Source organism: Chelmon rostratus, chromosome 3 (genome assembly GCF_017976325.1).
Source record: "Chelmon rostratus isolate fCheRos1 chromosome 3, fCheRos1.pri, whole genome shotgun sequence".
Classification (NCBI taxonomy): Eukaryota; Metazoa; Chordata; class Actinopteri; order Chaetodontiformes; family Chaetodontidae; genus Chelmon; species Chelmon rostratus.
The window spans coordinates 26,312,346-26,382,521 of record NC_055660.1 but is presented as its reverse complement, the minus strand read 5'-3'; the positions used below and the strand labels follow the sequence as shown (position 1 = coordinate 26,382,521).

At 42.1% G+C, this 70,176-nt stretch overlaps 5 protein-coding genes across 11 annotated transcripts; 4 read left to right on the top strand and 1 right to left on the bottom strand.

Annotated features, from left to right (window-relative positions):
* Positions 1–14,156: 14,156 nt before the first annotated feature.
* On the top strand, positions 14,157–26,487 carry rasal3 (RAS protein activator like 3). Of its 3 annotated transcripts, none has more exons than XM_041933215.1 (19): positions 14,157–15,097; positions 17,461–17,606; positions 17,801–17,879; positions 19,009–19,076; positions 19,186–19,271; positions 20,240–20,369; positions 20,515–20,613; positions 20,700–21,371; positions 21,531–21,675; positions 21,767–21,911; positions 22,057–22,293; positions 22,453–22,654; positions 23,408–23,499; positions 23,665–23,778; positions 24,405–24,591; positions 24,859–24,969; positions 25,066–25,256; positions 25,603–25,687; positions 26,084–26,487. In XM_041933215.1, the coding sequence occupies exons 1-19, from the start codon at positions 14,470–14,472 to the stop codon at positions 26,192–26,194; spliced, it is 3,528 nt and encodes a 1,175-aa protein (XP_041789149.1). In that variant the 5' UTR covers positions 14,157–14,469; the 3' UTR covers positions 26,195–26,487. The 3 variants fall into 3 exon arrangements, with proteins under 3 accessions (XP_041789149.1, XP_041789150.1, XP_041789151.1); XM_041933216.1 differs by having other exon boundaries at positions 14,158–15,097; positions 17,464–17,606; XM_041933217.1 differs by lacking the exons at positions 14,157–15,097; positions 17,461–17,606; positions 17,801–17,879 and adding an exon at positions 18,195–18,388 and having other exon boundaries at positions 26,084–26,486.
* Positions 26,488–28,801: 2,314 nt separating this feature from the next.
* Positions 28,802–36,214, top strand: LOC121604849 (E3 ubiquitin/ISG15 ligase TRIM25-like). The gene is made up of 11 exons (XM_041934479.1): positions 28,802–28,952; positions 29,231–29,858; positions 29,985–30,080; positions 30,201–30,434; positions 31,270–31,438; positions 31,729–31,779; positions 32,032–32,154; positions 32,341–32,421; positions 32,775–32,918; positions 35,526–35,585; positions 35,675–36,214. Exons 2-11 carry the CDS (start codon positions 29,250–29,252, stop codon positions 36,205–36,207), a joined length of 2,100 nt encoding a protein of 699 aa, XP_041790413.1. The 5' UTR covers positions 28,802–28,952; positions 29,231–29,249; the 3' UTR covers positions 36,208–36,214.
* A 3,627-nt stretch (positions 36,215–39,841) lies between these two features.
* On the top strand, positions 39,842–46,195 carry LOC121604851 (E3 ubiquitin/ISG15 ligase TRIM25-like). Of its 2 annotated transcripts, none has more exons than XM_041934482.1 (9): positions 39,842–39,994; positions 40,268–40,895; positions 41,525–41,620; positions 41,796–42,029; positions 42,676–42,844; positions 43,135–43,185; positions 43,516–43,707; positions 44,455–44,490; positions 45,516–46,195. In XM_041934482.1, the coding sequence occupies exons 2-9, from the start codon at positions 40,287–40,289 to the stop codon at positions 45,659–45,661; spliced, it is 1,533 nt and encodes a 510-aa protein (XP_041790416.1). In that variant the 5' UTR covers positions 39,842–39,994; positions 40,268–40,286; the 3' UTR covers positions 45,662–46,195. The 2 variants fall into 2 exon arrangements, with proteins under 2 accessions (XP_041790416.1, XP_041790415.1); XM_041934481.1 differs by having other exon boundaries at positions 39,844–39,994; positions 42,676–42,856.
* On the bottom strand, positions 45,939–54,418 carry dgke (diacylglycerol kinase, epsilon). Its single transcript, XM_041934480.1, has 11 exons — positions 53,714–54,418; positions 53,082–53,241; positions 52,852–52,971; positions 52,556–52,699; positions 52,288–52,445; positions 52,021–52,069; positions 51,809–51,922; positions 51,579–51,650; positions 50,785–50,912; positions 50,482–50,593; positions 45,939–49,867 (listed from the first exon to the last, which is right to left on the bottom strand). The coding sequence occupies exons 1-11, from the start codon at positions 54,163–54,165 to the stop codon at positions 49,625–49,627; spliced, it is 1,752 nt and encodes a 583-aa protein (XP_041790414.1). The 5' UTR covers positions 54,166–54,418; the 3' UTR covers positions 45,939–49,624.
* A 4,010-nt stretch (positions 54,419–58,428) lies between these two features.
* c3h17orf67 (chromosome 3 C17orf67 homolog) lies at positions 58,429–69,478 on the top strand. 4 transcript variants are annotated; one of them, XM_041933582.1, is made up of 4 exons: positions 58,429–58,499; positions 59,708–59,808; positions 68,268–68,401; positions 69,224–69,478. In XM_041933582.1, exons 1-3 carry the CDS (start codon positions 58,445–58,447, stop codon positions 68,382–68,384), a joined length of 273 nt encoding a protein of 90 aa, XP_041789516.1. In that variant the 5' UTR covers positions 58,429–58,444; the 3' UTR covers positions 68,385–68,401; positions 69,224–69,478. The 4 variants fall into 4 exon arrangements, 2 of the variants coding, with proteins under 2 accessions (XP_041789516.1, XP_041789515.1); XM_041933581.1 differs by having other exon boundaries at positions 68,268–68,433; XR_006006731.1 differs by lacking the exons at positions 58,429–58,499; positions 59,708–59,808; positions 69,224–69,478 and adding an exon at positions 64,140–67,423 and having other exon boundaries at positions 68,268–68,383.
* The last annotated feature ends 698 nt before the right edge of the window (positions 69,479–70,176 follow it).

Genomic DNA, 70,176 nt, shown 5'->3' with positions numbered 1-70,176 from the left:
TACTTCTACAGTCCAGAGTAGAGTTAGTTCTACTTAAACGAAGGATTTCCTAATGGAACTGTGTACCTTTAACTTTACTGCATCTCATAGGCAAATACAGTTTGCCTGCTTCTACTCCACTACATCTGACAGCTTTAGTTACTGGTTACTTTTCAGACTAGTTTTTCATACCCTCCCTGTCCAGCTATTGTTCCTTTATGGCTTGAGAAACTTCTTGTTTTTCTCCAGCCAAATAAACTGTTCAACTGTTCTTCATGGATTTGCTGGAAACGACATTGTCACAAAGCTGGAAACAGGACTGTTTTTCAGAGCTCATGAAAAGAAGACTTTTTAGAGTCAACACTCATTATACAATATGATGCATTGCTGTAGATTAAACTACCAAACAGTGTATAAAGGAGTTGAAACTAGCACAACTTTAAATATCTACAGCCACAAAATGCGACTAAACCAGTAATAATCTTCCAGGAACATGATAAACCACTGACAGGGACCTTTTTTCCTGCAATCAAACAGCAGGTGGCGCTTGAGTCCACTACATTTTATTATTGGGCCTCATGCACCTTGTACTCGCCATAAAGGTTTGGTTTCTTCAATTGTTGCACTATTTGTCAGCGCAGTCTGTCACAGAGTGGTGAACCCCTCCCCATCTTTACTTCAGAAAGACTCAATAAAATTTCTCAGTTTCAACATTTCAAATCTTAACTTCACAAACTGCTCTGAAAAGTGAATCACTGTTAAATGTTTAATCATTGGCTTGTATTGAACAGTTTGGCTGTTTGTTAATACAGGAGGATTGGACCAATGTTCGGGGAGTGCGTTTGCAGAAGACTTCCTGCGTCCCCGAAGAATGATGTTTTCTCGTGTTGCATTTGAGCGTGTGAACAGTGGAGACATACCTCTCCAGACAGAGAACATGGTGTACTGCACATCATTTTTGGTCATGTGAAGTGTTTCCAAGGCCCACATTCATCAAGCACTTGACTCTGCAGGTGAAAGTGGGGGGGGGTCACATTTTTATATTTTTCCAGTGACGTTGTGATGATAAACTTTTGTTTGTCTGTTTGTTTTACAGATACATTATTTATAATAACATTCAATTCAGTCTGTTGTTGTAAGGTATGTGATGTGCCAGATATAATACTGTTTGTTTTGGATACATTAAGAACCAACTTATTTTTTCTTATCCATTCCACCACAGATTGCAATTCCTGCTGTAGGGATGTATTTAACTCTGAGCATTTAGGTGCTGACAACCAACTTGTAGAATCATCTGCATACATTGATATAGTGGCCTTATTTAATATAAGTGGTAAATCATTTGTGAAAATTGTATATAATAATGGCCCCAAGCAGCTCCCTTGAGGCACTCCACAGCTGACCTCCCTCTCATCGGAATAACTACCATTGAAATAAACCTGTTGTTTTCTATTTGTTAAATAACTTTTCAACCATAATATTGCTGTTTGTGAGAACCTATAACATTTCAGCTTTTTAATTAATAATTCATAATCAATAATATCAAAAGCTGCTGTAAAATCCAACAAAACTGCTACTACTAATTTCTTTTGTTCTATATCCATTAACCAATCATCTGCCATCTGAGTTAGTGCAGTCGCTGTGGAGTGCCCTTCCCTATATGCATGTTGGTAATCTGTGGTTAAATTATTTCAGGAAAAATAAGTTCTAATTTGTTCACAGACCACAGTCTCCATTATTTTACTGAGCACAGGCAGTAGACTTATAGGACGACTATTAGGTCCAGAAAAGGACTGTCTTGTATTCTTTGGCAGTGGTGTTATTTTTGCCTTTTTCCATTCTTGAGGACATAACATTTCTATCAAACTTTGATTGATGATATGACAGATCACCGGGGCAATCAAATCAGCTACCATTTAAAGAAGTTTACCGTCTAATCCATCAATACCTGGTGGCTTATCTTTACAATTTCTCAACATGTTTTCTATATAACTGATATTTACTGTTTCAAATTAAATTTGCAATTTTTCCCTGACATTATTTTATCTCTTATTAATAAATACGATGATTCATTGCCTATGTCTTGAAAGTTATTTCTTACATCATCTATTTTTTTAATAAAATAATTATTTAGGTAATTTGCTATCTCAGTTCGTTTGGTGAGAAAATGTCCCTCTGTCTCCAAGAAAGATGGAGTAGATCGATGACTCTTTCCCATCAGACAGAAGTGTACTCCATACTTTCCTACTATCATTCTTTATCTCGTTTATCTTCTTTTCATAATATTCTTTCTTTTTCTTTCTATTTAATTTGGTTACAAAATTTCTCAATTTACAGTACACTTGCCAGTCTGATTCAAAATTCGATCTATTAGCTATTAATTTAGCTTGATTTCGTTCTGTCATATATTCTTTTAATTCATTGTCTAACCTGGTGTACTGATACGTCTGACTGTAAACTTCTTTATTGCCGCATGTTTCTCTACCACTTTCATAAAAATATTATTGAACTTAATCAGTGCTAAGTCTGGATTGGTTTCCATTCAAACTCCTGACCAACAGAGCCCACTTACCTCCTCTCTGAATTTAATCTGATCAAAGTTCTTGTATGATCTATTCATAAATACCTTCGGACCTGGCTTTGGCATTTTAATTCTTCTAGCAAGTGCCACTAAATTATGATCACTACAGCCAGCGGGTACTGATATAACCTTTGAACATAGTTCAGCTGCATTGGTAAAAATGTGGTCAATGCAGGTGGATGTTTGTGTGCCATCACTTCTTATCTTTATTCTTGGTTTATCTACTACCTGTATGAGTCCACATGCACTTGCCATACATTGAAGCTTATTTCTCATTGGGCACGTTCCCTGCCAATCTATGTTCAAGTCCCCCATTAGGTAAGTTTCAAAGCCTAAATTACATGCATTTTCTAGCATTTCACACACCATATCAAGATATGAATTGTTTGCACTCGGTGGTCGATAGCAGCATCCTATTAACAAAGGTTTTAAATGAGATAAATGTATTTGCAGCCATAACACTTCTACTTCCAACAGCATTAAATCATTCCTAATTCTCATTGGCAGGTGATCCTGAATAAAAAGAGCGACTCCTCCTCCATAAGCATTTCTATCTTTTCTAGCTATATAATATCCTTGTATGTTCAGTACTGAATCTTCAAAAGTTGAGTCTAAATGTGTTTCTGACATTGCTAAAATATGTAACTGATCGGTCATTAATATTTCTGTGATCTCTGTTATTTTATTTCTAATGCTGCATGTATTTAAATGAGCTATTTTCAGTCCCTTTTTGGCAATTTAGTGTGTCCCAACATGAAGTAATTGATAAATAACTTTCTTGACCATCTGACCTAACTGTTCTGGAGCTCTCTCTAACAACACTTACATACATACATAACATAAACTGTTAAAAACACAATAAAATACATCTGAACATGAAGCCTTGCATTGACACGTAACTTGTTCGGAAGCTTAAATAAGCTGAGATCCACATAACTTGATAACATAAATTGCTTTACTTTTGATCCTTATTTCTTTACACTTAAACATATTACTTTACTCAGGTTTTATTACAGAAAGGTTACCATTTCATTGATCTTATATTATTTTATTATGAAAGATAAATGAAATCCGGTCATTTTTCAAAATAAAAGATCGTTGAACTCTAAAACTTAACTAAATAAAACGGAAATAATTAATTATTTCTTGTGCAGCCCGGTACCATTTGATCCACGGACTGATACCGGCCAGAACACAGTAGTATACTGTTAAAATAAATAACAGTAGATGTGCTGTAAAATTACCACACTACCCACTAATAAATGACAGTAGGTGCATTGTAAAATAACAGTGAAATACTGGCGCCCCTGCTACCTCCATTATGTAAATGGGGGTAAAGTATATAGTAGCTTAGTTTTTTAGACAAGGTCTTTGAAATGACTTCTGTCTGCGTCTGATCTTGTACTTCTGCTGCTGTGACATGATCCCTGCATTGAATCAATAAAGTTCATCTATTCATGAAATTGTAATTTTATTTATTTATTTATATATTTATTTTTTTTAAGGAGAAGGTAAATGTTGGGGGTAAGGGTAGGGGTGAATTTGGGGGGTAGGGAACAGGTAACAGAGATGGTTTCATAAGGTTTTTGTCTATTTAGACAAATCAAAAGTAAAAGTAAATGTGTGAGACAAGTTCAGGGCGTTGGTTGTGGGGGTTGAGACTTCAGGTCCCCCCATTTGTAGTTTAATTGTGACATCCATGACCTGAATACTGTCTGAGCCGTCACAGGAGTCCAGTGCACAGGGTCCTGACGTTGTACATGGAAATGTACATCTTGTATTTTGCTTAATGTGTTACAATGAGTAAGTAGAGAAGTATTTGTCTGTGTCACCAGTGTACGTGTTACCTGTGGTAATGTGTTTGACACTTGTATGAGAGGCACAAAAATCTGTGCATTTGGAAAAGCCCAACGTGCTGTGGCTAACAGCTGTTGGAACTGTTTCTTTATCGTGTCAATACGATTGTTTCTTAAGCAGTTGTTTAATCCCACAGATAATATGACTTTCTGTACAGACGGATGAATTCCCACTTTCATTAATATTGTTTCTAAATGATGAATTAGAGCCCCTGGGAAGCAATCCACCTGAACATGAGGATATTTATAAGGTGGAATTCGGGAAAGATTGGAATCACCAGCCACCACTATGAGATCTGTCACTTTCATTGACCAGATTTTGTTCTTTTGGGAAGTCACCGCATGTCGAGTGGGTCTTCTTCCCAGTGTGTTTATCATAGGTGGTGTGCTGGGAGATTCCGCCATGTCAGGGATGCTACGTGTTGACCCGGCTCCACTCCTCTCCAAAACCAGTTCTGGATTTGGCTCCGACCCACGGTCACATGACTTCTTGAAGCCCTCCTCTCTGTCTGAGATCTTCTTCCTGCAGCTCTCTTCTGTCTCTGAGATCTCCTTCCTGCAGCTCTCTTCTGTCTCTGAGATCTTCTTCTTGCAGCTCTCTTCTGTCTCTGAGAGCTCCTTCCTGAAGATCTCCTCTCTGTCTGAGAGCTCCTTCCTGCAGCTCTCTTCTGTCTCTGAGAGCTTCTTCCTGCAGCTCTCTTCGACCTCTAACGTCTCCTTCCTGAAGCTCTCCTCCCTCTCTGAGATCTCTCTCTGGTGGCTTTGCTCTCTCTTTTCCAGCTGCTCTTGCAGCTTTCCCTCGACAGCCACACAGGTCGCTTGGCTCTGTTTTAGAGCTGACACTGTTTCGTTCAGCAGGGCCAAGGTGTCGATGTGAGCGTTTGTGCGAGCTCGTCTTTTTTTAATTTCCCTGCTGACCTGCTTGTCTTTCTCATCCAGGAGCTTTTTCAGCTGGCTGACCTCTGCCTGCCACCTTTCTTCCTCGCCGCTCAATCCTCTGGAGGCTTTGAGTTCATCCAAAGAGGCTTTCAGCCTCTCCGATTCCTCTTTCTGAATGCGGAGGCTCTGTTCCAGAGAGGCGATGTGCAGCTCTCTCTTTTTCAAGTCCTCCTCTGCTGTTTTGCGCTCGTGCGTCCAGGAATTGATGGCTGCATCGAATCTGTCCAGCAGAGCAACCAGACTGTCTTGTAGAGAGTCGATCTCTTTGTTGGCTTCCTGGAGGTCGGCCTTCAACTTCCTGTTCTCTCCTTCGGTGATGGAGAGCTTCTCCACCAAGGTCTGTCTCTCTTTATGAGGCGCCCACTGCTGCGGGACCTTCGCCATTGATGTTGTCCTCATGCTCTCCTCCATTACTCGGGGTTCCTCCTCCACCTGTCTCCTTGAGTCCTCCATGGCTCTGTTGATCCTCAACACGATCAAACTATTCATGAAGTCAGTCTAACATCTGATCGTGAGCTCAGTTCTACTTGACTATTATCTGTAAATCTGCCACCATAGAAATCAGCGGTTTCATCACCTTGAAAATGAGACACAACGTAACGCGTCGTAGGTGCCGCAGTGCTGATGGAACAGCTGTACACCTGCGAACAGGTGTGAACAGAAAGCTACTTTAACCATGAAACAGGTCATTTCTGGATTGTGCATGACTTCAAATACTGTTTATCTAATACATGAGTTGTTTGCTGTAAACAACAGTAATCTTGTGTGTGAGTGCAGCAGTGAATAAAATGTGGCAGGTGTCTCTGGTTTGAAGTGCGTACCTTCCTGCCTCTGATCGCTCTTCTTGCCATCCTGGTCGATGTTGTATAACAGGATCAACAGTAAAATCACTAAACACAAGTGCTGAAACAAATCTGCAAACTGATATTCTCAAAACAAAAAGCACCTCAACTGTCTCTCACTCCAACTGGTGAATCCGCGACCAGTGTATTCATGCCGGCTTCATGGATGTGTGCCCATATATGGTGTGTGCCCATATATGGAATTGGACTCTGCTTTTTAAAAAATGCACTTTTGAAAAAACAAACAAACAAAAGACTGAACAATTCAAGATTCAAGATTCTTTATTGTCATTGAGCATGGCATGTCAATGAAATTTGCATCGCAACCCCCATGTTAGAAACAAGATAATAAGAAAGATAAGAAAGATTAGAAAGAATAAAATTAAGATAACTATAACAAGATAAACCAACATGCAATAAAAATATTCATAAATGCAATTAAAAATATACCAGAATGAAAATATACTAAGGCAATAAAAATATACTAAACAATAAAATATACCAGTGAAATGTACCAACAGAATAGTGAAATGTGCCGACAGCAGCTGAAATATACTAAAATGTATATAAACAGTAAACAATAAAATATACCAATGAAATGAAATGTGCCAATATACTAAAATGTATGTAATTTTCTACCGAGCTCCAGGCTGAGAGAGAGGACGGGCGACCTCCCGAAAAAAAGCCAGGCGTGAAGAGAAGCCTGAGAATGAACCGCAAAGGGATCCCTCCCTAATGCACCCGCTTTCAAACCCATGAAAGATGCTCAAGGCGCTGAGGAGAAGCCACCCACCACCAGTACGACATCCACCCTGGAATCCATGAAGCCACTGATGAGAAGCTCCCAGAGACAACACAATCCACAAACCACAGATGTGAAAGAAGAAGGAGACTTCAAATCAGAAAGGACAGGAGAGAAATAATCAATAATAAATCAATAAACAACCAAAAAAACTGAAAAGAAAATTACATCCCTGCAATATTATTTGTTTTATATTATATTATTGAATATATTTGTTTGTATATTTGTTCATTTATTTGTATGTATAAAGTAATTGTGATTTCATTTCTGAAGAACTCGGGTATTTGAGTTTGTGCGGATGCAGCATTACAGTTACATGAGGTAAGGACTCCATAGTAACTGAGAAAGATAAACTAATTGATTAATTAATTAATCAAATTTTCCCTTTCAAAGGGTGCACTCAAATTAAGGAGATGTCATTATGGGTATTTTTTTAGCATTGCTGTGCCTTGGCATAATTTAAAAAAGGCTGCTTCTACCTTAATTAGCAAAGAAACTGAACCAACAGCAGATTTTTGAAGACTTTGTGGTACAAAAGGCTCACAGAATGAATAGCTCAGGCATGCAAACTACGGCCCGGGGGCCATATACGGCCCGTTAAACTTTTTAATCCGGCCCGCCGAACTTGAAGAAATTATATTAATAAACCTTCTTAATGATTTATTTTCCCTGCAATTATGTCTCTAGATACATTGAGCTTTGTTGAGGTGGGGCGTATGACTCCACATTTGCGCTTTACTCTTCGACCCTCAGCCCTTCTGTAAAGATGAGCGAAGCTAAGAAAAGAAGAGTGGACAGAGAATGTGGAGTTTTTAATAAGGATTGGACAACTAAATATTTTTTTACCGAACACCGATCAATTGCTCTATGCCTGATATGCCAAGAGACTGTGGCGGTGTTTAAAGACTATGAGACTATAAGAACAAAACTGACTCCAGACTTTGATGCGCTGGATAAAAAGGGAGACCAACAACACTGTTCCCACTGAAATTAAAAGTACGTCTCTCCATTGTGTTATGTAAAAAATGCATTTGAAACTAATTTGTTCAATAAGCCTTACATGTTACATGTCATGTCTGTTAAGGGATGCACATATGTGGTGAGCAGGTGCGCGCACATTCTCAAAATAAACAGTGCACAAATGCAACGCGATCAAATATAACGCGCTCCGCTTACTGGCCCACTGTCACTGTTCCGTCCTCGCGCTGCTCATTGTTGAGTTTTGGCTTTAGGGATGATTGAATAGAAGGAGAGGACGAGTAGACCTGCATCTCCTACCGTTTCTTAAATAAAGACAGTCAGGAGGAGAGTGATGATGATCATATCCTGAAGGATAACAGAACTTTCAGTGCTAAAATAATAACTGTTAGTAATAAAAAATATTTATTCATTTAATTTTCAGTGTTTTAAGAGTCATTTCATTTCAATAAATAGCTCAATATGTCAGCATGACCTCTGTTTAAATGGAAATTGTCCAAGTCTTAGTGTTTACCGTAGATTCATATTTTGTGAACCTGTGAAACATAGTTTCTAAAGTAGTTTGTTCTAAACAAGTAATTCAAGACTCGTGTTTCACGCCAGCAGTCAAGCACACAGTGTGATTTATTGTTCATGTGAGTTTTCAGTTGAGACACACAGGTGCCTCTAGGAAAACAAATGTCATTGTGGTGCTTAATGTACCTGATGTGCTTTGAAACCACCATGAAGATAAATGCAATGGTGTATTTTATGTCTGCGTCTTACTTGATGAAGACTGCAGCATTAAACAAAACAGTAGTTGTATTTCCATGAATGAAATCAAGAAAAACATTTCAATTTCTCCTTCTGAGTGAACTTTTACCCCCAACCACACGCCATGACATACACACTGTGACTTCACAGGGATGTTTTTAGGCCTAAATGTTCTGTGTCCTCTAGATGGAGAGTGAGTGGATCTACATGAAGGAAATGAATCAGTGGATTTTAGCCTGTCCTGCAGTGCTGTAGGAGGCCGTGTGCTGCCTCAAGGGTTACATTTCCTCTGACATCATCACCTCACCTCTGTCCTTAGTTATTGGTCGTACTTTTGGTTTTTGCAAAATCTTTCATGTCTGTCTGTTGGTTAGTTAAACAACACACACACACAAACAGAGTTATTAGAGGCAACACATCACTTAGTGAGGTGTTACTGCAATGTGATTACTTTTTTCAGGAACAGTGTAAAAAACGACAGTTTGAAGTTCAGTAGGTCGTCATTTGTAGCGACTCACACTGACTCCAAAGCTGTCCTGTTCACGTGTTGTGTGTTCTTAGCCAGCCTGCCAGTGAGTCACCTAGTACTTCAGTGTCGGACAGTGTGTGAACCACGCTGCTGTCACCGAGGCTAAGCTAGCTTTGCTCAGTAAATCCCCTCAAATTGTAGGGCTTTCTATTTTGACATGTGCTAAAATACAAAAAATACACTTCGCGGTTGTGGAGGACTTGAAGGTGTTTAAAGGCACCTTTGATGGAGCTGGGCTGAGTACCAAAAATAAAGCAATGAGTGACGTTACACATTATTTAGCTGCAGAGTAATTTGTGCATTAATGAGTAATGAAAGTGAGTCCTTTTACATGCTTATTGATGCAGTGGGCTCTGCGTGTTGTTGTATAGAATAGTGGACATTTACAGGACTCTGCTTCAGCATTTTATTATGAAGCACCAGCAATGACAATCTGCAATCAGACAGAAATAAAGCATTTACAGGTTATCTCATGGCATAAATACTCTCTGTAATACCATTACTGCTGGTAGTTTAATCTGCAGCAAAGCATCATATTCTTGAAGATTGTCCTCTGTTTGTAGCCGTCATGTGAGAACCACGTATGTCTAAAAAGTCAGCTTTTTACAAAACAGCCTGTTTTCAGCTTTGTGATGATGCAATTTCTAACTAATCCAAAAGAGTTTTTAAATAGTTGAGTTTCTGAATTAGGAAAGTTTTCTTAACCCATAAAGGAACACTCATTTCTTCAGTTGATCAAAAAAGTTGGAGATCTATGGTTTTCACTGGACAGGAATGGTATGAAAAATGTAATCTGAAAGTTACAAGTAACTTAAGCTGTCAGACAAATGTAGTCGGGTAAAAAGTATTCTCAGATGGTGCAGACATTGGAAGCATGCCTTCAGGAGGCCAAAGGTCATCTCGATCCAAGCCCTTGTCCTGGTGCCTGCTGTGCTCCCTGAGGCTCTGTGTAAGGTGTTTGGCAAAAAGGCTCACAGGCATACCCTCTTTCCCCCAGCAGCACACCAGAGAATTCACCTGCAAATGCAAAATGTCATCAATAGAGGGACATTCTTGACACAACCTTGATGTTAAAAGTGGCTGTTAATCAAGGTCATGTGGCTCACTTTGTGACAGGCGCCGATAGACTGCAGAGGACCGAATGATTCAGGAATCATGGACTGAGCCAGGCCACTTTGCCACAACATTACTGATCAGGTAGTCAGCATTGCAGACCATCTGAAATTATAAGATGTAGACTATTAAACCAATCAATGCACATCACAAGCAATGTACAGTGTTCATTAACGTCATAAAGTCATGTTCACCTGAACATTAATGCTGTGAAAGGATTTCCTGTTCACAAAATCTCCCTCATGGGCTCGCTTCCAATGTCTGCACCATCTGAGGGTCGGTCCAGACAGAGCATGCAATATTACTGTGGCCTGTCTGAGGAAGGAGAGGGCCCCCAGAGTGCCCCCAGATGACAACAGTGGTCGGCTGATCAGAGACCAATATGTTTTAAATTATTTCAGTTAAAGTGCATTCTGTACATTTAAGTTGAATATGTCCTGCAATAGCAGATAGCTATTCATTTGGCCTATTGTGCTGTGTACTGTGTGTACAGGCCTGACATTTGTCTGTTCATTTGTTAAGTATGGATTTGTCCTGCATTTATTCCAGTGTGCAGACATGCAGGGTGTTTTAAATACAGACCTTTGAGAATGTGTATTTATTCTTGTGATGAATAATATGCTTTGATTCTGTGCTTTCTATCTTGTAGAGCACTGTGTGACCTTACTTATGAAAGGAACTGATGGATTACTTGCTTTGATTCATTCTATTCAATAAAGGAACAACATGTCATCATGTTACTGTATGATGTGTATAGTGATTCCTTTATTTCGAACATGTAATGAAAAAAACAAAGCAAACAGACAAAAAGTGATAAAAAAATAAAGAAAAAAAAAGGTGTCACCCTCTTCAATTCATGTTGATCTCAGATTACATGAGTGAAAGGGAGTAAGAAGAAGTGTAAATTTATGAAACCCTACCCCTTAAGTATTACATTTTTATCAAAAAACTCATGACTGAAACATCCTGATTCATCCTCAACCCATACATGATCCATATATTCAGCAATTACCGATAAATAACGTGCACAGTATGCAGACATTGACAGTTACATTATGTGTAGAACAAAGTGTTGTGATTCACAAACACACCCAAATACCTATTAGTCATTACTATATCTCACAAGAATCAATTCTTTATACCTTTTTTTAAACTGACTTATGTTAGATATTTGTTTTATCTCTACACACAATTTGTTCCATAGTTTTACTCCACAGATCGTAACACAAAAACTTTCAATGTAGTGTGCACTTTAAGAATCTTAAAATTTAACTCACCCCTTAATTTATAACATCCCTCTCTATCACAAAACAATTTCTGAACATTACCTGGCAGTAAGTTATTCTTAGCTTTATACATTATTTGCATAGTATGCATAGTATAGTATTTGCATATATATATATAATATATGATTGCAATTAATGATCACAAATGTTTAAATAATGACAGTGGGTCTCGTTGAATGTGATAAGAATGTGTAGTGGGAGGTGGAATAAATATTGGTTTCCATTTGTAGTAACTGCTGACTGAGATAAGGGATGAGATTAAATAGATCCTGGAATTTAGCCTGGTCTGGAGCAGGCTAGCTCCACAGAATAAATCTCCATGGTAACTTATGTCAAAACATATCCCATTTCCCCTTATCCCACTTTTGTGCAACCAGATCAAGGATAAGTTGATCCAGGATAACCAACATATCCTGGATTAATCCCTTATCCTAGTTTTGTGCAACAGGCCCCTGGAGTCTTTTATATGGGCTGGTGAATGCTTCAAATGAGGAGACCACTCCCCGCCGCAGCTGGAACCAATCTGGTGATTAGGATGAGCTGCACCTGCCCTCCACCAGAGTGGCAGTCATGCTCACACTGCCAGGGAAAGAAGGGAGGGAGAGGTACTGCCACTAGATGGTGCCAGAGGTGGAGGGCATGACATCAGGAGTGACAGATAGATCTTGTTCCCATTTCATTGATGTATGAGAAGCGTTTTGTCAGACTGTGATGTTATTCTGTATATTTTAGAGAGTTTTTTGCACTAGCTCTGTTCCTCCCACAAGCTCAGATTAATTGAGCTTGTGGGAGGAACGGAGGAAGATCTAGGTTTGCATATTTGAATGGATGATTAAAGTTTGGAGATATGTTGATTTTTAGAGTTCATATGTATTGTTTGTTGGTAGATGTGGAGTCTGGATCTTCTGGGTCAGGTCTGTCTGTCGCTTGAACAAGTCTGAAATCATCTTGAATGAAACCTTTGGAGAATGAATTCTTTAGTGACATGTTGTCTAATACATCTTCCACATGTCAGCAGTCAAAGAGCAACACAGCGTGATGTGTTTCTCCTTCCTCCTCTTTAATTTAGCGTGTCAGCTTTCCTGAGTTGTTACACTTCAAACCAGCAACTTCCAGGCTTTGTTTTGGCCTTGGTCGGGCTGAAGTAGTGAAGATGTCATTTCAGCACTGTTGGCATAAAGTATTTTTGTGTCTTCTTCCCTGTTTTCCATCCTCAGAGAGCTTTTAAAAACGCATTCTTCAGGGACAACTGGATGAATAGCACATAACACCCCACAGGGATTTGTTGACCACTCGTTGCAGCTCCAGAGTCTATGCACGTTTTCAGCATCATGTCATCATGTCAATACAGAAACACAACCAGCAGAGGGACTCGATAAGACGAGCCAAAAAGCAGTCGCCTCATGCATCTGATTCTTAAAAAATCATGTATGCATGTATGAATGTTTGCAGAGTGGTTCATAGATTTAAAGCTAACTTTGAAGTTACTGAAAGATTGAACCAGATAAGGCACAAAAAGCTGTTTTAAAATACATACACAGTGCTGCTGTTTATAAATGTGAATATGTAGATGTTAGATACAATATGTATAGCGCTGAAGGGACATCAGAAATTTGCTGCCTACGTTTTTTTTACCACTGGGCAATGGCTGACATTAGGTGGTGATCGTACCCCAGTGGAGCAAAGAAATATCCTGCAGGTGTGCATGAGCAGAGAGCGGCATGAGAGCAGGAAGTGGTTTTCAGAGTTCGACAAACTGAACGCAGAAGGAAGTGTAGCCTCGCTTTGACAGGAAACCGATCTTAACAGTCAACAGTCCATACACCCACAGGTACCTGATAACAAGTGGATACTGTCCCTCTTTCGCTTACTGACTGCTGTATTGCTCATGGTATTAAATAATAGTCACAGGTAGTGTTTGTGTGCTAGACCTGTACCTTTACAGGTCCTTTGTCAGGCAGGAGAAATGTTGTTCTTGGTTATTTCTGTAATTCAAATTAGTTGACTTCTGAAAACAGGAACGGAAATAGCAGTTACTGCATTTGACCCATTAATTTATCAGAGTCAACAGTCATTTAGTTATTGACACTTTGTCTTTAATGATAGAAGACAGCGGAGTAGAATTCAGCTTGTATCCTTGTCCGTCATTATTCAGATGAACTCAGAATGTAAAACCACATTTCTCACACTGATATTGCGACAGGCTAAATGACTCAAGAACTGACAGATGAACAGGTTTCCTGTGAGGTGAAGTCCTGGCTGATAACTACCTACAGCAGGCCTACATCAGATTACACTTTGAAAAAAGCATATGTGTACATTGCTTTGAGTTTGGGCGTTATACCAGTAAAAGGCTGATTTCAGTGACGAATCAGAGAGGCATTTGGAGTAAAACCTTGGGCATTAAAGCAGAACAGGAAGTGACGAAGAAGGGAAGTATTAAGTGAAAACAAAAACAGCTGAATAAAATTGTGAGATCTTGTAAATATGTGAACTTCTCTGTGCCGTTTCACGAGGAAGCACACAGCCCATGAGTGAGATGCATTGGGAGCTGCAGCAAAGCAACCACACTGAGAGTACCTGGTCGCATGTGTGGCTGGATGACGGATGCAAGACAGGAAACGAGAGAAACAGTGAGACAGAACCAGAAACGGCACAGACTACTTTGTCATCCTGAGCACTTACAACAACAGTAGTAAATGAGAAGGGAAGCAGGCAAGGTCTTCTATGAAGGTATTTGAATTTGAATTTTATTTGATGTGTCCTTAACAGGAGAGACAAAGCTTGAGTCTCACACCCTAAAAATCTGAAATGGGTACTGAGGAGAAAGATTTGGAGCCTGCAGCTCAACAACCACCAGAGGAACAGGGATCACCCGACAAGGAAAAGGAATCTTCTGTGGAGCCTCCTCAAGGACAAACATCTGAGACCACCGACCCCCTCAACACGTACAAATGGCATACCGGCTCCAAGGGAACGCTCAATGAACTGAAAGAAGAAGAAGAAGGTGGAGCAGTTTCTTCCACATCTACAGTTGAAAAGTTTCAGAAGGCCTCCACCAACAAATGGAGCAAGATGCAAAACTGGCGCAAGGCTCTGAGCGAGGACCCCGGGGACAAAAATTCGTCCAGCGGGAAAGGTGGGGAGGGAGCCAAGCTGGATAAAAGCACCGGAGGGACCAGAAAGAACCCCTTCAGGAGGGCCCTGTCCGAGCCTCCCGGGTCACTGTTTGCGGCTCTGTCCACCTCCTCCAGCCCTGCAAGGCCTGCTCAGGCAGCTTCACCATCAGCTGCTGCAGAGGCCTCAGGGGTCTCCTCAGCAGACGCCTCACAGAAAGGAGGTGGAGGGGCACTCTTAAAAAAGTACCTGAGGACTGTGTCCCAGAAGCTCAAAAGGCCCAGGCTGCAGAGTCGGAGCAGCACCCCGAACTTACTGCCAGGTAAAGCCATGCAAATCTGATAGTATACGTGTACTCAAACCTTTTTAACCGCCCTACTCAGTCTTCCAATTTCATGTTTAAGATTAGCACAGTCATTGGATCGATGAATTTTAAACGCATCAAATTATGGTAAACTGTGAATCACCCCACAAACAAGATGCACTCAAGAACATTTTGTTTTCATGTAGCAAAATGTTGTTCAGTCATGATTTCCTTTCATTGCATGTAGGATCAGTCAGTGACACACTGCATTAGGTGGGGTATGTGTGACTTTTTTTCACAATGGCACGTTCTAAATACAGCTGTATTACTGTTAAGGGTTTTTCAGCATCTATTATCATATTAGACAAACTCAGTAATAAAAACACAGCTGGCAAGAGACAAGCTGGCAAACTTGTAAAAAGAAAACCTTAAGGAGGACAATAAAAAGTGAAAGGCATCAAAGTTTATAGAACAAAGATGGAACAATATCTACCAAACTAGTCACAATTAATTGAAGACCTTTGGGCTTAACTTCTGGGAAAACGAGCAGAAGCTGAAAGCCAAACCAATCTTAGAATTAGAGCTCAAAAAGCAACTCTTATAGTGCGATGGCCTCTTTAGCTTGAGCTTTCCCTGTAAGTTGGAGTGAAGGTGTGATCACACCTGACAACAAATCTGAGCATGACGACAAATCTGCGTCAGTAGCAACCTCAAGAAGCTTCTTACCAGCGTTCTCATTGAAAGATGCATAGACTTCAAGCTATCAGTTTGACCCTAACACACTAATATTTTCTGTCAAAATTATAAATTGTAAATCATCAAAAAAAAGAGTAAATAATAGCATGTTTTATTGAGTTATCAATAAAATTAGTGATTTAGTGTGAGTATTATACTCTAAACTAGTAAACATTGTGTTCTGTGCAAATGTGTGAAGCCAGAGTAGAGGCGTTAAGGTGGGCAGTCATTTTTCAAATGTATGCAAATGACAAAAAGCTTGTCAACAACTGCTGGTCTCACTTTTTTCACACAGAAGTCAAGTGTCTGTTATATGCAAATGCTCTGGTTATTTTTCTCTCCCACTGAAAAAGACTTAAACAGAATTGAGACCTTCTTTATCAGCACCGTCAGACCCTGACAGTGAACATGATCCAGATCCATCACTTTACAAAGGGCTGTAAAAAAAAACTGCACAGAAATTATCCAGAAATGAAATGTAGCTGTAAGAGAAGAACAACTAACCAATACCTCTACGCGTCAAGATTTACAAACCACTCCCACAGAAAACTTCCGCGCTGCTGGGAAAGAACTAAAAGCTAAAGCACTGCAGGCTTACCTGTAAGATTCTGAGAACATGGCAAATGTTGTGTGAACCAGCTGTGCTGTATGATACTGAGGTGAACTCATTATTACAAGAGAAGCCAAAATCCAACTAAAACCCCACACGCCGAGTTTGCGAGTCTACAAAGAAAAAAACATTAATTTGTCACTGAATTATGTAAATATTCTTTACTTTTAAGTACCCATAAATGACTGATCCGAATCTAGAGCCATATTTAAGCAAGCAACAATCATCCAACTGTGCAAGAGATAAACAAGGAGAAAATCTCATTCATTAAATAATCACTTTATCTTTCCTTTTAGGATAACAGATGTTTTATTGTTATCTTTTTATCTATCTATCCCATATCTCTCCCATAGCATACTAGAAAAACTCCAACATTAATCACCACTTTTTATTTAATTGTTACTTGTAGTTACTTAACTGTTATTTTCAATCTGTACAATGTTGTTGCTTTGATTTTTGTCTTGTTTTTATCATTGTTTTAGACCTCAGGTAGAATCCAGTAAAAGGGAATTCAAGAGAAGAATAAAGAATCAAGAATAAAAGAGTACTCGACTTAAGCAAGAAACATGCAAAACATTATGCTACATAAGCTTTTAAAAAGGATAAAACTGAAACCATGCAAATACATGTTTGAGGACGTGTACATGAAGAAAAAACTACAGAGAAATGACAGGATGTGCGCAGCTTATTGCTGGTGTGTCATGAAAAGAGAGAGATAGAATCAGTAGCTGCGGCAGCTCCACAAGTAGGAGCGGCCAAGTGCTATGGGAGATAAGTGCCATCAAGCCATAATTACCAAAAATAAATAACAAACAAGGGCCAGCATGTGCCTGCAATTACATACTGTAATTGTAACTGTTCCTGCAATATCCATTCAACTATAGAGTTGTTTCTCCAAGAGTGAGAGAATTTATATTGTTACTTATTTACACTGTGATTGTATGGTGTGGATAACCATGTAAACTCTCTGTAGACCATCCACTGATAAATATCAACGTGTGTACATTCATGTGCGTGCACACGTCTGCTTGTGTAGCAGATGTTGGTGAACTGGCATCAGGTGTACCCACCAGTTGTACCCTCCCAAGACTACAGTGGGCCCCGCCTCAGGAGGTCCCCTTATGGGACATTAGCAACTGTATCCTTGAAGATGGACAGATTCTCATTTCTCCAGAGGAAGAGGTACCAACACAAACCTACACACCAATCACCAGCTCACGTTTTACCAAAGGTCCATTACACCTGCAGACACAGAGCAAATGTGAAAAATTCAAATCAACTGCAAAGTGAAAGCATGACACTGACAAACAAACAGTTTAAAGACCTCAGAGTCATTTTATTTTGTGACAAAGTGGGTGTGTGTGTGTGTTTCTCAGCCTACGATGTGGACCCGAAACCGTGTCAGCAGTTGCCTGTCCAACCTCAGCATGCAGAACCTCGTAGATATCGACGCAGGTTAATACATCACACAAACACACGTATGAATTAAGCAAGAACAAGCAGTGAACAGTAAGAAAACCATCGGGAAAGGCCTGACCAGCATGCCAGTTACTGACATCACAGCAACACGAAGTATGATTGTACAGACAGTCACAGAGGAAATAGCTGAATGTTTATGCGTGCGAGTGACTGTCAAATCGCTTCCTCTGCGTTTTTGGGGGAAGATAACATCTCGGCTGGGTGTTCCAGCAGTCCAACAAATGATCGTAGAGAGAGAGAGAGAGAGAGAGAGAGAGAGAGAGAGAGAGAGAGAGAGAGAGAGAGAGAGAGAATTTGCTTCCATTCAGATCTGGTGTTTTGCTCAGAAGAAGCTCTGAAGCTACACTGTGGAAGGTCACCATCAACATATCTTAATGAAGAGAAGAGGGAAAATCTTAAAGGGACAGATATCAAAACAGACTGTGGCACACATCTGGACTAAATGATGGGATTTAGACGCTGGATTGTTTGTGGTGGGGCTTTGGGTAAGCAAAAAAAAAAGGGAAATCTGTACTTTACTTTGTAGACTTTACATTCATATCTTTGAGTTTAAAGATTAAAACTAAAGGGTTAAAGAAGGTGACGCTGAGGAGACAAATTCGAGGAAATCAAGGCAGAATGTGATTTTCTAATTTCATCCTCTGTAAATCTTTAAGTGGATTTTTTAATAATAGAGATGTCTGCTAGTGAGATACACTGTACACAATGAGTGAACCTTTAGATAGCTGCAGTTCCAGCTGAAAACCACATCCTGTCTGCCTTAATCTGCAAGTATTAGCTAATTTTACATCCTTGACTAATATTTTGAGGGTAGTCTTTCTTCAGTGGAAGTGCAGAAATGAGTGCTGGCAGTGGTTTTGGAACAGTGAAAAAGATTAATTTTGACAAAAGGGTTTGCCTATCAAACATCTGGTTTGGATATTTGATTGCTGGAAACAGAAACAAACAAAGTGTTGACCAAAAACACTAATGAAAAAAAAATCTTTGTCTATAGTTGCTTATACTCACTGCATGTTTTGTTGAAAAAATTGAGATACGTTGACCAAAAATAGCATTTTTTAGTTCTTTATCGACATCAAACTGTTATTTTTTTCCTGATACTTAGAATGTAGCCCTGACCACATGGGCCTACAGGGTGGCCCTCGACCAAAGAGCCAAGATGGCGGTGTAAGGGTGAGTGTTTTACACACCAGCGATGATAATCTTTCTGCTAGCCCTGCATTTCCTGTTGATGTAATACATAATTGCTCTCATACACCATGCTTGCCTTCTTCACCCTTAGGCACTGATCAAGCGACGTCTCGAGAACAGAGCCAAGAGGAATAGCAACACCCAGCTGAACCCAACAGGACTGATCAAAGGAAGCAGGTGGCTAAAGTTTACTGTAATGTTTGTGAAGGCAAAGACAGCAAAGCCCATACGAGCCCAATATGAGGTTTAAGTGCAGCCATGCAGTTTGAATTTAGATCTAATTTCTTCTAGAACAAGAGTTTCCAGCCGCACTAGCATCTCTGTGAGGCTGACCTGTAGGCTGACGTCAGCATGCTAACATGCTCACAATGACAATGTTAACATGCTAATGTTTTGCAGGTTTACCATGTTCACCATTTTAGTTTAGCACGTTAACATGCTAACATTCACTAATTAGCACAGAACACAATGGGCAACCAAGGATGATGGGAATATCATCTTCCATAAACCAAACAAATCCCTTCAGACATAACTGTTTATACCATAGTTCATGGCTGTCAATCCAGTCCAGGTTGATTGATGGATACTGTTGTAGTTGATGCTGACATATTTAACCGTATAAGTGAAAACTTAGAGGGAAAAGTCAGGGTATTAGAAAAGTCCAAGTTTCATCATCTGGCCGCCCTGGATATCTGTACCAACTTTTATGGCAATCCATCCAACAGCTGCAAAGACATGTCATAACCGACACCTTCCGCCCCCAGAAATGTTAACTCCATGGTGGCATTTAAGGAAAACTCAGGGGATTGGCTACAACCTCTGTGGACCTTGAATACCTGTACAAAATTTCACATCAACATCACGTTGACATGTTGTTCTTTTTTAAAACTTGACAGAATTACACTGAAGATGTGGTTGTAATCTATCAATACATATATCATATATAACATATTTACATTCAAGTAACCTTTGATAGTACCAACAGTCTGTGGAAGTTAAATGTAGTACTAGCGTCCCAATGCTGTAGCCACGAGTACTAAAAGGTTAAAGACAATTTTATTACCCTTGACGAATCTGGTATTTGACACTTCACATTTGAATCATTTCCAGTTTGGCTGACTTTTTCTACTCTGTTCATTTTTAAGGCACTATGGATCCCGGGAATCTGTGTCAATTCCAGTCAGTGCAGTGGGGAGTCTAGACCTGAGTGCAGACACCAGCACTGTCATCAGGCCAGTCCACAGCTCCATCTTAGGGGAGAAGTACTGCTTTGAGGTACATTTTGACTTCTGTATTCTGTCTACGATGCTCACTCAGGCCCCTTGAGGAACATCATGCAGTGCCCTCCATTCAATCAAAAAAAGACGCTTCCTATCCCAATAAGGCTGACAGGATTCTGTTGGTTTCAATGTACTTGTAGGTGATAAACTCTGAGAACACCCACTGCTTTGGCTGCTCCTCAGCTGCCGAACGTGACCGTTGGATTGAAGACCTGAGACGGGCTGCGCAGCCCAATAAAGTAAGCCATTAGCCATTTGTTCAAAAAAACGTGTCATGCAAAATTTAAATGCAATTACAAAGAGCTAAATGCATCATTGTTCACAGGATAACATTGAGCGCACAGAGAACTCCCTGAGTCTATGGGTGAATGAAGCCAAGGATCTGCCACCCAAACGGTGTTATTACTGTGAGGTACACCTGGATGGGACCCTGTTCGCCCGCACCAGCAGCCGAGCTGTCGGCAAGCCGTCTAACCGCTCCAGCCTGGCAGGGGACAGCTCTACTGGGCCTTCTGGAGGTGCCGGGAGCGGAGGTGCGGCTGGAGGATGTCAGTTATTCTGGGGTGAATTCTTTGAGCTAGACAACCTGCCCTGTGTCTCCCAAATCACCCTGCACCTCTTCCGTGAGGAAGACCCCAAGAAAAAGCGTCACTCCCGAGATGAGTCCAGCCTGCACCCACTTGGCAGCGTGGCCATACCTCTAAATGAGATCAGGGGGAGGACCTATCAGGAGAAGTGGTATCCCATCACTCCATACAAGGCCTCAAGCACAGCGGGTAACAAAGAACTGCTGGGGACACAGGCTTCACTCCGCATCAAAGCCCGTTTCCAGAATTTGCAAGTGTTGCCCATGGAGAAATACAAAGAATTTGCCGAGTACGTGACGGTGGATTATGTGGAAATGTGCAGAAACCTGGAGCCACTTCTGAATGTAAAGGAGAAGGAAGAGCTGGCAGGAGCCCTGGTCCATGTACTGCAGAGTATTGGCAAAGCCAAGGTGGAGAATGAGCCTCACAGAAAATGCATATAATCTAACTGCATCAAAGTTTGGAAATCCCACAGTGGGAAAACACAACTCAAACATAATTTGATTTAAAAAATACAACAGAGAGAATAACCTGACATATGTTTTCTTAATTGAATGTGTGTGCCTCAGGAGTTCCTCATTGATTTGGGCAGTGCAGAGGTGGAGCGTCTTGGAGAGAGGGAGGCGCTGATCTTCAGAGAGAACACACTGGCCACTAAAGCCATAGATGATTATATGAAGCTGGTTGGCCAAAAGTACCTCATTGACACACTAGGTAGGGTAGTTCAGTGGTAAAGGTGGCTTCTTGTAAAAGATATTGGTTGGTGCTTTGTTTTCAATGAACAATCCTTTCTTTTTAACTGCAGGGGACTTTATCCATCGTCTTTACGCTTCGTTGGAGAACTGTGAAGTTGACCCTCGTAAATGTCCTGCGACTGAACTGTCAAACAATCAGAAGCACTTGATGGAAGCGTGTGAGGAGGTGGTGCAAAAGATTATTAAGATCCACGGGTGAGAGAAGAGTGGCCATGATAATATAAAATATATAATAAATATATAAAATAACACAAATTAAATGTTTGGGTCAGTTGTAGTATTTGAGCAGATGGACAAAGTCACATTCACAGAACTAATGCTTGACATTTCTCCCCTTCAGACCCTTTCCCGAAGAGTTAAACAAGATCTTTTCCAGCTGGGTGGAGCTGTGTGAAGACCAGGGCAGACCTGAGATTGGCCAGCGTCTCATCTCAGCTTCGCTCTTCCTTCGCTTCTTATGTCCTGCAATCCTCAGTCCTTCTCTTTTTGGTCTGACACAGCCTTATCCAGAGCCAAACACCCTGCGTACCCTCACCTTAACTGCTAAAGTCATCCAGAATCTGGCCAACTTCACCCTGTGAGTGGTCTCATATCTGCTTACACACTTATGTGCATTTATACCTGAGTAAAACACAATTAGACACACTGAAAAACAAGTATTCTAGAAATGAGAATAATTTAATTTTCTTAATTTACCTTAAGTGGTAGGTAAATGAAATTTCTTGTTCTTTTTCAGGTTTGGAGAGAAGGAGGAATATATGCTCTTCATGAACGAATTCCTGGAGCAGCACTGGGATGGAATGAGGAACTTCCTACAAATGGTGTCCAATTTAGACACCGAAATCCCAATGACTTCCTTCGATGGCTATGTAGACCTGCCACTACGATTGGCTGTGCTGCATGGCCTGCTGGTAGACATCATCTATCAGAGGACCCAGGTAGGACAGTCAACCAACAAGTCCAGTTTGGTAGTTAGTTCTACAGGTTTGTGCAGCTTTCACAGTTCAGTTTTTTTTATTTTTACTTTAAGCATGTGTACAATTGAACCAGTAGACTGTTAATCATAGCATATACTGTATATTCCAGTGTCCATGGGTCGTTTTGGAGACACTCATACACAGGAAATGCTGCAGCCTCGATCATTTTTGGCGCGGCTGCTGGTACCCCCTAACCCTTATGCCCTGGTTATGCTAGAAAAGAACTAGTTTGTACAATATGCTGTCTCCTGCATCAGAAGGCAAAAGTGTTTACAGCTGTTCTGAACAGCCAAGCTCAAAGGCGGGATGAAAATGTGTCTGTAATAGAAAGAGGCGATAGAACAAAGGAAGAGAGCTACAGAGAGAGGCTCGACCCCTGCTTACTGTCTCTCCTCTGCACACCTTGCTGATCAATTACTGTGTGAAGTGAGACTGAATGTCAGATTGTCAGTTTCGGAAAGTAACAGAACTAGTCCGAAGCAGAAAGATGTGATCAGTATCCAGATGTTATTTGCATATAGAGCTAGTTTTGGACGTTTGCAATTAGACATTTTCATTTCAATCTGGCAGACTAGCTCCAGATGTAGTTAAGCACAGCTGACTACATTCTCACTGACATGTACAGCTTGCCCAAATGGCATTATTTTTATCCATACAAAGTATCACGATCCTGACTGCATGAAAACAGTATGCTAAATAATGTTTCTTCCTCAGGACACAATCGACAAGCTGCATCCTCTGCCTTCGATTCTGAACCAGATAACCGAATCTCTGGGCCCTGAAGCACCTCGGATCATAGTTAACAGGTATGTTAAAGGTCTATATCTTGTCAGCGACTTAAGGTAAGACAAGATAAGATTTTATTGATCGCACACTGGGGAAATTCATATGTTACAACAGCAGAATAAAAAGGAGAACTTTTGATGTGTTATGAACTTGAACATTTTACTGAAGCAAGCGCTTTCTTGCAGCCAAACAGGACAAGCCAAGCCAGTTTATGTTCTTCCTAAAGACTTGGGCAAGTACAGCCCTCACCAATCATCTCTTCAGCAGCTTCCTGTGGACTCCAAAAACCTACGAGATGGGTATGACAGTTGTACATTTGTTACTGAGCTCAGTCAATATTGCTTTGTGGAATAATCATGAAGGCGATTTCCGAATGCCCCTTAAGTTATCGTACCACCGATGCATCTACCCATTTATCTGGTAAGGCTCATTCTGGCTACCATACAGGTAGGTCACAATTCCTTAGATGCTACACCTCCAGCTTTGTCCCCCAGGCAAATTAAGAGGTACTCCCAAGCCAGATGGCACATGTAGTCCCTCCAACAGGTTGTGGGTCTGCCCATTGGTCTCCTTACAGTTGGAGCTGCTCAGAATAGCTCCACAGGTAATGTCAGGGAGAGAGCTCATAATCAAATGTCAAATAATCTTAGCTGAACAACTACTGTACATGTTGTCGAGCATACTACTTAAGAATCTTCATTTTCATATTTTATTGCAATACAGTAAGTCTGTGGTTTGTATAATCAATAGACAACACTGACAGACGTCCTTTACTCAGTTCAGGATATATACATACCACATGGTGTACAATACAGGTGTACTGTAGGATTGTTTAACCTGCTAAAATGATTTGCAGATTTTTCAAACACCATCATTTCGTATATGGCTCTTAAATGATTAATAGGCTCATTCATTCATTTAACAGGGATGTCAGGACTCGGAGGAGTATGAGAGAGAGGAAGCCAGTAACTAGAACTCAGAGTGCTCCACACAGACGTCCTGGTCACCCAAAACATACCTTGAAGAGGCAGACAAGTTCTGAAACCCTGCCAACAGCTGACCACGAACAAGAGATCAAGGCCAACGAGCTACTCATCTCATCACCGAAAACCGTGAGTAGAAAGAGGAACTGTGAACTTAGCTCGGCTTGGCGACCGAGCTGCACAGATAATGCACCCATGCCACTGCAAAAATACTGCAATAAATACCTCACCTTTTTCAGGTAGACTGTCTTGAAATATTGCATTTTACTGCAATGTATAAACTTGTCTTTAATCAGTACTAATACTGTAAACATATTTTTGACATGAATGTGAACACAGAGTATGACTTTGTGTGTTTAGGAGGAATCATGTAGATAATCCTTCATTGTGTTTCAGAGTGCCAGTATCAAACGTACACCTGCACCAGTTCCCTGGATCAAACCCAGCCACAACAGGGAGTCAAGTGAGGTGAAGACTGAGAATGAGGAGTTCAGCTTGCTGGATAAGGTGTGTCAAACCTCCTATTCACTAAAGTGACGTCATTCTATAATCTATGATTTCATTATTATTTCATGAAATGTCAATTTGTAATTTACATACCAGCATGCTCAAGAGCTATCAGAGCTTCGTCTGGGAATAGAGCAGGTGACGGAGCGTGAGCTGGACATGGCAAAGCGCCTGGAGGACTTCATTATCCAAAGCCAGGACCAGAATGCAATGCTGCAGGCTGAGGTGAACAAGCTGCAGAATCTGCTGGCTGTTCGAGACGAGCAGCTCGCCAGTGCCACCTTCAGGTAAGACAGCAGAGTTAAACAGTAATTCCATATTCCATTTGTCAGTAAATGTATTCAGTTTTCAAATGAAATATGTTTAATTTTGCCTGCATTTTGTGTGTGTTTATATGCATGTGTATTCAGCCTGCATACTGTTCTACACATTATAACTTCATTCATCTCATAAAGATTAATGAAGCTGAACTTGATCAGCCTAAACTGATGCTGCTCCATTTGGATTGGGCGTAAAAAGCAGCACGCTAGGCTGTGTTCTGATTGTTACTCCTAATTATCGGTAAATTGTCTGATGTTTACATATAATTTGTTAATGACAAGTGCTGTCCTCTTTTATCTGTGTTTGTCACAGGCTGGGTGTGATTGAGGAGGAGCGGGAGGAAGATGAGAGGAAGCTAAGTGTTGCCATTGCAGCAGCAGAGCGAATGAACGTACTGGTAAGACAAAAAAAGAAAGTCAGTTATCAAGCTTTGTTAAAGGAAAACTTCACCTCAGTATTCACTTTTTAACCACATCAGTTAAAACTTTGCAGAACCATCAAACACTGAGCATGCTTGTGTGCTTCATGACTATACACAGGCTAAGCTGTCACTATTTGTAGCTTTTGTAGCCCCTCAGTGTTTCACCTGAACTGTGGTTGAACAGATAATGAATTAATTCTTATTTTGGACTTTGATTCATGTTGTTGTCATCAGTTCAGTGCATCTTTTCCATAATACTACAGTTTTTACTACATATTGGAAGTACTGTCATTGACAGTATACAGTGGATGAACTGCATACATAAGTGAGTCAATGGAAGAGTATTCACGGTTGTTTTCTATTTGTTACCAGGAGGAGCAGTTTGCAGGCCTGCTGAAGGACCTTCACCAGCTCAGTGAGGCCTACAATAGTGACCAAAACAACATCCAGCATCCCGCAAAGCCACACATCAACAGCAACTGAACCCTAATTTTCAGGCTGCAGTGTCACAGTTTCGTGTAAATACATACATAGAGTTCATGTGGCAACGACTGCCTGAATTCACGATTAAGGTTTCCTGATCAGTTGTATGCTTATTTTATGAACATATTCAAAATGGATGTGAGTGGTCAAACTCTGCCTGAGGTGAACTTGAAATCAAAAGGATTTGCCTGCATTTCAGCTTTTATTGTATCTCAGCTACAGAAGTGTTTTACATGTAAACGTCACTGATAAATAAAAGAACTGCACCTCTCAGCGCATTCTGCAGTGGGTCATTGTAGGTGCAAGTATGCCTACTCAGCTACTCTACTTAAGTATAATTTTGAGGTAATTGTAGCCTACTTTAAATGAGGTTTATAAGCTTTTTATTAGATAAGATTAGATCAGACTTTATTGGTCTCACAATGGAGAAATTCACTCTTACAGAAGCTCTCCAAAAGCAACGGGGGGTGGGGGTGGGAGGGTGGGGGAGGTTGGATGTTGGACGTTTGTAATCAGAGAAGAACAGAGGTTATTGCACATAATAACTATATAATGGAGTTGTACAGTCTGACAGCGGTGGGAATGAATGACCTGCAGTAGCGCTCCTTCCTGCACTGAGGGTGTCTCAGTCGGCCACTGAAGGAGCTGCTCAGCTCCTCTACAGTCCGACACAGTGGGTGAGAGTTGTTGTCCATGATGGCTGTGAGCTTGGCCAACAGCCTCCTCTCACCCACCTCCTCCACTGAGTCCAGTGGGCAGCCCAGGACAGAGCTGGCCCTCCTGACCAGCTTGTTCAGTCTCTTCCTGTCCTGCTCTGTGCTGCCCGGGGCCCAGCAGACGACAGTGTGGAGGTTAGCAGAGGCTGCCACAGAGTCATAAAAAGTCCTGAGCAGGGGTGGAGGTGACTCTGGCCCCTCTTGTACAAGGTGTTGGTGTTGTGGGATAAGTCCAGTTTATTGTTAAGGTGAACACCCAGGTACTTGAAACTATCCCCTGTTACAATGTCCTGCCCCTGGATGTTCACTGGTGAGTGTGGTAGTGTCCTCTTTCTGAAGTCAACCACCATCTGTTTTGTTTTACTGGTGTTCAAGCACCTATACTTCATACTCCACTACATTTTTTGGCATCTACAATTGCTTTGCAAATCTAGATTTTTATTTTGAAATAAAGTTGAAGACTTCTTCAGGAGGGTGAAATGAAAATTGAACGGACGTTGATGTTGCCTCACCTGCAGTCTCCAATGTCTCCATAACCTCAGATCCCACCGTAGACGTCAGCTCAACGTACAGTCTTCAACTTTTAAAAATGTCTGAATTACTATATCCTGACATGTTGAGTAAATAACTGCCTCACAGGCATTTCACCAGTGACCGGCTGACACCAGGGCCAAGCACAGCCACTCAACATGCAAGAAGTCCTGCACAAATCTATTCACATTAACTTTTTAATGTAAATGACCATTTACAATATAGCAATTATACAGTAATATTATACATTAAATATAATACACATGAGATGATATGAATGTACGATATAGACCATCTCATAGAACAGTCTGCATGTGCTGGTATACTTCAGAAGTCTGCATTTTCCTATATTGGCTGTGACTAACGCTGCACACACATGCAGAAAACTCATCTAATGTTCAATATGAATAAATAAGTTACCTGGAAATGAGTGACGAAGTCTTCATCATGCTCTGCTCGTGCTGCTGGAGTACTTCTGTTATCTTCAAAAGATGCAAGAAATGTGCAGTAGAGCAAGGCTGGAAAACAGGATACAGGATACATTTTAGGATACTGATTCTATCTAACTTTCTATTTTGTAAACACAACTTTCAGGCTGCACAAGAAAGCACTCTATAACACTGCTAGTGCATGAATTTCTACTCAATAACATCTCAGTTTTGTTTAAGTCTGGTTGATGTGTGGTTTAGGTGCCACCTGCACGCTGGAAGATGTAAATTGGCCACAAACACTACAACAATGACAAACACTGCAAACTACAACTGTTATAATGACACCCTCTGGTTTTTGAGTGAAGTGTGTATAAATATGTAGATATAGATTTTTCACTGATTTATTTGCAGGGTACTGGGGATTTCTGGAGAAAAGGCTGAATAATAATGAACACTAGAAAGGATCAACAGCATCAATTCGTGTTAAGTTAGCTCTTTAACTAAAATTTTATTTAAAAAAAAAATACTAAGTCAAGACAGGCACACAGTAAAGAAAAAAATATTTCAGTAAATATATAATTGTGATTCATTAAGTAACTATTTTTGACTTTTGTCTCACAATTTTGACAAACAACGACTGTTGTTTTTTTATCTTTAAATCTTAAATAGTCATTACGTTTAATCTCTTCGTTCTTTTCTTGAGAGGAATGGACTTCTAAAGATCGCTTTCCATATATTCACTGTTTCACAGGCAGAGAGAGATACAGAGAGCTACCGACAGAGGGAGCCAGAGAGACAGAAGCTGAGAGAGAGAGGAGAGGGAGAGAGAGGAGAGGGAGAGAGAGGAGAGGGAGAGAGAGAGGGAGAGAGAGACAGACAGACAGACAGAGAGAGAGAGAGAGGGAGAGAGAGAGAGAGAGAGAGGGAGAGAGAGAGGCTCGTCTCTCAGTGTTGATACCGGACCCGCAGTCAACACCGGGACACTTCACTGTAACGTCGAGCGTCACCGAGTTGGGCTGAGTTCTACACTGAGTCCTTTGCTGTGTACTCGAGGATTCAAGGGATTGTGGACGCTATAGTGTAAATATATATATTTTTTCACTTTCTGAATTTTCTGTTGATGTTTTGAAATGTGTGAATGTGTAAACATGAATGTCAACCCTCGTCTTCAGATACGTTTGCTTCAATTTAGGCAACAATTTTATTTAACGCTGCTATTTTGCTGACAACAAACGCCACACGAGACGAACCCCGTCGGCACTGACGTTGCATGTTTGCTGTGGACCTGAATCGACATGAGAAACGCTTTACTTTCGTTTCAGTGCGCTGACAAGTTAGGTTTCGTTTCTCCCTCGCAGCCTCATCTGAAGCGTCATCATGGCCGACACGGAGCAGAGTCACTTCTCTCTGATGAGCCTGGAGGATGAGCTGACCTGCAGCATTTGTCTCAGTACCTTTGACTGTCCGGTCACCATCCCCTGCGGACACAACTTCTGCCAGGACTGCCTCCTCACCACCTGGAAGGACTCCTACAGCTGTCCCCAGTGTCGGACCCTCTTCCCCACCAAGCCCGAGCTGAAGAAAAACACGGTCCTCAGCACCGTCGTGGAGACCTTCAACTTGAGGTCGAGCCAGAGTGAAGTGAGCCTGGTCGTAGAGGAGAGCAAAGCCGAGACAGAGGATGTCAAAGAGGATGTCATACGTTGTGATACGTGCATGGAGGCAGAGGCGTCCCGGACCTGCCTCACCTGCATGGCCTCTTTCTGCGAGGAGCACCTGCGGCCTCACCGGGAAAATCCAACTTTCCGTCTCCACCAGCTGAGCGAGCCTGTGGGCGACCTGTCGGAGCGCATCTGCCCGGAGCACCACAAGCTGATGGAGTTCTTCTGCAGCCAGCATGGCAGAGCAATCTGCAGCGTGTGCCTGCAGCAAGTCCACAAAGGCTGCTCCTTCATGTCTCCTGAGGAGCAGAGGAACGCCAAAGAGGTGTGTGTGTGGCCAGTAACCCATGTTTGTAAGACAAGGCTCTGTGCAAAACGGACCATGATTCACTTTGAACTGTGTGCGTCTCTGTCTGACGTAACTGAATGTGTCATACTTTCGTGTTTGTAGTCCGACCTGAGAGGCAAGTTGCGTGTGCTGGACGAGAAGATCATGAAGAATCAGAGCGTCATCTTTCAAATGAACGACATGCAGAACAAGCTGAAGGTGACTCCCTGCATTGCCTTGCCTTGAAAGAAGAAGAAGCCTGAGTAACAATCCATAACACTGAGTTTTTGTATTGTAATGTATTCGGTATTTATGTCTGCTGTCGTGATCCTCCCCTAGGACTCAGCGACCAATAGGATGAAAGCTTTGACGGCCGATTACCAGCAGATGCGGGATATGTTGGCCCGAGAGGAGCGTGATGCTCTGAATGCAGTGGGCCACGAGCTGGAGACTGGTCACACCAAACTCAAGGGTCTCGTGCAGAAGTTCACTGAGAACATCGATAATTTGAGCAAAGCTAAAGAAGATATCCACCGGCTGCTGAGTCAGTCCCAAACTGTGGCCTTCCTGCAGGTGAGACAGCTGTGGCAGACAGTTTTTCAGAAAGCCCACACACAGTACAGCTCACTTGCAAGCTGATAGCATTTCTGAATAGTCCGTCTTATTCTGTTACGATACGTGGCATGCCTAGCAGTGACGCAGTGGCTCTGCCAGATGCCTGTAAATAAAGGTGTGAACCTACCTTTTCACACAGCCTGCAGTCATGCAAACACACAGAGCATCAGCATGTCAATGTCATGTACTATTATAATGATAAGAATTTAATCAGCCAAAAATGTGTTGAATTCAATTCATTTCCTCATCTTCACATTCTTACAATCTTCCAACAACCTTCCAACAGTACCAGGACCAGGTCCCATCAGGCTCTGCCTTTTAATAACCTGAGCTGTGTGAGTTTAAAATAAACAAAACCAACTGTGCATATGCAGAGTACAGAGTACACTGTGTCCCCTCAGCAGCGGCTTAGCTGGCTTTTATATTGCATGCAAAAGCTTTCTTGCTCTGTTTTAATTCAAATCAAGCTGCATTTTTCATTAATTCCTCACACCTTTATTCTACAGCTTATGCCAGAGACGTTTTCACTGTTGGTGAAAGAGCATCCACCTTGTCTTACCTTAATCGTGTTATAAATAAGGCATCAGGAGGAGGCAGATGTTGTTTCTGCAAGTTCATGTGGATGCATACTGTATTTCAACCATGGCACTGCAAAACAACTGTATTCTTACATCATTCCACTGATATATAAATTACACTTTTACCTCATATTAAACCCACAATTGCTCTATATTGACTGTTTTGAACAAAACTTTGTTCCATCAAAGAAAACACTGTCTTGCTCTCCTCACAGGCTTCATTTGACCTGCCCCCAGCCACAAACTTTGATCCTTATGCCCTTCGAATCAACCTGGACTCCAAGAAGGTGATGGCAACACAGGCCTTTGCTGCAGCCCTGAAGGAGCATCTGACAGAGGTCCTTAAACAGCCAGTTGAGGCCAGACCACTCATAATTAAAGCAGGTGAATGTGGAAAATACTGGAAATCAAATGTTGACTTTATTGATGCTGTGCTTTGTGGTGGTGGGCTAAGTGAAATTCTGAGTAGGTAACAGTCTTTCTCTTGTGTCGCTGGGATCTTCATTGTAGCTTTCTGCCATGGGTGTTTGTGTGTGTGTGTGAATAGCTGAATGAGAGGCAAACTGTAAAGCTCTATATAATAATCCTAGTCATGAACTTTATATCAAAAGCAGCTTTCCTACGAGTGGCCTAACTCCAAATGCTTACAAATGTGGTCTGTTTACCATTCGCAGATGAAAAAGCAGTTCCTGTCTCAGGAGGTAGTGGATCTCAGCCAGAATCTGGTAAGTTCATCTCTGGCTGGTAGATTTCAGTCACAAAATAATGATTTACAACTGAGTGGCAGGTGAATTTGAATGTATCTGTCAGTGGCTGGTAGATATTCACAATTTAAGAAATTAATCCCCCACCCTGGTGTGGTGTGAATCGCTTAAGTTTTCATAAAATACCTTCATACATCTCAAGTACATACGTGACTGACTCTTATCAATGTGATTAAAGCAAAATGTCTTCTCCTTTCACCGTCTCTGTTTCAGCACTGCCACAGCCTCAAAAGCAGAGAAGAAAGCCCAGGTCACACAGTCCAGGTTGTCCACCCATCCAGCCATACTTCCAGCCATGGAATCCGTTGTCATGGAATCAACCCCCGTATGTACGGGGTAGGTCACCAGGCTTTGATAGAAGTTGCTGCTGCTTTCATGGTGCTGCATATTTACACCTTTGAGCCCTGGAACTTACCAGGAATCTGGTGCGATCATCTGTCCAACTTATATGTTTTAAAAAAACCTGACAAGCATTTTACAGTTCACAGTTGAGCTTTTTTCTTTTGCCTCTTCCTGTTTCAGAGCCACAATGGGCTCCCAGTCCCTTCAGCACCCACGCTCCAGAACCTCAACCCAAAGCAGAGCCAAAGAAGAAACCTAAAAGTAAGAAACTAAAAGATAACATAACCATCAGTTGCCAGTTTGTTAGGTACATCTAGCTGAACCTTATTTGTTCCAATGTAATAAATCCTTGATGGAGGTTATAATGTTCAGTTTTTGAGAGAGGTGTTTAATAACTTAAGGGCCATTTTGGATGTTCTAGTTTTGGTGCTGTTGAATTGTATTGTGTCATCCTGAGATGTTATGTGATGTGTTGCTGCCTCTACACGGTCATTGTTTGGTGCAAGAACTCTCCTTTATTTAATGCATGTTGATTGCAGTTACCTGTCACATAACACTTAACAGCTCTCCACTTTCACTGCAGTTACAAAACATAGTATGTTTTTTTTCTTTAGAAAATACCAAAAAAGCCCCCCAATCCACCGAAGACAATATGACAAAGAAGAATCTAGCCAGTTCAGTGGAAAACCTGTTGGAGTGTGGTGCGAAAGACAAACCCAGAGGCCGAAGTCCTGCAGCTGAGTCCAAAGGGAAGCCAGGTAGATATCCACCATACATTAACATTTAGCATTGCTACGTTGTCAGACTCATGACGCAGAGTTAAAAATGTATATATCAAATGGCTGCAGCACAGCCAGTGATGTCTTTTATATTCCACACATTCTTGCTCCTTGTCAAAACCTTAATCATTCATTAACCACAATACAACTGGAGCGCGGACAGTGCACATGCACATTCAGGTGTATCGGCTGATGTGGTCTGGAGCCTTTAGCCTCAAGCAGAGCTCAGGAGCCCGCTAGGCATAGGTCAAACTTGTAGTCGTCAGCCCCAGCTGACACTGACTCAGGTGATGTCTCTTGGGGCATGTAGCAACCAAAAACGTAATAACGGCCAATAATGTAATAACTACCAATAACGTAATAATTTTGGCCATTTTAAATGTAATAAAACCAATAATGTAATAACTTGCCAATAATGTAATAAAACCTTTGAGCCAATAACGTAATAACTTTTTGCCAATAATGTAATACGTTATTACATTATTGGCTGATTATTACGTTATTGGCCTAGTATTTAAAAACCCTTTGAAAATGTAATAACTGGTGCTGATAATGTAATAAAATTATATATGACTGTTATTTTTTTATTTTCACTGTCAAATATGTCTAGTTTATGCTCAGGTTGATGCCACTGAATGACCACACAGTGTCTTCAACACAATTGTGAAACATTTTAAGTTCTGCACTGCGTGCCTGTTTCTAATCTACATTGAGATGCAAACTTCTACCATGCTAATCATATGTTTGCAAATGGATGATGCTTAGTGTTATCTCCAGAACACTCATAGTCACTGAAGTTGCTAATTAAGAGGCAGCACATTTTTACCCATTCCAAATTCCAAATTTATTGAGTTTGCTTTAATCCAAGATGTCCATGCTTGGGACATTCAATCAAGTCTCGCGCTCATTCCAGGCACTGTCGGCAGCATTTTATCCCAACCTCTATATAAGAGAAACACTTGAGGAGAGCCTAGAGCTGGACAAAGAAAATGACTTCACCATCAGTATTATGAAGCTATACAAGGCTGCTGGACGCAGCAGTGGATAAGCTGTTTAGTGCATGGATAAGGGAGTTGTTAGGCAAACATAGCCAATGGATGAAAAAGCCTGAGTTTTGGGCAGTACAAAGTTAAGGATATCTACTGGAAAAAGTAATGCCAGTTTTATTAGTGACACGAGGCAACGCAAGAGGCACTCGCCTCTAAAGCTCAAAGAGCTATAGAAGGCGAGAACTATTGTTATCCCGCACGTTTTTCTTCCCATTTTTCATCTTCCGCCAGAATTTTGGCGCGTAACTAGTCCCGCAGCTTTGAGAAAACCCTCTCAAACTATATATCAGACACACACATACGCAGTCACACACAACAACAGATACATACACACAGACACAGTCACACACAAATACAGTTAAATACACACAGACAGCCTCATATACATAGACAGGCACAATGCCGTAAGCTCTATTAGCACCGTTAGCATTAGCACCGTTAGCTCTGCTAGCCCTATTAGAAATGTTAGCACCATTAGCTCTATTAGCGCCGTTAGCTGTTAGCTCTGTTAGTGTTAGCTCTGTTAGCTCCATTAGCATTAGCTCTGTTAGTGCCATTAGCGTTAGCGCCGTTAGCTCTGTTAGTAAAAGGAAACTTTGGATGATAATAGAGATGGTTCATTTCCAAAAAATTCATTCATGTTTATTGAAGACCAGCAGCCCCCTCGTGCCACTGTCAAAATTTCAGCGGCGCCGGAATTGTCTAGTTTCATTTTTATTGTTCATGTTTTTCTATATATATATATATATATATATATATATATCTTACATTAGATTGATATTAATTGATGAGATATGTATCAACAATATAAACATATATTTTATAAAACAGCTCCAGTTCCTCACAGAGTCCGGATGTGATCTATAGGCTGTTATATCATAGAGTTGTGCTAAACCCTCTGTTAAACACCTGGATGACATCACAGGATCTTACAGGATCAAATATCATTTTTATCTGATCAATATTATATTAATAATGAGAGAGATCAGGCAAGAGAGAGAGAGATAGAGAGAGAATCTAAATCTTAAATTTGTCCACTGTACTTATTTTAATTCAGTGAACTGCACAAAAAAGTGTATTATTCCCAAGAACTGCAGTCATATATAATATTATTACATTATCCGCACCAGTTATTACATTTTCAAAAGGTTTTTAAATACTAGGCCAATAACGTAATAACCAGCCAATAATGTAATAACGTATTACATTATTGGCTAAAAGTTATTACGTTATTGGCTCAAAGGTTTTATTACATTATTGGCAAGTTATTACATTATTGGTTTTATTACATTTAAAATGGCCATAATTATTACGTTATTGGTAGTTATTACATTATTGGCTGTTATTACGTTTTTGGTTGCTACAGGGCACTTTATCAGACTTTGCACAAACGCCACTAAAGGCTTTATAAGACAGACATGCATGAACTCCCCAATCCCCGTAGACAGGTTATGTGTATAATTGGTGGTTTACTTTTTTCTAAAACTTTCATTTGTTATCGCTGAACCTGATGACAAATTACTTTTTTGTCCTACAGAAACTCCAAACATTCCACTAGACATTACATCTGCTGAGAAAAGAAGCGAACTTCTGAAATGTAAGTGTATGAATGTAGCTTTAGTCTTTCCCACATGTAGTAATAGTGGTAATTATGTGAAAGGTCATTTTTTATTCTGTCCCTACCAGATGCCACGGTACTCACATTGGATCCAAAGACGGCCCACAGCCGTGTCGCCCTGGACGAGGGCTACACTAAGGCCTCTGTGTCAGATGAGCCAACAAATTACCCAGACTGCCCTGAACGCTTCGCTGTCTGCTCCCAGGTGCTCGCCTCCAAGGGCTTCTCCAGAGGGCGCCACTACTGGGAAGTCCGACTGAGCAGCAACAACTTCATTGGCATAGGCTTGGCTTACGGCAGCATTGACCGCAAAGGTCCTACCAGTCGACTGGGCCGCAACGCCCAGTCCTGGTGTGTCGAGTGGTTTAACGTAAAGCTGTCAGCTTGGCATAACAGCAGTGAAACCGTGCTGGTCAATCCCAATTCAAAGCGCGTAGGTGTGCTGTTGGATTGTGAGGAGGGCACTGCTACGTTCTACAACGTGGCAGACAGGGCATATCCCCTCCACTCCTTTGTGTTCCCCTTTGCTGAGGCGGTGTATCCAGCTTTCTGGATTTTCTCAAGTGGCTCATCCATTTCTTTGTGCAAGATGCAGGCTTGAGGAGCGCACGCACATAAATGACAAATGCGGGTGCACACATACACATGGTTGTCCATTGTTCTAATTACTGTCATTAATAATGGAAAAGAAAACTAGTAGCATTTAGAAGGCCAGTCTTGAATGTTATCAGCAGCAAACATTTGAAAATGTAAAAAATATGTTAAGTGGTAATCTCGATTTCAGTCCTGGTTGATTCGGCAACACCTGTAATTACTGGTGGCGAGGGCAAATTCGGTTTAATACCATGGGTCCCAGAATTCTGGGGCAGCAAAACAAACTGTTGTCATATTAACAAAGAAGTCAGGCAATAATTGGACTTGGTCTGTTAGTAACTGTGATCTGATTTTATGCTGCGTACAGCAGGAGTCTGCAGAGAGCAGGGCACAGTGAAAGGAGTTGGTTAACTTACCTTGCTGAGAGTGCAGCCTGTCGCCTGCAGCTCTTCATCCATCATCTCACTGTGGCTGCTCCTTCTTTTTCCATCACTCCCGTCAATATTGCAAACTGATCTGCTGTCGAAAAACGCAGAAAAGGATCAGTGTCTTGTTTTGTAGATGCATTTTGGATGAATGACAGCGATAAGTGCGTAACTGAATAACAAACGCTTGGCATTTCCTGTGACTGCTTCATAGTAAAATACGATACAATTAAAAGTTAGTGAAATGCATTTAATGTGAAGCTGCAGTAATAGGATATGTTCGATTTGCACAAGTAGTAACTTAATACAGAATTTTTTTGGGAATGTTGCCACCCAGTTCATAATACTGCAGATATATAAATATTACAATGCTTTGATCAGCAGGCCATAGGCTCCATCACTATTGTGCTCACTCATTCACCATTAGACATTAGACAGGCATTTATTTAATATACCCAATATAGGTTAAAAGAACTTTCACATTAAGAGGCAAAACCAGTGTTGTCTGTGCGAATTGCAGCTGAATGACATTTTGTGCTGTTGGGATGGGTCAGGTGAAACGGTGATTATCCTCACTATTAGTGCTTACTGCTAACTACCCTTCTGCTAGGTCTGCTTTATACCAAGAGAATGAATAAAGAGCTGCTGGTGGTTATTCTGCCCCACCCGATAATGTTGGAGCATTAGAACTGAAATGAAGGTCAAGAGTTAAAGGCATGGCATAGCTCATGTCCTTAGCTGTTGTTGTTAGCTACGCTAACTGTGGTTTACAGCTGCTGAATTGGTGGTTATGTGACCACAAAAATGCTTCTCAGAACACAGGAATAGAAATATACCTTGTGTTTGTACTCTCAGCATTTAAAAACAAGATAAAAACTGTTTTTAAAGCTACTGTATATAATATACCTTATATACAGAAGGATCAAAAAGAGAGTGCTTTACAGCAAGTAACCAACAATATAACTAAGAAGTGGTGTGCTCTGAGTCAGTCACTTTCAGGCCGACGCCTTGATGGTGTGAACGAGGAGGAGTTGTAGCTGGGTCATCTGAGGTGGGTTTCAGTTTTCAGAGATTTGATCTACTTCCTCATTTTCTATGATGACAACAGAACACACACTGTACGCTTACTGTACAGCATGTGTGTGCTAGTGTGTCTCCTTCATTATTGTGTGAATTATTTATAATGTACTGCAGAATGGTTGGGAATACGTCTGGATATAGAAGTTAGTTAATCACTTCACTCTAGGAAATGTCAATACGGTGTTTCAATGTGATTGATTGGTATGATTTCTTTGTGTGTTGGAGTGTAGCTGTTGAGGTTATAGGGCTGGGTGATATGGCCACAGTCCTATCAAGATACGTTTTTTCCATATCAGTCAGTATCAGTGTGTCATGCTTCTATTTCTGGAAATCTTAAATATTCCTTTAAGCTTAATATTGTCTAACAGTAGATGTAGAATGTGGAAATGACTGACAACTGTTTGGGTTTTGAACAAAAAAAAACAAGGAGCGCTCCTGTATTCCTTCTACCTATCCTATTTTTGACACCATAACAATAGCATGTGGACTCTTTAGCTCAACCAACCCCGTAGAATGGGTTCTTCGTAGGAGATTGCATTGTGATTGGCTAGACTGGTTTCTGTGATTTGATTGGCTCTTCAACTAATACAAGCAGTGTACCCTACAGACGATGTAATTTTTTACAAGATAAGTCAGTGTATCATCATTTGTATCACCCAGCCCTATATGGTCACTTCCTCAACCCTTTGTCGTACTGGGTTGATGAGAACAGAAGTCATATAGACTCTGTTCTTATCACGTTCTGATAAGAAGTGGCATCATTTTTTAAAATTATTTTATTTTACTGGGGTTTGAACCAGGAAATAATGCAGGAAGAAAGAAAGTGATGACATGCAGCAATGGTCCTCGGCTAGATTTGTTACCTGGGATGTTATGCTTGCCTGCCATGTCCCATAAAAAGTCAGTGCTATACTGTTTTATATCAACAGTAGGTACATTGAACCAACAAGCCATCAGAATGTTCTGTTGACTTTTTGTAAGGTGGTAGGAAGATAGTTAGATGTATAGTCCCACAGGGGTAAATTACTCGTTCTTTGACACAGAGTTTACTCTTGGCTGTAAGATGTGTTTGCTGAAGCACACTGCTGACGTTAGCTACAGTGGCTGAGATCCTGATGTGGCACATCTGGAGTACATCAATGATTGATCAGTGTGCCTACTGATCACTTTGATTCAGACTTACCACAAACATGCTCACCTTGCAGGTACTAAATCGTGATAAACTGCATGTGTGTCAAGCAGTAGAAATCTGCTTATACAATATGCAGTTCATCTTCGTTCTGACAGAGGTGGCTGAAGTACTAACCTCCCTGCATTGAACGCTTCCACTGTTGACCAGAGTAACTTCTGGGAAACGCTGGTAAAGGTTCAGACACCAGACTGCTGGTGGTTCAGTGTAAGGATCCCTTTGAGGCATTCCTGACAATGCACCTCAAGTACACATCTTTATTTTTAGGTGAGATGCCAATATTTAAAGGTGCACTACATCACTGAAAATAAAATCTGAACCTGAATGGTGAAACCTGCTGTTTTCACTATATACCATTGCTTATCGTCACAAAGGGGGATTGTGGTTTGGGACACATAATTTTGTGAACCTGTAGAGCCTGAGTGTCAAAGTACTGATATTGTGCTGACACTGGTTTACTCTCACTGCCAACCGCACCTTTCATGCAACCTTTGACTTTATTTCCAGTGTCTTCTGTTTAGAGCTTGCAAAATGTATCTTGGATCAACCTCTGACTCCAGTGGCTTGCAGATCATTTTGTTGATTTTGTTCTTTGTGCTGACCTTCAACTGAAATGTAGTGTGTATTTTCACGGGTACATTGGATTTTACTCAATCTGTGTGCTGTCGAAAGTTCACATCGAACCAACCTTTGTGCAGTGTTTCATGTGTGGTGGTTTTATTCCCTGTACCCAACAGGAGACGCATGGATTCAGTACAGTTTACAGTATGAATGTGATTTCTTAAAATGCTCAAGGTTATTGCTTATTACATGTAGTTAATCAAAATCAGTTTGTATTACAAATGAATCAATGGTTGTTGTTAATAAAAGACGCGTTTCTCTCTGTGTAACACCAGTCCAAATAAACCTGCCTGGGCAGATCAGACACCCGTGGTTCAGTTTCTGTCATACAGGTGCCAGTGTTGCTCTCAGTAACAGCTGACTGCCTTCTGTTATTTTCGAGTTCATACACAGCTACGCACGCGCAGACAGGGTTATGATCGTCAGTGGTCAGCAGTCATCGACTTCATGACCTGGAGTTAACTGCACGAGCTCAAACGGTAAGTAGGGGGATGAACGTAGACAAACGTCGTGGATGTATAGATTAACAGATATATGTGCGTGTGCCACCTTTTTCTATAAAAAATATCATGGGAGGATCGACCGTGTGTTGATATTAACTGCGACACAGGAAGTAATGTCGGGATTATACTCATTTCCCAGCACACCAGAGGAGGACTGGCATTCAGTAAGAAAAAATCAGCATCATAGGAAGAAAACCAGACGTGCTCACTTGCTTTTCCACAAAGTTAGGTTTCTTTTCTCCCTCGCAGCCTCATCTAAAGCGTCATCATGGCCGACACGGAGCAGAGTCACTTCTCTCTGATGAGCCTGGAGGATGAGCTGACCTGCAGCATCTGTCTCAGTACCTTTGACTGTCCGGTCACCATCCCCTGCGGACACAACTTCTGCCAGGACTGCCTCCTCACCACCTGGAAGGACTCCTACAGCTGTCCCCAGTGTCGGACCCTCTTCCCCACCAAGCCCGAGCTGAAGAAAAACACGGTCCTCAGCACCGTCGTGGAGACCTTCAACTCGAAGTCGAGCCAGAGTGAAGTGAGCCTGGTCGAAGAGGAGAGCGAAGCCGAGACAGAGGATGTCAAAGAGGATGTCATACGTTGTGATACGTGCATGGAGGCAGAGGCGTCCCGGACCTGCCTCACCTGCATGGCCTCTTTCTGCGAGGAGCACCTGCGGCCTCACCGGGAAAATCCAACTTTCCGTCTCCACCAGCTGAGCGAGCCTGTGGGCGACCTGTCGGAGCGCATCTGCCCGGAGCACCACAAGCTGATGGAGTTCTTCTGCAGCCAGCATGGCCGAGCAATCTGCAGCGTGTGCCTGCAGCAAGTCCACAAAGGCTGCTCCTTCATGTCTCCTGAGGAGCAGAGGAACGCCAAAGAGGTGTGTGTGTGTGTGTGTTTGTGTAAACAATGAAATTTCTCAGTATCAACATTTGATATGTTGTCTTTGTGCTATTTTCAGTTAAGCATGGCCTTTCAATGTTTAGCAAATCATCATATTTTGTATCTATTTAACACAGTGTCCCAACTGTTTTGGAAAGTGGATTGTAAATGGAGAATACAATGAGTCATTCAAGACTAGTATACAAGTACAGTGGTTCTCAAACAGGAGGGGTGGCCCACTTGAGGGGGCACAGAGCCACGGCACCTGGAGCGAGGATAGCCGAGGAAAAATATGGAGTCAGACTTCAATCCTTTAGTTGCTTTCCCCTATCATTGCTTTCTCTATCATTGTTTTTGCAGTTTCTGAAGGGTGCATGACAGAAGCTGTCTGAGAACCACTGCACTAGACTTGTGCAAAATGCAGTTTAGCAGCATAAAACAACAAGGTGACACATAGTGCACCATTCAAAGAGTCTGCTGCAGGAAGGATGGTGTGTGGGCAATATAAAAAGCATTGTTTGCATCGTGTCGGCCTTCCACTTAGGCTGTGGTGAGTAAAATGAGCAGGGTTTGCACTGTAGCATAATTCTGCGTGTACAGAAGCTATGTGTTATATCTGTCTTGTAGTCTGACCTCAGAGACAAGTTGGGTTTGCTGGACGGGAAGATTGAGAAGACTGAGACTGTTATGTTTCAAATTACTGACATGCAGAGCAAGCTGAAGGTATGTTTCACCTGTTACACAAGAATAGAAACAAATGAAGTAGGACTTAATTTACAAAGATAACTGACTCGCTATTTCAAAAGGAAAATTTGTGCCAATTACATAATGTCCCTATGTCTGTTTTCTTCGCCCTGTATTTACTGTATCTATGGTTCCTCTCGTGATCCTTTCCTAGGATGCAGCAGCCAATAGGAAGACAGCATTTGCAGCCGTGTATCAGCAGATGCGGGATATGTTGGCCCAAGAAGAACGAGAGGCCCAACGTGAGGTGGACCACGAGCTGGAGACTGGTCAGACGAAACTCCGGGACCTCATGAAGAGGTTAACTGAGAACACTGAGAACATGAAAAAAGCCAGAGAAGATATCAACAGCCTGCTGACTCAATCCCAAACCCTTTCCTTTCTGCAGGTGGGATAAACATTGGTGTTTAGCTCAAAGAGAAAGTCCTCTCAATATTGTATGCACTTGGAATATTCGCATGTCTTTAAAGGGCCCCTCTTCATGTATACCTGCGATAGCTTGACTGAGGCGTGACATTGGAACTGGCCTGTATGTTATATGGCTTCATGCTCTTTTTCAGCCACCACAATTCCAATTAAAGAGAAAATGTAGAATTTTAACTACAGCTGCAAACGATAAGTCACTTAACAGGAAACAAAATAGCAACTATTCATTTAAAAGTGACTTCACGTTTGTAATTTTAAGGAAAAATCGTGAAAATGTGCTGGTTTCAGCTAATTGGTGCTTTTCTCTGTGATTTATGATTACATTTCTTGGGTTGTTTGGCTATCATAACAGGTAGTTATCCTCTATTTTCTGATGTTTTATTATCAAAATGATTGATTGATTGAGAAAATGATATATAAATCAATAAGCAAAGCAATTGTTATTTCTCATTGTAATATTTCTTACTTTAGCACCCTCTGGTGGTACCATGAGAAAACGAAAACAATACATGCTGCAACATCCTACACCTACTACAGCCACGTCTTAGATGACTTGGATAAAAAACACATCCCATTGATAAGTGTTTTCTTTCACTTGTTCCTCACAGGCTTCATTTGACATGCCTCGGGCTGTAAAGTTTGATCCTCACACCCCTCGAATCAGCCTGGACTCCAAGAAGGTGACGGCAACACAGGCCTTTGCTGCTGCCCTGAAGGAGCATCTGACAGAGGTCCTTAAACAGCCAGTTGAGGCCAGACCACTCATACTTAAAGGAGGTGAATGTGCAGGTACATGGATAGTGGGAGGATTCACATTTGGAGACTTATCAATTTTCTTGACTAACTTAACACTGGTATCGTTGCATCTGGAGGTGTTGTTATAGGAAACACTGGAAATTAAATCAGACGTTGACTTTATTGATGCTTTGTTTTGTGGTGGTGGACCAAAACTGCTCCAGATGGTAGCATCACAGCTTGCTGCCATCGGTGTGTGTGTGCTAGTGAATGGCTGAATGAGAGGCAAATTGTAAAGCACTATACAAATGCAGTCCGTTTACCATTCGCAGATGAAAAAGCAGTTCCTGTCTCAGGAGGTAGTGGATCTCAGCTGAAATCTGGTACGTTCATCTCTGTGAGGGTATTATTGTAGAATTGTATTGTAGAAAGTCTAAATACAGTAAAACATGTACTGCCCATGTGTATGACAAACGCATTTACAGATTTTTTATTGATTGTGGCATGTCAGTATGTGAGTGTGGTGTTCATAGTGAATCTCTAAGGTTTGATAAAATAGCCTCATACATCTCTGTCAAGCTTATATGTGTTTTGATAGGTTTAAGAATCGTAAAACAGTTTGACAAGCATGATGTAACGCCCGACTCTTTACAGTGTGGGAAAACACTTACAGGTGTACAAAATGTCTTGTCCCATCACTTCCCCTGTTTCAGAAGTACCAGATCCTCCAGAGCACAAAGGACAGTCCGACAGTCCAGCTTGTCCACCCATCCAGCAGTACTTCCAGCCAGTTCCTGTACCTGTGTATATAGGACCACACGGAGGCTGGAATCCACCCCAGCGCGCACAGAGCTGGGGAGCAGGCTCTCATAGGCCTGCTCCATTTATGGCAGGACAAAAGACAAGTAAGCAAGATTACAATGACAAATTACAATCTAATTGTTGTGTTTGTCACGACAGTTTGATTAAGAAATTCAAAAATACAGTGTAACAGACAGCAGTGTGACCTGGGGACACTGAGAAAGATAATCACACAAAAAATTCTACAAATGTAATGTAGCATGTATCCGATTACTTATCCACAAGGATAAGCATGAATTGATTGAACTACCGAAAGGCCATTCAACCAGCCAGCCCACAACCAATCAGTACAGCGAATGATGATACACAATATGCGACAAAATATAGAAAATGACATACCTACCCTATGTAGCCAAGCTTGTAAAATGAGCCTGAAGAAGGCTGGAGAAGCATGCAACAGGAACCACACACTCAAAAACAAAGTTACAAAAGAAGTACAATTCTCACAGATGTATCATATAGTAACAGGTACAAAATGTACATACTGACCCACCATAAAGGTGCAATTTAATGTAATGAGCAGTGGAAAGTGGAAATTGTGTCACTTGATGACACCAGATCACGTAAGTCATCAGGAGCCATGGCTATATCAAATATTATATGTAATGTATTGTAATAGTCAAGATATTTCACTTTAGATGAAAGTGATGGTCTGACAGCTGTTGACATTCATGAACCTACACTGCAACTCCCAAAAAAAGTTAGAAAGCCATGATAATGTTTTCCTTTAGCAAAGCAAACGCTTCATGTCTTTTTGTGTGTGTGTTTGTTTTCATTTTGTTCTTTTACAGGCAAGAAGAGCGACAGCAGCCACCACCCCTCCCACAGTATGTCATTCACCTTTCTATTCTACACTGAAATTTTATTTCATGAATATGTTTTTATTTCCAGGCTAGTTTTTTTAAAACATCTCAACCAGATATGGTTTCAGCCTTCTTATAATCCTGAAAGATTAAAAAGATAAATAAGGATTTGAGTGGCTCTTTGGGTAAGAATCAAAAATCAGCGTTTCATGTTTGGCTTCTCACAGTTTTTCCTTGTTACCAGATTTAAACTTTTAAAAATGGATTATCTATCACACCCCATTGAACAGCCTGCCTGAGTTTTAAATAGAGTGTTAGATCCTGACGTGTTGTTGTGGAGCTGTAGCAGTGACAAGAACAGGGAAATAAGCTTTCCAAATGTTTTGCAATGTGGCGTTAAAATGGGATTTGGTTTCTTTGACACTTTTAGCTTCAGTTTGTTTGCTTTTCTTGTGGTAATGTGTTACTTGGTTTTAATTGTCCGGGTTTTGAGACATCTCTAGCATAATGGAGGTGAATGGGATTTTGTTAGTGGTGCTCACACCACAGAAAAAGACAGACATCTCGAAACAACTGTAAATAAACCACATTTGTAATTTGAGGTGTGGTTGTATTCCTGGAAATGTGCTGATCTCAACTGATTAAAATGTCACATGAGTTTAGCTCAGCCAGTAATAACCATGTGTCACAACGGTAGAGTCAGTGGACTAGAGTTCACACCCTATGAAAAACAACAGCTTGTAGCCCTTCTCACAGACCTGTGCTACCTGAATTACCTGTGTGCAAACATGTTGGCATCCATATTAAGTACATAATGGTGTTCACAATGTTGTTCTTCAGCTTGACCTTTCAATTGGAAGTTTAATCCGATTTGAGCTCACAACAATTTTGGAAAATTTCAAGAATGTGTTTAGCAAGTGGCACAACTCTCGTAGTGTGGATGAACTACTCAAGAAACTTTTGTGTTCTGAAGAGCTTCTGTAAGAGTGAGGTTCTCCATTGTGAGATCAATAAAGTCTAATCTAAACCTTTTTGTACATTTTCTTCAGAACAAGACAAGAAGCCCCACAGTGCTCCAGGAGGACCAAAGCCAAGTGCAAAAGGATCTGATTTCACCAAGAAAGACAATCCCAGAAGCCGTCCTCCATCAGGGAAATCAACTGGAAGCCATCCAAGGCCTCAGAAAAATAAATAGATGCAGCTGATATGATTTGAGCACTATGAGACTTTTGTATCATAAAAATATGGAGCGTATGAGTCAGTCACATGATGGGGAATGGCCCTAATCATCACTTTTTAACTGTTCACAGTTCAAGTTCCGTAGTGTCAGTTTTTACATGATGATATGTTTATGCTTCGCTGACTGAGTGTAGTTGCTTGAGCTCAGGATTTGTGAAACTGGTAAATGATTAACACATCTCTATATAACGATGTCAGTGTGATGGTTGAATGATAGGACAGGAGCTTATGGCTGCTGTGATCTGTGACCAGGGCCTGCAGTTTATTATGTATGTATGTAAAACACAGACACACACAGCTTCTATATGAAAATATTTATGGGAATGTCGTCAAATTCAAAACTTCTCTTCATTACATTCAATTAAGTCAAAATCAATTTCTGTCACCTGTAGTAACAATTTCACCAAACCCACATAACTACGATTGTTTTCTGAATAGTTTTGTTTTACATGATTGTTACCTATTAAAGCTTAACTCGTCCCAGACAGTTTCTTTGTATTTTCACTCCTCTTCTTCCTTTTAGGACAACATCGCAGTCAAAATGAAAATCCTCCAGTTTTCTGCACATTCGTATCAGCCTGTAAGGTTCTCTTATTTTGACAGCAAAGAAGTAAGCATTTTCAAATATATATTGATTCATAATGAAAGCATTTTGGCACACACAACACTTTTCAAATTTGTCTTGCCAAAGTGAGTCTATATAAATACTGTTGTGTATCTGCCAAGATTTAACAATAAACCGACAGCTAGAAGTTGGGAGCATTCAAAGCAATAACATCACAGACAGTCCCTGCAAACCCAACAGTGAAACAAGTAGAAGTCTTCAGCCACACTAGCAACACTGTGAGGCGTAATAATCACTACACGCCAGGAGACACATTTTTGGATGGTTTAAAAATGGAGACCACTTTGCTGTTATGTATGGAGCCCATTCCTGTCAATGTGACGAAAAAAAAATCCTGCAAGTCATTAAATGATTAACTTTCTTGAAATAATGTCTGTTTCTGATTACCTATTGTCTCAATATGACAATATCTCAAAATAATTACTTATTTCAAACAAATGACTGTGTGTCACAAAATAATGATTTAGTATCTCAAAATAATAAGATATTTCATCCATTTTTAGGCCAACAATCCTAACATCGAACATTGCAATAAATCTTAGAAAACGTTATGTCCAGAGTCATTTGAAGGGTCCATCAAACAAAAATAGTCAATTAGCATTATTATAAATGGAATCCAAAGGGAGATACCGTCAAGAAAAAGCAATGCTACATGACACATGCAAATTTATAAAATGATATATTTGAATAGGTTATTTATGGAGAGCATCCCTAAAAGTTCATGGTTTTATGGTGTTTTAAGGGTTGGTCTCAGTCATTTTTTCCCCATTTTCAATGCAGTCTACCAGTGAATAGAAAATATGTCTTTATTAAAGTGTTTATTTTGAGGAATAGATACTAAATCAATTTTTTGAGTTATAATGACTTGGAGGTTCTTTTTTTTCCAACACATCGGCTGGAACAGGCTTTCATAGTTGTTAAATTCTGACCACTGGTGGATCTAAAAATGTTGATGGTGCGCCAGACAAAAACGCCATATTGTTACGTAATCAAAAGAGTCCTCCTCTGTGCACTGGACGATTTTTAACAGCTTTCACCAGATCAAAGCAATAACTGGCAATAACTGTTCTTGCTTCACCACTGTGAGTGACGCATTTCACATGACACATAGTAATTTTAATCATTTCAAATATACAAATATTTACGAGTGCAGCTTTAAGCTGTTTTGCAAACATCTGCATTTTGGTCCAACTAGCATGTGCTGTAGCATGTTAGCATGCCATCTAGCATTCATTTGTCATGAACTTACACAAACACACTTTTGACCTGGTGGTGGTTCTGCATAAATCATCATTATGATTCATTCTATGAGGATCATCAATGTCTGCACTGAGTTACACCACAATTCATCCAACAATTATTGAGCTGTTTCACATGAAAACAGTGTTTTGAACTTGCTGCTAGTGTGGCTAAAAACCTGCCAACAAACCTCAGTTACATTTCAAAAAGCTCAGTGCGACCCAACACACACACACACACACACACACACACACACACACACACACACAACTCTGGTAAACACAGATAAGGTAAAAGATCAAGCAGGTGTCCTTGAGCAAGAAGACATTCACCAAACAAATAAAAGGTGATGAAACCACAAAACTTGGTTACCTGCCAAAATGTGCATATTCCAAAAGCATAGGCATCACTCGGCTAAAAACTGATCCCTGTTCAGCCTTATGAGCAGCAAGTTGGCTCCAGATTCCTTAACATTCTACAGACTTTTCTGATATGGCTGTGAACAACAGGCAATTTTCTTCACTCTGCAATAAACAAGGACCACCTGAAATGATAAAATCAGTTTCCCTACGAGTAGGCTACTTTATAGACAGAAACACAAATGACCTCTTGCACACATGTAGAATACAGGCGAGATGCAAACAATGAAACTCAACAGTTAGATCAACGTCACCTGAACACGACACAGAAAAGCACATGCAAGCACCTCTGATGGTATTAATATTAAACTGCAGAGGATCGAGTCGAAGACCCTGTCTACAGAAAACACTGTCTTTAGTCTGCCAACGTGTGGTGACTATCTGCTAAAACACAAATGATGAAATGCAAGAGGATGACCTGAAGAACGGAATATAACAACACGGACAGCTTAATCTCATCAGCAGGTATCACTATCGGCAGCGACATCAAAGGTCGACACTACGGTGTCATGTATGTCCTAAGCAGTGTGATGTATTTATCAAGTGCCAAAACAGTGCAGCACAAAATATGTAAACAGGAGGAACTATGTAAAGAAGAGGAAAAACAAAAGGTTCTACATGTAGGCAACACTTACTTGGCAGTAGTTTCAAAATTAAAATAAAAAATCAGGCTGTGCCCTGTAGCTCTTACAGGAAAGTTAAATATAGTTTCAAGACTGCTTTTAGTACAATCTAAGTGTGTGGCGAGCTACATGAGACCATTGTGAAGTAAGCAAGCCGGCATCGATGTCCAGTGACCGACAGCACATTGCAGCTGCAACAGAGGCCTCGCCCCGTCGAGATTCACAGACCTGTTGGCCATTTCAAAGCCTCATCTCAGGTGAAAAATGCAGGAGACATTTAAAAACTGTCAATGTTGTGATGATGAGCCTGAAAGAGCAATTTAAGAGGCGTTCTGTACAGTTTTACTGTACCACCAACTGGAGTTTGTGTTTGCTGTTCGTGCTCTTGTCGGAGTAACAAAAAAAACACAGATGAGCCACAATGCTTTGCGTGTACCTTCAGCCAAAGCTCCACTTCACATTTGCTGTGTGTTCTCTGTATGACTACGTATCACCTGCTGCTGACTGAGACATGGCTTTGAAGGGTTTTGGTACACTGAACCTGGCCAACTTGTTTAAAATGGCTCACTGATGCCTGCAGGGCTGCACCAGGCTTTCAACTGTAAATACAGCATAATAATACAGTATAGTCGACTATAGATGTTTATGGCACAAGGGATCAGTGCAAATAAACAGCAATCTCTCTCCAAGACATTCACCTCCTCCTGACTGTCCCACCTGTGGAGCAGGAACTGCCTGAGTTCTGGGTTACAATATATGGGGAGTGTGGAGACAAAAAGTCCAAAAACAAATCACATCAGCCCAAAGGTAAACTGACCTTTCTAACCCCTGGGGGCCCTCAGGACAACATATGAAATGACTGCACAGGAAAATCATAATACCTTGTTCTCATCAAGGATAGGGTGTGTTTAAGGATCTTAAAGGAGGGGAAGTAAGTGCCACTGCAAACGAGGGCTTAATGAGAAACTGGGGTGCGGAAAGAAGACAGAAGCTAAGACAAGAGGAGCTGCGGATCACATGAAGTTTGAGGTGGCTCTCGCACCAGCGGAGGCCGGCCCCGGGGGCCTCGGTGAGTCGTGAGGGGTGGGGCTCTCCGTCTCAGAGGCGCTGGATTCGTCTTCATCGTCATCCGTCTGCTCGGCGCTGTGGTACAGCATAAGGGCCTGGGTCTTGTGGGTGATGGTGATGGTGCAGGGGCCCTGGGCCCACGGCTCCCCATCCACCTGCATGGGCATCTTGGAGCTCTTGAGGACCAGCTGGAGAGGGACAGACAACACCACACATGAATATGAGACACACAGACACACACACACACACACACACACACCTCTGCAATTTGTAAGGGAGAAACTATTTAATATGTGTTATGCTGGTATGTCGTTCTAACATTTTCTATAAGATGTCCTGTGGTTGCCTTGGTCACCCTCAGGCAGCAGGTGCAGTGGCAGCTGTCCTCTCTCTCCCTGCCACTGCCATCATGTTTACAGTGAAAATAATGGAGGTGGCAGCTGTAACCGCTCACTGTTTGAAAGCTCTCTGTAAAGCTTTTTTCCCCTTTCATTGTGACCTTCATACGTGCATCACTAGTATCTGTTTTTGCAGTGTCTTCAGCGAGCGGTTAATGGTGCGCTTTTATTCTGAACGCGAAGAACAGAATGAGCTTGTGTGAAAACAGGAAAAGGATGTGAGCACGTGCAGGACGTGTAGTGTACGCTTAATCGCGTTAGTCAAAATTAGATTCTCAAGTGCTGTGTTGAGGCAGATGGCAGTGAAAACTAATTTGACTCCCTCGTTGTGTCTGTTCCATACCCACTTACTGAGGTAAACAGGAAGCACTGTGGCAGTGTTCGTGTGTGTGTCATTGCCTCACCCTGACAGTGTGGGCCTGCCCCAGCCGGACAGGATTGGCCAGCTTGACCTGGATCTGAGCGCAGTGGAAGGAGCCAAACACACCCACTACCTCCAGCAGACCATCATCCAGCCTGCAGGGTGAGACAGGAAGCGACACGGCTGCTCACTGTTCGTTGCTATGGTGACTTGGAGCACTTGATATAAACACTTCAGTAAGAATACCAGAGCACACACAAAAACTAGAAAAAAAGAATTCGGCTAATTTCCGATGGGCAACTGACATTTTTGTAACTAAAACCAGTTTTCACTGATGCTCTCTTACCGTGTGGGGGGGCAGGGATCATCCCCCATCCCCTCCCAGAGTCTGCAGCCTCCACCCCAGTAGCCAATGTTACAAACTATGATGCCCTCCAGACTGGGCAGCGCCACCCTCTCACCATCCAGCTCCAGCTGTGGTGGGAACACACACACACACACACACACACACACACACACACACACACACACACACACACACACACACACACACACACACACACACACACACACACACACACACACACACACACACACACACACACACACACGTAGTAGGTACAGTGACAAACAGAGCTAATGTATCCTCTGTGTTGTCTAACATGCATATAAGCAGCACAAGAGAATAGAGGCCATGCTGTTTGCTTTCAGGTTACACAAACAGGAACATAAACCTGACAACTTGTTGTTTAATGGGGAGTGGAAGGTGTATTTGAACTAACTAACTGCCCCCCGCTTCCAGTCTTCATGCTAACTCTTCCCCTTACTCTAGTGTTCTGGGCATTTAATCCATAATAAGGCATTGTAGAGAAATTCTCAACACATACAGATAAAACAATTTACAAAACATACACTTCAATTCCAGAAAAATCCAGAAAAAAAATCATGCACAAAAGTTCATTTTCATTCAGAAGCAAGCCAAAACATAGTAGAAAAAGTCCTAAAAAGTGCCAGTTTATCGCTGTTGTTTACTGAAGACATGATTGAGACGACGGAGAACTCAGGGTGGAAGTCAGTCAACTGCATATGTGAAGACCGCGTGAACACGAAGCTTCATCACATCAACAAAGGCTACTGTACCTCAATCCTCTTATCCAGATCCTTACATTCCTGCACTAAACAATCTTTGGTGCCATACAGGAAGTAAACAGCCTGTGGAAAAAACACAACAGTAGAGTACGTATCAGTATAAAGCACCTTGTTTCCCTGATGGTTCTCATAATGAGGGTTGTGTTAATATTCAAATTGATATTGAGTTAAGATTTGCAGATGATTTGTGTATTCAAATGAAGCGGCTCAACCTCTCTGACCTTGTTGATGATGCGGCTGGAGAAGAAGGAGGGCGTTTTCTCGCGGTGCGTGTGGAAGTTGAGCGCCATCAGGGCGTCGGGCCCCACAGAGAAGTAGTTGTTCATGGACAGAACCTGAAAAGGACGCACAGTGTGTGTTTTACATGGGCTGCTGTGTGTGTGAGTGGGCTCATGTTAATAAAAGAGAATTTGAAACTGGAGATCAAACTCACCTTCGGTTTACGAAAGTAGAGCCCTTTTGAAGCCACCTGCACCTTCCATCTGAAAATGAGCGTGTAGGTAAATACAGAGGTCGCGACTCTAAGACTGTCCACATGCATCCTGACCAATCAGCAAAAAGAAAGTCTGCAAACCTTTCTGTTTTTATTAGAAATTGTATTTCCATGGGTCTAAACATTTGTAAGCACATGACATCGATGGTATCATACTGTGGAAGATTTGTTCCCAAAGCAAAGACTGAAAGCAGTAGGACAGCCCACCTGTCCATTTTGACCACCTCAGCGTCAAGGACATTACGGAGAACCTGTTCCACAGGGATCTCTCCGGCATACCCGGCACCCCAGCCTAAAGTGTTGGAAAGGTCATTTCCTGTGCCCAGGGGCAGGATGGTCACCCTTGGCATGAACTGGTCTTGGCCCTGACACAGGAAAATACACAGTAAGAGCAGCACGCACATTATTTAATGCAGCGCTTAAAAAAAGAAATTTAAATTTAATAAAAATCCCTGCATGGAAAGTCTCATTTCACCTTCAGCTTCATAGTATCGATGGCGTCCAGCACCCAGCCCACTGTGCCATCACCCCCGCACACCAGCACCCGGACACTTCCGGGGGGCAGCAGGGTGCACAGCTGGAGGGCTTTGGAGGGAGTCAGCTCAGACAGGTCAAACACCTGGAGGAGAGACGAGAGACGAGACACGCTTGAGTCATGTTTTGTGCAGAAATCTCTCTCTGGACTCATCGCCAGGCTCAGATGACACCCAAGGGGGTGTTACTGGATGATTTATTCTCACCGAGGCAAAGTACGAGAAACTCCAGACTGACCTGCACAGGATTCAGAAGGGTGCGAAATTCTCCCAGCAGAGCCTCCCCCATGTTGTTCCCGCTCCGTGTGTTAGCCAGGACCAAAACTGGAGTCCAGCCGCTGCCGCAGGAAGACGCCAGCTACGGAAACACACACAAACCAACACTGCTTGAGCGGCTCAGGGACACCAAGTCACCCACAGTGTGAGTCCAGCATGCACTGCGGCCCCACGTGACCACATCGTCAGCACCTTGCTGTACTCGTCGGGGTGCCTGCGGCGGAGCTTGTTGACACGGTAGAGGTAGTGAGGAGGGATGATGAGGCTGTGGAACTCGCCCAGGTCACACTGGTCCGCGTCCGCCAGGCTGTCCATGCAGTCATCGTGCACAGTGGTCTGACACCACACACACCTGGAGGAGGGACATAGGGACACAATCCTATTAGAAAAGTGTCTTCAAAAGCCTGAAGCTTTACCAGCTGCACAGTGCTGGTCTGCCTCTGACACCGACCAGTGACTAACAGCAGCTCAGCAACTCCTCTGACACTAAGAGATTACTCCTGCTGGTGGCCGCCCTCCCACAGAGCAGCAGCAGTCCATTAGAGCAAATTAAAAACAGATTAAAATGGGACGTTTTACCCCATTATGATATGAAAGGCTGGGGTTGTGAAAGTGTGACTGGATGTGAAGCAGCAACCTTCATGCACGGTTATCCATTAATGTTTTACAGGTGTATAATGTATAGGTAACCATCTGTGAGCCAGGCTATGTCCTGGACCGTTTCACAGGTGGAAACCACGTTTTTTCACACACACAAGCAGCTGCAGATCTGCAGCACACGCATCGACGTGGCTCTCATACACCTGTGGCTCCACCTGCGCTACCTGAAGTCGCAGAGCTTGGGCTGGGTGCCGCACTGCTGTTTGCACACTGCACAGTAGCTGGCGAGGGGGACGTTTCCGCGGACCCAGCGGTGCTCCATGGCTCCGTCGGGGCTGGAGGGGGCCATGATCTCCTTGCACGACAGGCTCCGGTCGGCCCGGCGCAGGCACTGCTCGTCGGCGCACACGCCGCAGCAGTCGCAGAAAGCCCCTTGGAGGATGTGCTGGGAGCACACGCAGCAGTAGGTGGGCTTGTTGAACAGGTCCGTGTAGTGCCATCCGTGCTTGCTCTTGCGAAAGAAATCCTTCATGTGCGTTTTCCGCTTGGAGCGCTGGGCGCTGCACCACAGCGTGATGATGACCGGGACGATGACGGCCAGAGAGGTCCAGAACAGGAGCGTCCACTCCTCCCGGGAGCCGCAGTCGTCCTGCACCTCGTCCCCCTCCTTGTACATAGCTGCTGGACGGTAGCTGGAGCAGTGGGTGATGCTAACGAGCGGAGATCAGTCCCGAGGAGAAGTCTGTCACCAACACCGACCGTGGACTGGACGCGCGCCGCCGTTTCCCTGCGACACTCATGTTGACGGACACCAGCCGGCTGCTGGCACTAATTTCAGCTTGATTACACTCATTTTTGTGTCTAACTAGCTGTAAAGAAGAAAACAACGATGTGACGTTTAACCAATGAGCTACCTCGCCACCATAGCATCGTCAGAGAGCGTTTAAATGTCAAGAGAAGTCAGTCCACCAACAGGGAAAACGCACATGCGCACAAATGTGAGGCCGTTACCTTTAGCAATAGTAACAGCACTGAGCACACTATAAAATACTTCATTCCAAGTACAATTCCTGCATTCAAAGTCCTACTTGCGTAAAAGTACAAACATATTATCAGCCAAATGTACTTCATCTATCAAAAGTGAAAGTACTCGTTCTGCACAACCATTCCCCTGCGCCTGATGTGTTGTTATGTATGACTGTTAACACTGATGCATCAATGTGTGAGCAGCATCATGCTAGTCTGAACTTCTTTACAAGCTGTTTTGGCCAGTGGTTTCCAAACTGAGGGTCAGGCCCCTCCAAAGGATCATTAGCTAAGTCTGAGGAGCTGAGAGATGATTCATTCTTGTGCAATATCGATGAATTAGACTTTTAAGGGCCCCGGCCAGTTTACTGAGGAACTCTGTCTTTAGTGGAACTGATAATAAGCCACAGACATCTGTGTCAAGGAGCCCCCGGTGGATACTGCTTATTCATAAGGGGTTTTGTATTGTGTTTTCTAAGTTTAGCTTACGTTTTTTTAATTTAAAAAAATCCAATCTTTCTTTGAAAATAAACTGTCAGATAAATTTAGCAGTGTAAAGGTACAATATATCCCTCTTAAATGTAAAATCCATCAATATTGTACTAAAACCCAGCACCCAAATGTATTGTTATTTCCTGCCTGACACCTTGAACAGCTTCTTTGCCCGCTTTGACACATCAGGCAGCAGAGAAGTCACACAACTACCCCGGCTGGAGGAGCAGCACCAGCCCCTCGTCCTGCAGCAGCACCAGGTGTCATCCACCCTGAGGAGGATCAACACCCGCAGAGCTGCAAGACCGGATAAGGTGTCAGGCAAGACTTTGAGGACATGCGCTGACCAGCTAGCAGGAGTGTTCCTGGACATTTTCAACCTGTCCCTGCAGCTGTCCACGGTTCCTGAGTGCCTCAAGTCCTCCACCATCATTCCGGTACCAAAGAAGACATCCATCACCTGCCTGAATGACTACCGGCCTGTTGCACTGACCCCGGTAATCATGAAGTGCTTTGAGCGGATTATTCTTAGGTACATCAGAGACTTCATCCCCTCGGACCTAGACAGCCTTCAGTTTGCTTACAGAGGAAATCGGTCCACAGAGGATGCTGTCTCCATTACCCTGCACACAGCCCTGACCCACCTGCAGCAGCCCAACACCTACGTCAGGATGCTATTTGTAGACTTTAGCTCAGCTTTTAACACCGTCATCCCAGACAAGCTGGCGCTGAAGCTACACACGGTGGGTCTGCCTGCGTCTCTGTGCCACTGGGTCAGAGACTTTCTCACCAACAGGCCTCAGGTGGTGAGAATAGGGAACATCACATCATCCCCTCTGGTCCTCAGCACGGGCACGCCACAGGGTTGTGTGCTCAGCCCAGCCCTCTTCACCCTGTTTACTCACGACTGTGCTGCCATCCACCCCACCAACACAGTCGTGAAGTTTGCGGACGACACTACAGTAGTGGGTCTCGTCTCAGATAACAATGAGACCCACTACAGAGAGGAGATACACCAGCTCACCCAGTGGTGTTCAGCCAACAACCTGGTGCTGAACACAGGGAAAACCAAGGAGGTCATTGTGGACTTCAGGAGGTCCAGGAAGACGGATCACGCCCCCCTCCTCATGGATGGAGAAGTGGTGGAGCGTGTGGACAACATCAGGTTCCTGGGCCTCCACATCACATCTGATCTCTCCTGGTCCGTGAACACCTCCCGCCTGGTGAAGAAGGCACAACAAAGGCTCTTCTTCCTCAGGAAGCTGAAACGGGCTGGACTCTCCTCTCGGTTGCTCGTTAACTTCTACAGGGCCACAATTGAAAGCATCCTCTGCCTCAGTGTGACAGTGTGGTATGGCAGCTGCACGGCACAGGAGAGGAAACAACTGGCACGGGTGGTTAAAACTGCACAGGGCATCGTGGGCTGCCCCCTCCCTGACCTAGGCTCTATATATGAAGGTCGGGTCAGAAAGAGGGCGAGATCCATCGCCACGGACCCCAGCCACCCGGGCCACAGACTGTTTGTACCGCTTCCATCAGGAAAGCGGTACAGGAACATCCTCACCACCACTAACAGACTGAGGGACAGCTTCTTCCCCAGAGCTGTTAGAGCTATCACCCCCAGCAGCCCCTCACTGCAGTGAGAGACTGTGTGAACTGTGAACACTGCACACCGCACTTTACACCTACACCTCTACCTCCACCTGCACCTTCTGTGTACTTGACTTTTATGTACACACATATACTATAATTATATACATTTTAGTATATCAGCACATTTCAGTTTCATTGGCATATTTTATTCTGTCGGTACATTTCACTGTGTATATTTTATATTTCATTCTGCTTGTATATTTTATTCTGTTTGCACATTTCACTTCCATATTTTATTGTTTATTGTTTAGTATATTTTATTGCCTAAGTATATTTTCATTCTGTATATTTTTAATTGCTTCACGAATATTTTTTTTTTATTGCATGTTGGTTTATTTTATTTTATTGTAGTTATCTTAATTTTATTCACTCTTTCTAGTCTTATCTTTCTTACCATCTAACATGGGGGTTGCAATGAAAATTTCATTGACATGTGCAATGACAATAAAGACTCTTGAATCTTGAATCTTGAATCTTGAATCTTGAATTTTCCACCAGTGGTTGGATGGCGAAGTGCACTTAAACCTCATCAAATGCATCTCTTTAACATGAACATTACAGCTGCTGGTGTCAGAGGGTTTGCACATCAGCTCTTATGTGTTTGTGAATGCTCTGAGACGCACGAATCCGCAGCAGACTTCCAGCAACTGCAGTAACAAAATGAGTCATTTCCTGTTTGTCTGACGACGCGGAAGCGAACCGAGAAAAAGTTTCACCCTTTCTCTCATCTCTGATTCTGAGCGCCTGACGTGATCGCGGCCGCACCACAGCACGCATGCGCACTGCGCTGCAGCGTGAGCTCAGGGCGTGTTAGATAATCACACACAGAGGGAACAAGGGCTTTATATGCGCCAGGAATTAATCAAAACGGCATTTTAATCGAAGTGCGCATGGTACTGGAGATGCACAGCCCGTGCACAGGGCGCAGCAAGAAGCGGAAGCGGAAGCAATGACGTCATCCATCGGCTGTCACTGGGGGTCCACCAGCAAACCAGCACTGAAATAAATAAATAAATAAAACACTAAAAACAATAAAGGTTGTTAAGTGATTAAAACAGTAGCATACGTACAAAGCACATAAATAAACAAGATAAATTGTTGACATTTTAAAGTGACATAAAACTTTTCCTTGTTGAGAAATGTCGTCACTGTAACAGCAGAGGACTGTGGGAAAATTGTAACAACGCAATCAAACAACTACCAGCCATAAACAAAGCAAAGTGATTAATGGAGGAACAGTTCCTCCACTGACCCCCCACCTACCTCTCTCTGTGCAGCGTGTACGCACCCTGCTGCCTCCAAGTTCCCATGAAGTGGTGCAGATCCTAACAAATTGGTAATTTATGAAATTGGAAATAATAGATGGATAGATAGAGAGATAGACAGATAGAGAGATTGTTGGGCTATAAATAAATATTAACTATTTTCAAAAAGTCAAGCATACATAATATCAGACCATCTCATAGAGTGTTTGCACCGCCACCTAGTGGACAGCTATTGCCTCAGTGGACCTCATACAGTAGGTGCTTTTAATTGTTCCTCCACAGTAATCACGTAACTTTAGGGGCATAACATGAGGGGATATAAATGATATTTCTGTGTTAGTAAATGTGTCATCACTAAGTGTGATTTATTGTGAATATCTCCTCAGTAACATGAGCAGGTATGTGAGAGTTATGTGGGTGACGTGCAGCAGGAGGAGGAGAATTTCCCCCCTCACCCCCTCTGGACTCTGGAAGGGACCTCAGAGCACAGAAGGCTCAGGCAGGAAAAAGGTGAGGAAGATGACGAGACTGGTGGTGTTTTTGCTCTGCGTGGTCCTGCTGACCTTCTACACAGGTAGGAAACTCTCAGGAATTTACCCGAGGAGAGCAGTAGCCTGTCACGAGAATTATGGGGTGACATTTGACATTTGTTGTCAAGTATTCACAGACAAAATGAATACTTTTTGTCTGTGGATTTAGGTGAAGTTAGATAAGGACCTGACAGAATAAAGATGATCTCATGCGGGGTAGTTTTGCATGAATTAATTGCATCTTTCTTTTGTTGCATGACTATATATAACCAAGAAGAGAAAGTGTTTCATTATTTTGGATGCATCTTTGCACCTTTTCTTCTGCACCACCATTACATTTTCCAGCCATTGCATTTCCATGTACAACTGATCTAATCTCACCATGCATTGTGCTCAGAACAGAAAATCAAATTGCACAAATTGTTACAATTCCTCATTTTTCTGATCATGTAAAATCAGCATTTCTTAACGAGATAGCTGGAGAATGTGTGTGAATGTTTTGCCACGTCGCTGTGAGGGCCTAGACAGCACCACCACCACCACCAGCAGCAGCAGCTCTGGCCTTGTGTTGACAGAGCTGGGCTCACTCGCAACAGCTCCCTCCAGCAGCAGAGGAGGAGAAAGCCAGCCTGGCTGCCTGCTGGGGTCACGTGCTTCATGGGCCAGGCTCCCTGGGGAGTGAAGAGGATGAATGGGCACTTTGTTACCTTCCACCAAGTACCCTGCTTCCCAATACAGGCCGGGGTTAGAGAGAGGGAGACAGTGTGTGTGTGTGTGTGTGTGTGTGTGTGTGTGTGTGTGTGTAAGCAGCTCCCCTGGGGCTTGCGTTGGTGAATAAACAGCCTCTCATGGACTAGCTAAACAGATCAGGTCAGCCGCAGCTCACCAGCAGCAGATAGTGGTGAGAGGTTTATTCATGACTCTGAACACTGCTCCCAGTGAGAGGAATGTTATCCTGATTAGCCAATACCCAGCCAGCAAGAAAACAGCTGTTACGTTCATACAAAAATAACTAAATAACTCAGGCCGAAGTTTTAGTCAGAGCAGTCCTGAGAGGACGTAAAAACAGAGGAAGCTGCTAACACTCATTAGAACAAAATCCCATCTGTGTTCTTTTATCTATTTTATGTGCTGTTTATAAACTTTATTGATTCTTGTCCTCCTCAGCACCAGTAGAAGAATTGGACGTGTGTATCACAAGACATGAGAGTAAACATTTCCTCTCAGTTAAACTCTTATCTCCCTCCCTCAGATGCCAACCCGATCATCAAGGAGAGCTTCGCTAAGCAGCTGCTCCGCAGCAAGAGGCAGGACCGTCCAATGAAGGCCGGCCACCCTGATGAGCCAATGAGGGTAAGGTTCAGTCCGAGCAAGGAGCGCGGACACATCACCGAGACAAGGTGGACGCTGACTATTGACTATTGATCATATTGAGTTCTGTAGCTGTGTGGGTGACACTTTATGTTAACTTTTCTATTCAGCATTCATGAGCACTGTACAAACACTACTCATCCACTACTGCTGTGTTCACTGTAAATCAATGATGAACAATACGCACAGAATAATTCATAGTGTTTTATAAATACACATGCAGTTGGGTTTCCATTCCAAACTAATGAGGTCATATCATTATATATAAATGCAGCTATACTATAATCACTTTCTGTCATTAAGCATTCATACACACAATTAGGGATGGGGAATTGCAGTTGTTTGCAAATACATTAATCAGTGCATAAAACACCTTAGATCTGCTTAAAACTACAATATAGTGTGTATTAGAGTAATATGAGCTAAATGTATTCTATTGCTTATAAATGCTAAATGGTCAGTATCATTCGAAAACATTTCATCTCATCATTTCATAATTCACTAATGTGCTTTTTTAAAATCTTAGTTGACATTGGATATTAAAGCCACATGACAAAACAAAAATCAGAAAGACAACTAAAACCAGTGCTACAAACAATAAATAGAAAAGTAGAAATAGTACATGTAAATGACCCAAATTCATCCTAGTTAAAATATTCAGTTTTATTTTGAAATGTACGTCTTGTGTTGTATGATGCCATTTCCTGTGTTAAAGGAAGTCTTTTATTTTGAAAAGGTCCCAACGCGCGTAGCGAACAAAAAAAAGTAAATACACACGGTAACGATGGTAACGACATACGGAGAAAGAACTGATAAAAGGGTATAAAAGAAAAACGTGAGAATATCAAGGAATTTAGCGCCAGTTGAATGTGGCAACAAGGTATAGTAATGACATATTCCATGTTTGACGGTTAAAATGAGACATAGGGTTTATGAGACAAGCTAATATGGTAATTCTGTGTTCTGTTTTGTTTCTGTTTAGCTCTTACGTTGGTCCTATGTTTAAGTTACGGCTGCGAAACTGCAAATAAGTGTGTGACCTCAATAAAGACATTCGACCATCAGTCCTGGCTTTCCCATAATTTCGACTGGTAGCTACAGTAAGAGCTTGACCACCCGCCACCGCCATGCTGCACATCGTGGTCCCACGGTCTCAAGCTGCATAACCACAACGGACAGCCGGTGGCAGACGCTGGTCAGGAAGATAAAGGATAAAGGAAGGCTACACTAAAATGGAGGGAACAACGGCCTCATTGGTGAGCCTAAAGGATGTGAATGAAGAAATTGTTATTCTGCAAAAGGAGATTCAAGATTATAAAGGTTTGCTTCAAAATGCAAGTGAACATACAAAGCAAGAGATACAGGAAACGATCCAGTGTAAAGAAAAAACATTAGCTGACTTACAGTGTAAAACCAAGAGCATGGCAGATGAACCTCGCCGCTCTGAACGTACCAAGACACAGACAGAAAAAATGCTTGCCTTTCAAAGGGAAGAAGTAAGTAAAAAGGAAAGAAGACTTACCAGTTTGTATGAACAATGGAAAATTCAAGTACGTGAGACAAGAGAAAAGCTCAAGTCAGATGTATCTGAAACAGACTTGTCATCATTTGCAGACATTTTAGAAAAGGGAAAAGATGACATTATGAAACTATACACTGAAATAAGAGCTCATACGGCTCCAACTGCTGACTTGAGGCGAAAGATTGATGCATGTGAAGCAGTAACTGGTGACATTATGAAAATCATTTTTGAAAGACTGTCAGGGATTGATGGAGATTTTGATACAGAACGTGAAAGATGTCGACTGCGTAAGCTCCTCGATCACGACTATGCATATTCCATTTATGGCTCTACGGCTGCACATTCAAGTGCCACCAGCCATTCCACATCTTCATACCTTGCATCAAGACGAGTCGAGGCAGCGGCAGAGTTGGCTGCAAAAGAGGCAGAATACAAGATGGTGCAAGAGGAAAGAAAGCAAAAGGAAAGGATTAAAGCTCTAGAAGAGCAACACAAGAAAGTGCTGGAAATTGAAAAATCTGAACTAGAGCGTCTACAGGCTGGAAAGGATATGGAAGCTGCTCGAGCAAGATTGGAAGCCTACGACAGAGAAATACAAATGTATGATGGCCAATCAGTCAAGAGTGAGCAGGTGAGCCTAAATTCTGCATCTCAACCCCCTGCACCACACCCATCTAAGACAGTCATGTTGTCTGCGTCCACTGATGTCGCTCAACTAGCACAAGCTCTGCAGGACAGCATTGCAATGAATAGACTTCCTATGCCAGAGCCAACAGTGTTTTGTGGTGAACCAATTCACTTCATTGAATGGAAAGCTTCCTTTATGTCACTGATAGACCAAAGGGCCATTTCTGCTGCAGATAAACTGTATTATTTAAAGAAGTATGTCAGTGGCCCAGCCCGTAAATGCCTTGAAGGCACTTTTTTCAGAAATGATGAAACTGCTTATCAAGATGCTTGGACAAAACTCAATCAGCGATACGGTCAGGCTTTTGCTATTCAAAGAGCCTTTAGACAAAAACTATCAAGCTGGCCAAAAATACAGTCTAAAGACGCTGAAGGACTAAGAAACTTTGCAGACTTCACAAATGCTTGCCTGCTAGCGATGCCTCATGTAAAGGGCCTAGAAATATTAAATGACTGTGAAGAAAATCAAAAACTGACACAGAAGTTGCCTGACTGGGCAGCTGCCAGTTGGAACCGCCAGGTGACAAAGGCCCTGATGGAAGGAAAAGATTTCCCTGACTTCAAGGATTTTGCTACATTTCTGAGACTGGAAGCAGAAATTGCATGCAACCCAATCACCTCCATCCAGGCTCTTCGTTCCTCTGAGGTACGTCCTGACAAGGATAACCTAAAAGACTTTAAAAGGAATAAGGCAAGTGTATTCAATACAAAAACTGTACACAGTGATCAGCATACATTAACCAGAGCACACATGGGATCTCCATGTATGTTGTGTCAAAACGCACATCAGCTTCACAAGTGCCCAAGCCTCATGAAAATGTCACTAGAAAGTAGAAGAACATATGTCAAAGACAATAAACTGTGTTATGGCTGTTTGAGACAAGGTCACAGTGCAAAGGACTGTCGACACCGCCTCACCTGTGACATCTGCATGAAAAGGCACCCGACCAGTCTTCATGATGAGAACTACATCAAATATGTGAAAGGAGAAAAGCATGTGAGTATGGACAGTGCAACACAAAACAACACAGCAGAAGGTGCTGCTGTTATGTCACTTAATGTAGCCAGAGGAGGAAATTCTGCTTTTACTTCAATGATTCTCCCAGTGTGGGTGTCATCTGTTGCAAACCCATACAAAGAAAAACTTGTCTATGCCTTGTTAGACACACAAAGTGACACCACATTCATCGAACAAGAAGTGAGTCGTGAACTGCACGTGGATAGCTGTCCAGTGAAACTGAAACTAACCACAATGATGGGAGAAAATGCAGTTGTAAACAGTGAAAAGGTATCTGGTCTCCGTGTGAGGGGCTATAGCTCAGCAACGCACATCCCTCTCCCTGATGCATACACAAAGGACCATATACCTGCAAACATTGAACATATACCTACCTGTGAAACAGCTAAATGCTGGAGTCACCTGTCACCAATCAAAGATGAAGTCCCACCCCTCCTCAGTTGTGAAGTAGGTCTCTTGATTGGTTATAACTGTTCCAGAGCTTCAGCACCTAGACAAGTAATCCTAGGCAAAGATAATAAGCGTTATGCTGTTCAGACAGAGTTAGGTTGGAGCATAGTTGGTAGTTCAGTTCCTTACCTCGAAACAAGTCTGATGAACAGCGTTTGTCATCGTGTTGCTGTAAAAGAGATCCCTCCAGCAACTCCCATGGATGCAATTCGGGCATTAGAAAGTGACTTCAAGGAAGTAAGTGGAAATGATAAAACAGTGTCTCAGGAGGATCTCATCTTCCTCGACAAACTTAAGGCAGGCATAAGAACAAATGAACATGGACAGTATGAGATGCCACTGCCATTTAAGGGAAGACCATACATGCCTGATAACAAAAGGCTTGCAGAACTCAGACTCAGCCATCTGAAAAGGAAATTTTGCAAAAATGAAAGGTACAAGGAAGATTATGTCAGATACATGAGTGACATCATCGAAAGAGGGGACGTGGAGGAAGTTCAGGATGATGGAGTTCCTGGTGAGAAATGGTACATCCCACATCACGGCATCTACCATCCAAAGAAACCAGAAAAACTGCGGGTAGTTTTTGACTGTTCAGCTAAGCATAATGGAACCAGTCTCAATGAGCACCTGCTGTCTGGACCAGACATGATGAACAATCTAACTGGTGTCCTTATACGCTTCCGAAAAAATCCAATGGCGCTGATGTGTGACATAGAAAAAATGTTTCATCAGTTTAAAGTCCAAGAGAGTGATCGTAACTACCTCCGCTTCTTATGGTGGAAAAATGGAGACTTAAGTGCACAACCACAAGAGTACAGGATGACAGTACATCTCTTTGGTGCAGTGTCTTCCCCAGGATGTGCAAACTATGGATTAAAACATCTGGCTCAGGAGAACAGACTCACATATCCTTTAGGTGCACACTTCATCACCAGAGACTTTTATGTAGATGATGGTGTTGCCAGCACAGAGACAGTGGAAAAGGGCATACAACTGGCACAAGAGGCACGTGAACTGTGTGCTAAAGGTGGTCTGAGACTCCACAAGTTTGTGTCAAACAACAGTGTGATTCTGGACAGTATACCAGCATCAGAACATGCAACAGACAGCACAACAAAGAACCTTGCGTTCTGTGAGAAGCAAATCGAGAGAGCACTAGGTATTCACTGGGACATTAAAGAAGACTGTTTTACATTCAATATCACACTGAAAGACCAACCTCCCTCACGACGTGGAATATTGTCCACAGTTGCATCCATATATGACCCCCTTGGTTTTGTCGCCCCCTACCTTCTCAGTGGGAAAAGAATCTTACAAGAAATGTGTCACAGTGGTACTGGTTGGGATGAGCCTCTGTCTGAGCATCTGAAGCCAAGGTGGGAGCGTTGGAGAAAGGATCTCATCAATCTGGAGAAAATACACATTGCAAGATGTTATGTGCCTGATAACTTCGGAGAAGTGGTAAAAAAGGAACTGCATCATTTCTCAGATGCGAGCACTACTGGTTATGGACAATGTACTTATCTGAGACTCTTGAACAAACAAGGAGAAGTTCACTGTGTTTTCATCATGGGTAAGTCTCGCGTAGCTCCTACTAAGGTGACCACTATTCCAAGGCTAGAACTCACAGCAGCAGCAGTCTCAGTAACAGTGAGCAACATGCTCAAAGAAGAGCTAGTGTATGGTGATGTGGAAGAGTTCTTTTGGACAGATTCCAAAGTCGTCCTGGGATATCTGAACAATGAAGCAAAACGTTTTCACACGTTTGTTGCAAACAGAGTACAGAAGATTCGCAACAGTACAAAGCCTGAGCAGTGGTTTTATGTTTCCACCAATGACAACCCTGCAGATAATGCATCCAGGGGAACAACAGTGGAAGAACTGCTGTCATCAAATTGGCTTGTGGGTCCTCAGTTCCTGTGGGAAAGAAAAATTCATCCTCCAGCAAAGGTGACTGTGGAACTTCCAATCGGGGACCCAGAAGTTAAAAAGGTTCAAGCACTGCAAACTGTGACTGGAAAAGTGAGTCTCACCGACCGTCTGGTGAAGTTTTCATCATGGTCTCAGGTTGTGAGCGCTGTGGCACGTCTCAGACGGAGACTCCTAAAGGATAAGTCAAGTGCACACTCCACTGTGAGTGAAAGAGAAAATGCAAAGCTTGTGATCATCAGAGATCTACAAAGACAAGCATATCATGAAGAAATAAAGACATTAAGTAAAGAGAACCGGCTACCAAGGAACAACAAACTATATCATCTGGATGTCTTTTTAGACAGAGATGGTGTACTCAAGGTGGGAGGAAGACTCAGTTGTTCAAATCTTCCCAGCTCATGCAAGCACCCAACAGTAATTCCCAGAGAGCATCATATCACAAAACTGATAATTGCTCACTGTCATGAAAGGGTTAAACATCAAGGTAAAGGCTTCACGGTCAATGAAATCCGATCCAGTGGCTATTGGATCCCAGGATTAAGTCGGTGTGTTACATCCTACATTCGCCAGTGTGTGGTTTGTCGGAAACTAAGAAGACCTGTGGAAGGACAAAGGATGAGCGATCTTCCAAAAGAAAGGATTGAACCTTCTCCACCTTTTACACACTGTGGCATGGATTGTTTTGGTCCATTCCTGACTAAACAAGGAAGAAAGGAACACAAAAGATATGGCCTGCTCTTTACATGCTTTTATTCTCGTGCCATTCATGTTGAAATGTTAGAGGATCTGTCAACTGATGCTTTTATCAATGGTCTACGCTGCTTTATTGCATTAAGGGGCTCAGTCAGACAAATCAAATGTGATCAGGGTACCAACTTTGTAGGTGCCAGAAATGAACTGAATGCAGCACTCCAGGAAGTTGATGCTGAGAGACTGTCAACCTTCCTTGCAGAAAACCAATGTGACTTTGTATTTAATGCACCACATGCAAGTCATGCTGGTGGAGTATGGGAGCGACAAATAAGGACTGTAAGAAATGTTTTGAAGTCTACACTCTTACTCTCTCCTGGTAGACTCAATGACTCCTCCCTAAGGACTTTATTATATGAGGTTGCTGCAATCGTGAACAGTCGCCCTCTTACAACAGACAACCTGGATGATCCAAACAGTTTGGAACCCCTAACTCCAAATCATCTCATCACCATGAAAGCCACCCCAGCATTACCTGCCCCAGGCAAGTTTGTGAAAGAGGATTTATATGGAAAAAAGAGATGGCGCCAAGTGCAATATCTGGCTGAACAGTTTTGGAGCCGATGGAGGAAGGAGTATCTCCATAACATCACAACCAGACAACGATGGCACACACCTAAGAGAAATATCCAAACAGGTGACATCGTGATGGACACGGATGAAACACAGCCAAGATCTGTGTGGAGACTGGGAAGAGTCTCAGAAACTGTGGTAGATAAAGATGGACTTGTCAGGAGAGCCAAGATATTCCTTGGAGATAAAAATCTGAACAAAAGAGGTGAACGTATAGGCAAAGCATCTGTGGTAGAACGCCCAGTTCATAAGTTAGTTCTGTTGCTAGAAGCACCTTAAGTATGAGTGAAATATAAAACTAAAGGCTCAACTGTACATGTGTTCCATAAAAGGTCATTTCATGTTAAGAAATTATTTATGTTTTAAGTTGACTTGTTGGTAAAACATTTAATAATTTGGTGGGAGTGTAAATGACCCAAATTCATCCTAGTTAAAATATTCAGTTTTATTTTGAAATGTACGTCTTGTGTTGTATGATGCCATTTCCTGTGTTAAAGGAAGTCTTTTATTTTGAAAAGGTCCCAACGCGCGTAGCGAACAAAAAAAAGTAAATACACACGGTAACGATGGTAACGACATACGGAGAAAGAACTGATAAAAGGGTATAAAAGAAAAACGTGAGAATATCAAGGAATTTAGCGCCAGTTGAATGTGGCAACAAGGTATAGTAATGACATATTCCATGTTTGACGGTTAAAATGAGACATAGGGTTTATGAGACAAGCTAATATGGTAATTCTGTGTTCTGTTTTGTTTCTGTTTAGCTCTTACGTTGGTCCTATGTTTAAGTTACGGCTGCGAAACTGCAAATAAGTGTGTGACCTCAATAAAGACATTTGACCATCAGTCCTGGCTTTCCCATAATTTCGACTGGTAGCTACAGTACAAAAAATAACCCAAAAGCTAAGTCATCAGAGATCTTGTGCAGGAACATTGTATGATAGATAAAACTTGAGTTATCATTTCAATTCAATTTTAAAATCAATTAAAAAGTGTCTTTAAATGTTTTTAATGCCCTTCAAATGATGAAAACAGTTTTTTTTACTAAATATATTACAGATGTGTCTTTATGCATCACAATCTGAATCACCTCATGTAATCATGATCCTATCATTTTATACACTGTACACCTTCAGCCTTTGCCACAGCACACGTGACGCAGCAGTATCTCTAAAGTCATCTCTCTTCATGCCTTTGTGCATTGTGCTGCTTTGAATGCTTTCATTCATCAGCGTGCGATCCAAATTTGTTTCCCTCCATTTAGCTCTACCCTGTAATTTCACTTTGTGCTGTCATGAGCTGTTTATTGTGCTGCTGTGGTGTGATGCAAACATCTGACGCAGAGAGCTTCTGTTCTGAATCAGTCCTGTGGTGCAGTCACTCCCCTCTTAACCATCCAGATTCATTTGTACAACATGTACATTCATCAGCTTTGTCCTGTGGTTTCTCTTCATTTATCTTCATCTGTCGGTACCTCCGCCTTATTCACCTTATTGCTGCCCCCAGGAGCATTTGCTCCACATGCAGGCTCTGGATCAGAGGGCCCAGGAGACCAACCTTGAGAACTGGCTCAACCCCCACTGCTACCCTCGCTGTGACAGGAACTACGGATACCCCGTCTGACGATGGCGATGACACAGGTCACCACAAGTCTCCACTTTCACTTCAAAAAGTGTGTGTGCACATACACAGCAACACCATCAGTACTAGCAAGACACCAACATAAGGCCTATAATCCTTTCTCCACACTTCCATGAACGTTAGGACTTACAGATTTCTTATCTAATGTCACATTTTCATTTGAAAAGGACACAAACAATGGTTGCTTTGTAAAGATCATCTTCATCTACGCCTGAATCTCTTTATTCTCTGACCTTGTTAGCTTCTCTTCTGCATGCTGAATTACTTTAGTCCTTTTTCTCATTGCTGTTATGTTATTTCTCTTCCTGTTTTCTGTGATTTTATCACATCTGTTTGGCAGAGCAGGAAACCTCAGAGACGAGTAAGCAGTTTCACAGTCAGGCTCCTGTCATGTCGTATTTTAACACCGTCAGTTATCTTGTTCATGCCCTTTCAAACTCAGGTGGGTTTAAAATCAGTAGTAATTCATTGTTAAGAGACATCTGCAGGAATACTGTTTATTCAACACTTCTCTCACATTTTCAAGCTTTCATTGTACAAAGTAAAAGACTACAAAAAACTACAAAAACAACAAAGTGCTGTGGGGACTTGACAAAAAAAAGGGCTTTGGAAATATTTAGTCATGTTTTATTGTACAGTATAAATGAATACATCTCCCTGCTAAACACCTGAATCACACAATCACACTCTGTCTCAGATGTTTTGTCTGTTCTACCCACTGTGAATGATGATGAACGATGATGAGGAGGTTCAGATAATGCACACTGATCACCTGATCAGTTTCCACTGTTTGAACCGGTCTCTCCTGTTTGTCTTCACAGTAAAGGACCAGGAGTGACAGCGGAGACTCAACGATGGCAACGATGAAAATCCTTGAAAAATAAAAAAGATCTCTCTCTTTCCTGAAACATGACCGAGTGAAGGCTACTGAATAAATGGTCATGCATATAATCCTTCCTACCGGATCCAGCTGTGTAGCGTGCTATTATCAGTAGATGCGATTTATTTTCTTAATTGTGCATCATGTATCATCCCAGAGTAAAATCTATTAATCACAAATAAATCAAAATGCATGGGTGCCTATACTGCACAATAATGGCTGCTGTTATTATTATTATTATTATTATTACTATTATTATTATTATTATTATTATTATTCGGATTTTTCAGAGGCGGGGGTGAGGCTGAAGGCTGCAGACCTGCTCTTGAGGTCGTGATGATTTTAGTCAGAGGGGATTTACCGCATCAAACCTGAAAGAGGAGCTCGTATTTGCATAATTAACCCTCCGACAATCAGCTAAGCGAAGAAAGCAGTTTCATTTTTACCATGTCTGTGCCTCTGCATTTGGTTTCAGTGTCACTCACTGATGCAGCGAGGTCCCCTTTCAGAAGAGACCCTGATCAGGTGTGTAATAAGAGGAGACAGCTCAGGAGACAACTTATTTCAGTCATTTTGAGCACAAAAAGACGGTGCTTGTTTGGAAGTTAGTTACAATGTTTGCCAGACTACACAAACGACTCGGCTTTGAAGCCTCTAAGTAGACCGACCGTGTCCGGGATAAATATGGCAGCGTCGCACCTGCACAGAGCGGTGAAAAGTAGGTCCATCCGGCTGCACACTCAGGCCTATTCATAGACGACCCCGTTGGAAAAATAGGCTATTTTAACGTACACAAAAATATTTGAAAGCCCATCCAGCCCCTCCGCAAACTAAATGAGGCTATAAATGCTGTGGTATGTGGCGTTGGTCCATGCTTTATGCTGCCCCTGTACA

Bases quoted from the DNA above. Each gene is read 5' to 3' on its own strand.
- rasal3 (XM_041933215.1), top strand. From the start codon at position 14,470: ATGGGTACTGAGGAGAAAGATTTGGAGCCTGCAGCTCAACAACCACCA. The intron at 17,607-17,800 runs GTACCAACACAA...TGTGTTTCTCAG, and splicing joins TCATTTCTCCAGAGGAAGAG to CCTACGATGTGGACCCGAAA. The intron at 24,970-25,065 runs GTGTGTCAAACC...TTTACATACCAG, and splicing joins AGTTCAGCTTGCTGGATAAG to CATGCTCAAGAGCTATCAGA.
- LOC121604849 (XM_041934479.1), top strand. From the start codon at position 29,250: ATGGCCGACACGGAGCAGAGTCACTTCTCTCTGATGAGCCTGGAGGAT. The intron at 29,859-29,984 runs GTGTGTGTGTGG...TCGTGTTTGTAG, and splicing joins AGCAGAGGAACGCCAAAGAG to TCCGACCTGAGAGGCAAGTT. The intron at 30,435-31,269 runs GTGAGACAGCTG...CTCTCCTCACAG, and splicing joins AAACTGTGGCCTTCCTGCAG to GCTTCATTTGACCTGCCCCC.
- LOC121604851 (XM_041934481.1), top strand. From the start codon at position 40,287: ATGGCCGACACGGAGCAGAGTCACTTCTCTCTGATGAGCCTGGAGGAT. The intron at 41,621-41,795 runs GTATGTTTCACC...ATCCTTTCCTAG, and splicing joins ACATGCAGAGCAAGCTGAAG to GATGCAGCAGCCAATAGGAA. The intron at 42,030-42,675 runs GTGGGATAAACA...TGTTCCTCACAG, and splicing joins AAACCCTTTCCTTTCTGCAG to GCTTCATTTGACATGCCTCG.
- dgke (XM_041934480.1), bottom strand. From the start codon at position 54,165: ATGTACAAGGAGGGGGACGAGGTGCAGGACGACTGCGGCTCCCGGGAG. The intron at 52,972-53,081 runs GTGCTGACGATG...GTGTTTCCGTAG, and splicing joins ACCCCGACGAGTACAGCAAG to CTGGCGTCTTCCTGCGGCAG. The intron at 50,913-51,578 runs GTACAGTAGCCT...TTCCCACCACAG, and splicing joins ATCTGGATAAGAGGATTGAG to CTGGAGCTGGATGGTGAGAG.
- c3h17orf67 (XM_041933582.1), top strand. From the start codon at position 58,445: ATGACGAGACTGGTGGTGTTTTTGCTCTGCGTGGTCCTGCTGACCTTC. The intron at 58,500-59,707 runs GTAGGAAACTCT...TCCCTCCCTCAG, and splicing joins CCTGCTGACCTTCTACACAG to ATGCCAACCCGATCATCAAG. The intron at 59,809-68,267 runs GTAAGGTTCAGT...TGCTGCCCCCAG, and splicing joins ACCCTGATGAGCCAATGAGG to GAGCATTTGCTCCACATGCA.